This window comes from Tripterygium wilfordii, chromosome 7 (assembly GCF_013401445.1).
Source record: "Tripterygium wilfordii isolate XIE 37 chromosome 7, ASM1340144v1, whole genome shotgun sequence".
Taxonomy (NCBI): Eukaryota; Viridiplantae; Streptophyta; class Magnoliopsida; order Celastrales; family Celastraceae; genus Tripterygium; species Tripterygium wilfordii.
In genome coordinates this window covers 7,712,128-7,784,216 of record NC_052238.1, presented here as the reverse complement: position 1 = coordinate 7,784,216, position 72,089 = coordinate 7,712,128, and the positions used below count along the sequence as shown (strand labels likewise).

At 38.2% G+C, this 72,089-nt stretch overlaps 3 protein-coding genes across 3 annotated transcripts; all 3 read right to left on the bottom strand.

The window, feature by feature from the left end:
* Positions 1 to 9,429: 9,429 nt before the first annotated feature.
* On the bottom strand, positions 9,430 to 10,426 carry LOC120002568. The gene is made up of 3 exons (XM_038851333.1): positions 10,023 to 10,426; positions 9,809 to 9,932; positions 9,430 to 9,720 (listed from the first exon to the last, which is right to left on the bottom strand). The coding sequence occupies exons 1-3, from the start codon at positions 10,400 to 10,402 to the stop codon at positions 9,430 to 9,432; spliced, it is 795 nt and encodes a 264-aa protein (XP_038707261.1). The 5' UTR covers positions 10,403 to 10,426.
* A 32,239-nt stretch (positions 10,427 to 42,665) lies between these two features.
* On the bottom strand, positions 42,666 to 43,328 carry LOC120002567. Its single transcript, XM_038851332.1, has one exon. The coding sequence runs from the start codon at positions 43,326 to 43,328 to the stop codon at positions 42,666 to 42,668; it is 663 nt and encodes a 220-aa protein (XP_038707260.1).
* Positions 43,329 to 53,948: 10,620 nt separating this feature from the next.
* On the bottom strand, positions 53,949 to 56,821 carry LOC120001542 (NADH-ubiquinone oxidoreductase chain 2). Its single transcript, XM_038849924.1, has one exon. It carries the CDS (start codon positions 55,217 to 55,219, stop codon positions 54,278 to 54,280), a length of 942 nt encoding a protein of 313 aa, XP_038705852.1. The 5' UTR covers positions 55,220 to 56,821; the 3' UTR covers positions 53,949 to 54,277.
* Positions 56,822 to 72,089: the final 15,268 nt, after the last annotated feature.

Here is a 72,089-nt window from a genome sequence, read left to right as displayed (position 1 = left end):
TGTAGAATCATTTACCATATCATCCGGAATGGATGATAACTCTTCTTCCTTTGCCACCAAGCAAAGGTTGGCCTTGATTTCATCCTCTTTATCACTAGAGGTCTCCTCCACTTTGGTCACTAGACACACATCGCCATTTGACCTTTCATACTTTCTTTCCATCATTTCCCAAATTTGCTTTGCATTTGTACATCCGGAAATGAGGTCAAGTCCACACCTACTAAGAGAGATATGAAAGAGATTAATAGCATAAACATTTAAGCACATTAATTCAATGTCCTTATTTGTCCATTCATCTCCTCTACTCCTACTAGGACAATGATGATGGATCGTACTTAACACAAGAGGGGGGGGTGAATTGTGTCCCCAAATTCCGATAGGAATCTCTTTTTAAAATTTAAAAGAAAATCAATGTCAATTAACAATTAGCACACAAATTTGGACTCTAGTGATTATCTTAATCAATATTCATTTCAATGCAAGATGTGATACAATATGGTGAATGATCAATTATCAAATAATCAAGGAATTGCAAAAACAGATTTTTTTTAAACAACACACTGCGCACAGATTTTACAACTCAAATTTCACCTAGCAAATCAAGTCAGAATTCAATGAAATTTGGCATGCAGTATCACAACACCCTAATGAATACTATATCAAAAATTCAGATTAAAATTCAAAGTTTAGCTATGTGAACAGTGCACGGACAGACTAGTGGTTCAGAAAATTCTGCAATCAAAACACTTAATCAATCAACAAGCAAGCAATGCAATCAAGAAAGTCCACACAGCAATTTATAGTAGTTCGGAGACTCTTCTCCTACATCTACTACCTAGGTTCACCAACCTAGGATTTTTCAACCTCCACTAAGTATGTGGTTTTCTCAAGAGCTCCACAAAACTCACAAGGGTTTTTAGGTCACCCTTAAAACTGAAGATTTCAAGACAATCTTCAAACTTTACAACCAAGGGTTTCAAGCACTCCCTTAAACTCAACCTCAACAAGGTTTTTGCCCAATGAAGGGACTTTTACAAGTGTTCGGTATAAATGGTTCACTCAAGGTTTGCACTAAGCAAATAGGGTTGAGGAACGCTCAAGAATCACAATATCACCTCACGGGTTGGATAGAAAATGAAGAATAATGAGGATTTTCGAATATGAAAATAAGAAGCCAAATGAGAAGCACTCCCTCTTTGCAAAAGCAAAATAGTGAGGAAGCCTTTAGAGTGGCTTGGGTAGAAGCTTGGATTCAATGGCACAAACTAGCTTGAAAGTTTTGAGAGCAAGAATTTCTTCAATGTAATTTTGGCTTCTCCAAGTTGGAATGAGGAAGAACCCCTCTTTATAATTTACCAAGCTCTTGTGATTTCCACCATTGGATCTTTTTCCATCTTCAAATCTCGACCTTCAATTACATGTGCAAATCTTGGCCATTTAATGAATAGATCATTAAATCTTGACCTTACAATATGTAGCCGTTGCACTTGCATTATTTTCCAAGTCTAGCTTTCCAAGATTTGAGTTGTCATGTGCACTTGCAGCCATTTTTGACAATTTGATCAAACTTGCACCAAATCTTGACCTTGGTATCTCCAACAATTTTGTCATCTTTGACCAATTGATCAAACTTCCACCAAATCTTGGCCTTGGTATCTCCAATGATTTCCTACAAAATGTGTAGCAACTTGCAACCATCTTTGACTCCAAAAATCAAATAAGATCTTCTTCTAAGTCAAAAATTGCAAGCAAGAATATGGTCTTATGCACAACCATTGGATTCACCTTTTAAATGGTCATCTTAACCCTTCAAGTCTTGTTGTAATCTGATCCATTCATAATTCAAAACAATTCAATCTCGGCCATAGATTAGTGTACCGTTGGAGCTTGTAGTCTTCAAGAATATCTTCATAATCTAAGTCTTGTCTAGTTGCAAAATATACTTTTTCATCTCTTACAAATTTCAACCATTGCATTTGTCCTTTAGCTTCATCAATTTTCTTCTCACAAAAATCTTATCATTGACCTCAATAAAGGAAGCATGTGCAAGATCTTGTTTGATGAAGATAAGAGATCCTTCACATGACCAAACATGTCCCTCCAATCTTGACTTCAAACTCTGAATTTGGCAGCACCAATATATCCATATTATACAGCCCTAAGGCTAATTCCAAACATCAATCAAAATGCCTTAGTGGAACGTTGATGAACATAGGTTTTTCTTGGTTTTCTAGAGATCCAAGCTCATACTTGAAAAACGGACTTCAATTCACTTGAGCAAACTGAATTCTGAGTGATATAACATCCTCATGATGATTAACCTACAAAGAAATAGGAGGTAGAACTCCCCAATTGCATGTAAGCTCAAAGAGCTTCATATAGAGCGCATAGGTTAATTACATTAGAAAAACAACCCAGAAAATTCGTATTACTTCATGATAAATCATTTTATATATATTAGAATGTCCACATAAAATTTCATAACAATCGGAAATCGTTTGGTCACTCAACCAAGCAAATAAGTCACTAATAGTGAAACCGATAAATTCTAAGTGTAAATTCAATGTTATTTTGCAAACTCAGTGTAAATGACATTTTCTCTTGAACTTTACTAAGTCAAATATGTTCATAGTGATGAAACTAAGATGCACACGAAATTTCATTTAAATCGGAGTTCATTTGGTTCACTACGTTCACAAAGAACACATATGCACAAAATTAGGTAAAACCTAGTTTTGGCGGAATTTAAGCATATGACCAAATATATATGTGATGCACTTAATTTCTCATGATTATAGTCCTAGAACATATATTAAACCTTCATGTGCATGTGGTTCAAGTTTCAAGTAATTTGACCTAAGTTGGTTAAGATAAATTATGATCATTAGAAAATTAATGCCCTAACTTAGTCCATGTATGTTTGTTTTCAAAACTGAATTTCCAGCACTATCTCAAAAATATATAGATATCAAATTCACATAGAGATATGCATAAGCCTTCATTTAAGTGTATATGCACAATTAAGATATTAAACAATTAACCAAATAACCATTTAAGCATGTTTTCTAGCATTTTAGGATATGTTCAAGTCAAGCATGCTCACACACATTTTAGTATACAATCATACACAATCATCAAAAACACAATGTTGACTAGACACTAAGTCTTGGTCCAACAAATGAGTACCATCCTTTACTACCCTCCATACGTCTATGCCTCTAGATTTAATAAATATTCTCATTCTATTCTTCCAAAATGGATAGTCACCATCAAAGATAGGTGGAATATCCATAGAAAGGCTTTCGGCCTCAACATGCAAATTTGTGTAAGTCATAAAAATGCTAATAAGGGTGTTAATCCTATGTTTTAGCAAACCTGCTCCGATACCAATTGATGGATCGTACTTAACACAAGAGGGGGGGTGAATTGTGTTCCCAAATTCCGATAGGAATCTCTTTTTATAATTTAAAAGGAAATCAATGTCAATTAACAATTAGCACACAAATTTGAACTCTAATGATTATCCTAATCAACATTCATTTCAATGCAAGATGTGATACAATATGGTGAATGATCAATTATCAAATAATCAAGGAATTGCAAAAACAGATTTTTTCAAACAACACATTGCACACAGATTTTACAACTCAAATTTCACCTAGCAAATCGAGTCAGAATTCAATGAAATTTGGTATGCAGTATCACAACACCCTAATGAATACTATATCAAAAATTCAGATTAAAATTCAAAGTTTAGCTATGTGAACAGTGCACGGACAGACTAGTGGTTCAGAAAATTCTGCAATCAAAACACTTAATCAATCAACAAGCAAGCAATGCAATCAAGAAAATCCACACAGCAATTTATAGTAGTTCGGAGACTCTTCTCCTACATCTACTACCTAGGTTCACCAACCTAGGATTTTCCAACCTCCACTAAGGATGTGGTTTTCTCAAGAGCTCCACAAAACTCACAAGGGTTTTTAGGTCACCCTTAAAACTGAAGATTTCAAGACAATCTTCAAACTTTACAACCAAGGGTTTCAAGCACTCCCTTAAACTCAACCTCAACAAGGTTTTTGCCCAATGAAGGGACTTTTACAAGTGTTCGGTATAAATGGTTCACTCAAGGTTTGCACTAAGCAAATAGGGTTGAGGAACACTCAAGAATCACAATATCACCTCACGGGTTGGATAGAAAATGAAGAATAATGAGGATTTTCGAATCTGAAAATAAGAAGCCAAATGAGAAGCACTCCCTCTTTGCAAAAGCAAAATAGTGAGGAAGCCTTTAGAGTGGCTTGGGTAGAAGCTTGGATTCAATGGCACAAACTAGCTTGGAAGCTTTGAGAACAAGAATTTCTTCAATGTAATTTTGGCTTCTCCAAGTTGGAATGAGGAAGAACCCCTCTTTATAATTTACCAAGCTCTTGTGATTTCCACCATTGGATCTTTTTCTATCTTCAAATCTCGACCTTCAATGACATGTGCAAATCTTGGCCATTGAATGAATAGATCATTAAATCTTGACCTTACAATATGTAGCCGTTGCACTTGCATTATTTTCCAAGTCTAGCTTTCCAAGATTTGTGTTGTCATGTGCACTTGCAGCCATCTTTGACAATTTGATCAAACTTGCACCAAATCTTGACCTTGGTATCTCCAACAATTTTGTCATCTTTGACCATTTGATCAAACTTACACCAAATCTTAGCCTTGGTATCTCCAATGATTTCCTACAAAATGTGTAGCAACTTGCAACAATCTTTGACTCCAAAAATCAAGTAAGATCTTCTTTTAAGTCAAAAATTGCAAGCAAGAATATGGTCTTATGCACAACCATTGGATTCACCTTTTAAATGGTCATCTTAATCCTTCAAGTCTTGTTGTAATCTGATCCATTCATAATTCAAAACAATTCAATCTTAGCCATAGATTAGTGTACCGTTGGAGCTTGTAGTCTTCAAGAATATCTTCATAATCTAAGTCTTGTCTAGTTGCAAAATATACTTTCTCATCTCTTACAAATTTCAACCATTGCATTTGTCCTTTAGCTTCATCAATTGTCTTCTCACAAAAATATGATCATTGACCTCAATAAAGGAAGCATGTGCAAGATCTTGTTTGATGAAGACAAGAGATCCTTCAAGTGACCAAACATGTCCCTCCAATCTTGACTTCAAACTCTGAATTTGGCAGCACCAATATATCCATATTATACAGCCCTAAGGCTAGTTCCAATCATCAATCAAAATGCCTTAGTGGAAGGTTGATGAACATAGGTTTTTCTTGGTTTTCTAGAGATCCAAGCTCATACTTGAAAACCGGACTTCAATTCACTTGAGCAAACTGAATTCTGAGTGATATAACATCCTCATGATGATTAACCTACAAAGAAATAGGAGGTAGAACTCCCCAATTGCATGTAAGCTCAAAGAGCTTCATATAGAGCGCATAGGTTAATTACATTAGAAAAACAACCCAGAAAATTCATATTACTGCATGATAAATCATTTTATATGTATTAGAATGTTCATGTAAAATTTCATAACAATCGGAAATCGTTTGGTCACTCAACCAAGCAATTTGATCACTAATAGTGAAACCGATAAATTCTAAGTGTAAATTCAAAGTCATTTTGCAAACTCAGTGTAAATGACCTTTTCTCTTGAACTTTACTAAATCAAATATGTTCATAGTGATGAAACTAAGATGCACACGAAATTTCATTTAAATCGGAGTTCATTTGGTTCACCACGTTCACAAAGAACACATATGCACAAAATTAGGTAAAACCTAGTTTTGGCGGAATTTAAGCATATGACCAAATATATATGTGATGCACTTAATTTCTCATGATTATAGTCCTAGAACATATATTAAACCTTCATGTGCATGTGATTCAAGTTTCAAGTCATTTGGACCTAAGTAAGATAAATTATGATCATTAGAAGATTAATGCCCTAACTTAGTCCATGTATGTTTGTTTCCAAAACTTAATTTCCAGCACTATCTCAAAAATATATAGATACCAAATTCACATATAGATATACATAAGCCCTCATTTGTATATGCACAATTAAGATATTAAACAATTAACCAAATAACCATTTAAGCATGTTTTCTAGCATTTTAGGATATGTTCAAGTCAAGCATGCTCACACACATTTTAGTATACAATCATACACAATCATCAAAAACACAATGTTGACCTAGACAGTAAGTCTTGCTCCAACACTTCCTTCATATTCCATTTGTATAAATATTCAAAAGTAAGAATCAGTAGAAACCAATATCTTTCTCAAGAAATCTTCAAGGATGGATACACCTAACTCTCCACCTGCAAAAAGGTCTAGAACTGATGAAGGTTCTACTTCTAAAGAAGATGAAGGTGGAAATGATCCCAGATTCAACCTCTCCCCTATAAGGGAAGACGTATACGAGGACGATCCCCAGAAAACCATCGAATCTCTACAAGAAGCTTTGAGGGAAACCAAAAGGAGACTTAAAGAAGCAACCGACAAAGTTCAAGACTACAAAAGGTAACTTATGGTTTCAAAGTATGCCATACAAGGTGTTCGATATATGTCATGGGGCAGACAAGCAAGTAGTCATGACCCAGATAAATTGCATGAAGCAATCACTGAGATCACAGTACAACTTGGATCTGTTGTAAATGGAATAGATAGTGTTCTTTATACCCTAGAATAAAATTCCTGTCCAACACTAGGGTATCCCAAGAATATGCACTTTCTAGCTTTGTTATAAACTTGGACTCTTGTTGTTTCAAGACTTTGGCAAATCATAGGCATCCAAAAACCTTCATAACACTATAATCAGGATCCTAGCTATGCAGAATATTGTAAGGGCTTTTATTATCTATACTTCTAGAAGGTAATCAATAATTCTAGAAGGTAATCTATTGATTAAGTAAACTACTGTCATGACACAATAAGTCCAGTAATGTTCTGGTATTCCAATGTGTATTTTTATGGCTCTACTAACATTCAAGATGTGTTGGTGTTTCATTTCCACCACTCCATTTTGTTGTGGAGTATAAGGACAAGTCTTTTGATGTATGATTCCCTCTTTATTGCAATAATCACATATGTTAAACTCCAATCCATTATCGGTTATAATTATCTTTATCTTTTTATTGAATTGTTTTTTAACATAGTTATGAAAATTCCCAATGTGAGTTCTAACTTCAGATTTTGCTTTCATTAACATGATCCATGTAGCTCTTAAGAAATCATCCACAATTGTCATAAAATACTTAAAGCCATCAACTGAAATGGTACAATTTAGACCCAATATGTCCACATGTATAAGATCAAAAACACTTAGACTTCTAGTTTGGTTGAGTGAAAATGACATTCTTTTCATCTTTGCCATAATACAAATTGATGTAGGACAAGTTTAATAGATTTCTTTGGTATTGACGTAGAACGGTCCACGGAAGAGTTCCTTGAGAAGTTGGAACGTGTTCGAAGGAATCCAAATCGAAGTCGGAATTGAAGTTGCTGTTTTTGGAAATTAAAGTTTCAGTTTCCAACTTTGACTGTTCATAACTTTTGATTCCCTTGTGTGTTTCCTTATTATAGTATGTTTCCGATGACTGATTTTGAATACATAACGTTGAGATTTGAAAGGAGATCAAAAAGGTGTATTTTTATAGTCCAACGGGGTTAATTAAGTTTTCTGCACGTTTTATGTTTCCAATTTTCCAATTCTAGTTTAATTAGGAGTTCAATTAGGGTTTAATTGTTTTATCAGCCTATAAATAGTCTTATAAACGTTTGTAATTGATACATTCAGTTTTATTAATAATTCCTTGAGGTTTTCTCAATTCACTACAAGAAAACAGTTTTTTTGCGACGGAAGTTTCCGTTGCAAAATATCAAAATTCCGTCGCTAATACCTTTTGCAACGGAATTTGCAACGGAATTTTTTCCGTTGCAAAAACAATCGTCGCAAAAATTAGCAACGGAAACGTGCGACGGATTATTTAAGACGGAAATTAGAGACGGACTTTTAGCGACGGAATTATTTTACAACGAAATTAGCGACAAAAGCTCCATCGCTAACTGATGGAGAAAAAACAAAATTTTAAGTATTTGCGACGGAATATTCCGTCGCTAATTTGCTACGCATTTTGCGACTACAGATTCCGTCGCAAATATATTAGTTTTTTAAATTTAAATTTTTGTGGAGCAAATTTGTCACGACTTTTGCAACAGGATTTCCGTCGCAAAATTTTTGTTTTCTAAATTTTTATTTATTTAAATAAATATATTTTATTTATACAAAAATATTTTATTTATATTATTTTTCATTTTTCATTTTATGTTTTATAATAATTATTTTTTAAATTTTGATATTATTATAATTCAACTATAATTATCAATTTAATAATTTCATTAAAAATATTTTATCAAAATGTGCAAGAAATAGCATATAATAAAAATCAATATTATACATAAGTGGTTCAATATTTTTATGAAATACACTTTAATCTTCATCAGAAAGGTGTCCATGTGAAGCACCATCATCATCAGGGTTGTTTCTCGGGGATCGCATCTGCATCTGAGAAAATAATTGCTGCACCATCCGCTCCTGATCTTGCATCCGCTGTCGTAAGTCACCGACCTCATCCAATAACTCAGAGTTTATCCGAGCCATGCGCTCCTTTAACTCTTGCTCCAACTCTGTCTGAGTATAAAATCTGGAATGTCCACTGGAGCAAGATGAAGAACTAGGCAAAAAGCTTGCCACAGATCCAAGCCCGTAGAAGCGATTTTTCTTATTCTTCCCACCAGTCGCCGTAAGGAATAAAGGATCCTCGTCCAACGGCTCAAGAGGTGACTCACTAGTAGAGGAGGCTGATCGCTGTGTCAGAATATCCTCCTTCATCTTGTTAAATTTTTCCTGCAAAAGAAGATACTAATGCTCATGAATACTGGTAAGAATAAAACAAGCAACAACACAATATATTGAAGGAAAAAAAGAGAGAATATATATCAACAAACTTTTCAACTAAGCTAAAATAAATATATCAACAAACTCTCTCTTGAATTCTTATCAACTTTTACCTACCACAACCAATATATTTCATAGTATATCTAACAGAGTAATCATATAAGAATATAGTTTCTTATATTTAACAGAGTAATAACTATTATGTCTTATATGAGTTATACGGTTTTTGATTGTTATCAACTTTTACCTTAATTCAAATACAAATTTAAATACTTACAATTGTAGTTGTTGCTCGTCCATCGACTAACTGCTGCGTACTCTTTTTTCGATGAGTGCGAACAAATACCTCTGCCTTGGTGGGATCCCGGCCAAGTTCCACCTTCTACAATTAAATTTGCAAAAGACATGATATTTAAAGTTTAAACAAGATAAAAATTGAAATTGTTAAATTTACTCAAAATTTATCATTCTCTTACGATACTCCGTGTGAGGGATAGAGCCATCAGTGTGAGAACAACTATCCTCAGATGCTCGATTTTTCTTCCCCTGTTCTCTTTTCTTCTTGTACTCTGGTCCATCCCAAATACGTTGAAGTTCAGAAAGGACTGCACTGCGGATCCAGACAGCTTTGGTGGGGTTTTCTCGTGCCCTATGCATCATGCCCCGAAATAATTCTCCACTCTTCTTATTCCACAATTTCTTTATTGCAACATCATGAGCAGGGTCCCATGTAAATTTACTCTGCAAGATAAGAAAAAGTTAACATTGTGAAGCATTGGTAAACAAATTCATTAAATGTGAACACTTTCAATTTATATTTTATATTTACCTTGAACTCCTTAAAGTAACCTTCTTTTTCCTCGGGAGTAAAATCACTCCATTGTGTCACGGCTCGTTCATACTTGGTCTTTGTGATCTCGTTTATCTTCCGAGTAACATCAAAAGGATCAAAACTATGAATTAACATATGAGAACATATTAGTGACATAAATGCTTTTGTAAAAAATGTATATTGAAATAAGATTAATGAAAAATGTACTTACAGAGCAGCCGAAGCAGGCCGTATCAGTATAAGGCTATTTTGAGGAGGCACTACCCCAATATTCTGGGAAGAAGAGCCACTGGCACCCTCTGTGTCCAATGGTGGGCCCTGCGTGCTGGGTGCATGTGGGATATCATGTGGGATATGAGGGATAGGTGGAGGTGAAACCCCTGTCAACATATCAGCCGTGAAGTGACTAGGAGATGATAAAGTAGGATGATATTGACTGGTTGGTTCAATAGAATTCACAGAGGAGGGCGAGGAGGCTATGGCACTAGGGTGCGAATATGCCATATTCCCTATGATGGGTCTGTCACGGCGAGAGACACGACCTCGACCGGATGTAGTACGACCACGGTCGGTCGACTGATCACTAGCCATCTCCTAGTAATGAAATCTAAACAATAGTTTAGTTATGCAAATTACACTATATCTTAAAGGCAGGTAGTATTCACAACAATATGTTCATGAAAAAGTAGCATAGTCATATATTCACAAAAGGTGTTTTCAGGAACATATATATATAGTTCTTTCATATATAATCAGTACATATAGTTCAGATGAAGAACACAATACTTTTGATAAGTATAAAATCAATTTTGCAAATACTCACAACAATATGTTCATGAAAAAGTAGCATAGTCATATATTCACAAAAGGTGTTTTCAGGAACATATATATATAGTTCTTTCATATATAATCAGTACATATAGTTCAGATGAAGAACACAATACTTTTGATAAGTATAAAATCAATTTTGCAAATACTGTACCAACACGCAGACCTTTTTTCTAACTAAGAATGATAAGCAAAACTGCCTCCATATATCAGACCTGCTTGATAATCATCAGTTGGTTTTAATTTTAGAAGAACAAGCATAAGAGTACATTATAATACAAACTTAAGGATGGACAACAAGTTGCCTTGGAAGTTTTTTATGAATACATTATGATAATTTTTCAAGCCAAAAGATTCTGAGAAGTAGAAGAATGCTAAGAAAACAAGTCCCAGTAATGTCTCAGCGCTTTCCCAAGAAAAATTCACATGAGAAGAAAAAGAAAAACAAATACCTTTGTTTTCCTTTGATGAATTTCAAATAAAAAAAAATGAACCAGTAATCCTGAAATCAATGCAAAAAAACAACAGCTGAAACACATTATCAGTCATAATGAAGGAGAGTTTAACAATAACATAATTAAGAAGCTCAGCCAAGTGTATTTTTGGTAGAGAATTAAAGTAAAACGTTCATTCTTTTGACTTAGGGAATTATTCGTATCTATTACAGCAAACAAATCTATATCTGAATTTCTTGACCTTGAACAAGCTACCTCAGCATGCTGTAACACAAAAACTAATGACCACCTTTTCAGATTGCGGATTTGAAGTCACTAAACAATTATTTTCATCATATGGGAAGACAGATCGGTTTATATACTAGCATCATCCCAAGGTCACTCTCTCACCTCGAACTTGAGGTTAAGGTCCATCACCTAAAATTTTCTAGTCATAAAATATCAGAAAATACATGTCAAGAAGAATGCCACAGTAACATAAACAAATTTGTATACCCTTTTTAAACTGAAAGGGAAATTATTTGATCAAAGCCTTGGCAGGTCTTCTCAACCAAATTCGGGAAGAAAGGGCACTCTAAAGCATTGCCAAACAATCAAAAGACCCAACTCAAAATATCATTTCCAAGCAGTCCCCACAAGCCTACCTCTATTAGGGAACAGCAAACAAAAGGTATAAGTCTAACATGAAGAGCAAAAAGGTTGTAGATAAATATCGATTTTGCTCTTCGGATTTTGAGGACCCGGAATGATTATTGTCAAGAACATAAACTCCCTTTTCATGCACATCCCAGGAGGTAAATTATAAGGAGTCAAAATGACAGGCCAACATGAATAGTTCTTACCAGATTGTCCAAAAGGAGTGAATCCATCCTCACACAAACCTAATCTTATATTTCGCGGGTCTGAAGCAAAATCTTGATATATTCTGTCAAAGTGTTTCCATGCTTCTCCATCTGATGGATGACACATGTTGTTGGATTCGCTTCGATGCTCATAATGCCATCTCATCTCCTTTGCTGTAACTGTTGAACTATAAAGCCTCGGAAGTCTGGGAATCAGAGGCAGGTACCACATACGTTTAGCTGGAATATCCTTGTAATTTCGTCACCCAATTCTCCGAGGTTTAGAACGGTCTGCCTCGTAAAATTTGCACTGCCTCTCATTCGCGTCATCCTTATAGTATATCATACAACCATTCGTACAGCAATCGATTCGTTGATACCCAAGTCCGAGTTTAGACACCGACTTCTTGGTTTGATAGAAGTCTGCATGCATTCTATTATCTTCTGGCATAGTCTCTTTCATTAGATGAACAACGCCATCGAAACAACCTTGGGGCATATTGTAGTCAGCTTTAATGCTTAATAACCTCATCGCAGCTGACAACTCTGAGTGTGACTCGCATCCGTCCTATAGTGGAGCTTGTGCAGCAGACAACATGTCAAAGAAAGCTTGTGCATCGGGATTAGGAGGTTCCGGCAAAACATATTGGTTGTTATCTTCTCCTTGTAAGAACTCATTCCCAACCGAAGGTCCAGCAGCGTCCATCACCATCTGCTCGTATGGATTGAAATTATCCCGATTATTGTCTTGCCAATAATAATTTACAACATCTGCTTCCACATCGACAGTCTCCATAGTGGGAATTTCAGGCATTTCTTCACCATGAGCTGTCCAATAATGATATCCAAGCTGAAAACCTTTTCTGTATAAGTGCACCCTTATATCATCCAACCCCTCAAATCTTGTGCATTTACACCTCACGCATGGACACCTTATAGTTCCTGTGTCCACAAATCGTGGATTATTTCCACACGCATAAGAAATGAACTCTTCAACACCACTAAAAAACTCATCACTAGGTCCCATTCGATTGGGACCAACCCTGTTGTACATCCACTTACGAGACTCAGGAACCTCCATTATCAAAGGAAAAAGATGAAGCAAGGAGGATGAAGGGGAAGAACAGAATGAACAAAGAGATAAATGGGCAAAAAAGAGGCAGCAACGATATACTAAAATAATTTTATGACATATTAGCGACGAATTTGCAACGGAATCATTTCTGTCACTAACTTGTGCTAGAAAAAGTAGATTCTTATGTCAGAAGATAAAATTTAGCGATGGAATTTGCAACGGAATCATTCCCGTCGCTAATTTGTGCCAGAAAAAGTAGATTCTTGTGTCAGAAGATAAAGATTAGCGACGGAATTTGCAACGGAATTATTGCCGTCTCAAATGTGAACCAGAAAAAGCTAGATTTTTTGGGAATGGTGTCAGAGGATAGGATTTATTCCGTTGCTAAATTCGTTGCTAAAGTCCGTTGTTGAATCTGTTGCAAATGTTGACGGGAATTCACCCCTTAAACTGCAACGGCATTTGCGACGCATTTTTTTGACACGGAAATTTCCGTCGCAAAATTTTCTTGAATTTCACCAAACTTTAGCGACGGATATTTCTAAATATTCCGTCGCAAAATAGATAATTTGCAACGGAAAAAATTCTGTCGCAAATGTCCGTTGCTAAAAAGCTGTTTTCTTGTTGTGATTGTTCTTGGTGAATTCCAAGTTATGTTGGCTTAGTCGTGAACTAGCCAATCGATCTGTATTTTCGTCCCGAGTCAAGTAGTATCGGAGTCAGGTTTCGCCTCTCAAGATGACTAACAACGAAGGAGGAAGAAATCCTATAATTGTTGGACAAGGGGTGAATGATTTTCGAGAGGTGATGGAGGAGATTAAAGGTATGCTTAATCAACTCAAAGTCTACCAGAATCAAGCAATCAACGGGTATGGCGTTCGTGATTTTGCACGAAACCAATCTGTTGATCCATATGTTTTGAAGCAAAAAAGGTACAACGATATTCCCTACTTGAAAAGGCTCAAAATCGGAGATTATTTGAATTTTTTATTTGATTTGGAAAAATATTTTTATTATATGGAAATCTTGGAAGAGAAGAAGGTCAAACTTGCATCACATAAACTTAGTGGATATGCAGCAAGTTGGTGGGATGAAATACAATTTAAGAGAAAGCGACAACGCAAGGATAAAACAAAGTTTCAGTTTTCAACTTTGACCGTCCATAACTTTTGATTCCCTTGTGTGTTTCCTTGTTATAGTATGTTTCCGAGGACTGATTTTGAATACCTAGAGTTGAGATTTGCAAGGAGATCAAAAAGGTGTATTTTTGTAGTCCAACGAGGTTAATTAAGTTTCCTGCATGTTTTATGTTTCCAATTTTCCAATTCTAGTTTAATTAGGAGTTCAATTAGGGTTTGATTGTTTTATCAGTCTATAAATAGTCTCATAAACATTTGTAATTGATACATTCAGTTTAATTAATAAAATTCCTTGAGGTTTTCTCAATTGTTCTTGGTGGATTCTGATAGCAATTTTCGATCACTTACAATAAGCAAACAAAAATCCCAAATTAAAATACTCGCAAACGCAGAAGACCGTAGTAGAATAGGTTATGCAAGAACGAGGTCGACCCACAAGGATTGGATAAACAATACGATTAACTACTATACTAAACTTAGCAAAAGAAACAATTATTGAGAGATGATTGATTTTGGATAGCAAGTAACGAAATTAAAGCAACGAAGTAAAGGAAACACAAACTTGTCGATTTTGGTTGTGAAAGCAAATCAATGAAAGCACTAGGACAATGAATCAATCTTAATAATCCTCTATAGTTGTTGATTACCTCACCTTTAATCTACTCAATCGATGTTGTTGGCGAATCCACTAAGACGTGAATTACCTATGGTATCTAAGCTAATTCGTTTATCTTAACATGCAATTTGGTTATGGTATCTAACTCAAACATGAACATGCAAGATGTCCTTAAGTGCAAGAATTCATCAACATGCTAGGTAAACCCTAGGAGTATGGTATCTACCCTAGGCGTTCCCAATTCCTAATCACAAGAAGCTGGTCCCAAACCCCGTATGGTATCTACGTGAGCTTGCATCAAATTACTTAGTTGAAAACTTAGTTGGTGGCAAATAATCCAAGCAATCAAACAAGTATATATAGCACACTGATTAGAAATCCAACATCAAAAGAGCAATCAAAGATAAGAACAATGTAGTATCCGGTTTTCGTCCGGCCCAAAAAAAAAAAGAATAAATAAATAAAATTAAATTAAATTAAAAAATAAATAATAGAAAAAATTTAAAAATTAAAAAAATACAACAATAATAATAATAACTCAAAAGCCCGTTCTGGAGCCCGTAATCTCACAAAAAATTCAAAGCCTGTTTCTTGGACCCATAAGTATGCAAAAAATCCTAAAGCCTATTTCTTGGACCATGAGCCCATAAAAATTCCAACCCAAGCCCAATATAACTAAACCCTAGAAAATATCTAAAAAATAGGACATTTAAATAAATAATAAACAAAAGAAAATCCTTAAGAGAGAAAGGTGGTTCCTTTATTAGGGTTTCACAAAAATAAGGAAAAGACAAAAATGTAAGTCTTGAGGGTTTTAGAGAAGGAGAGGAAAATAGGGTTTTTGGGGGCATTTTGGGATTTTTTGAAATAAGGATAAGTTAAAAGGGGGAGTGGGAGCCGCACAATAGGGGGAGAAAAAAAGAAAACAAAAAAAAATTGTGAGAGAGCAAAGAAGAGAGGAGCCGCACGGCACAACGGAGAAAGAAAAGAAAAGAAAAGGAAGGAGAGAAAGGAGCAGCCGTAGAACAAGAGAAGGAGAGGAGAAAAAGAAAAAAAGAAAAAGAAAGGTGGAGAAAATCCAAGAGAGACAGCAGAGTTGGTAGAGGAAAAGGAGGATTACGCTCAACTTGGTTCTAGTCTCCAAGGGTAATGATTCCAACCAACACATCTTGAATCTGGTTTTACATCATTTGCTTTTGTTTCTCTAGTTCTACTCTGGCGTTTCTGTGGTTCTATGTCTTGGAAAATCTGGTTCATGTTGCTAGGTTGAGTTCACGTTGTTTGTTTAGAATTGATTCATACTGCTGGTTGATGTTCTGAGATTTTGACTGTGTTCGTTTTGATTTCTTTATCGGAATCTATGTGGAATTTGCTCATGTGGTTTGATTGATTTGAGATGGTTGCTACTGCACTCGGTTTGCTTATATTCGGTTTTGTTTGATCTGGGATGTTTATATTGTGTTATGCGTTGGCTATTTTTTAGTTGTGTTAGGAGGAGATTGAGATGGTTGTCTAGGTTTGATTGATCGGTATGGGAGTGAATTGTATTCGGTTTGATTGATTAGAGATGGTTGCTTTTTGTTTTTTCCCTTTCCTTACCTGCGTATGGGCCACACTTGAATAGAAATTGGTATTTATAGATAGTATGGAAGTTGTGTATATCTGTTAAAGTGTAGGTGTTATTTGGATTTAAATCTTGATTATATATGAGTATTCAATTTACTCCCCATCTTTGTGTTTGGTTTGTGACATGGACCGGGCTTGACTCTACTTGGGCTGGATTTGACTTCGTTTGGGGCCGGAGAGTTCATTCGGAGATTGGACTGGGTTTGAGCAATTAATGGGCTCCATGGGCCATATTTATATTTATATCTTTATCTTTATATTTCATTATTTGTATATTTTTATCCTATTTTTATTTGGCATGTATATCTTTGTAAATGTAAGCCATGTAATAGGGTAGTGGAAATAATGAAAAGTAGTATAGAGTAGTGTAGTTTAGTTTCATTTATTTTTTAACATGATTAGTATGCATGTTTAGAGGTTTAGTTTTGCCAATCTATCAATTCAATAATCACGTCTTTACCAACTTTTCGCATAAACAAATTAATGGATACTACATTAAAGTCAATTAGGAGGAGGACTTGATGACATTCAGCTCCTGCCTAGACTTTAATTGTGTTATCTTTATTTAAACAAAATGTAAATGGTAATTTAATTTACTAGATACCTAAATTAAAGTTCATTAGGAGGAGGACTTGATGACATTCAGCTTCTGCCTAGGATTTAATTATGTTATCTTTTCAAATTAAATTTCATTTGTATTTCTAAACACAATGATAAATTAATTTACAGATACCTAAATTAAAGTTCATTAAGAGGAGGACTTGATGACATTCAGCTCCTGCCTAGGCTTTAGTTATGTTATCTCTTCAAATTAAGGTATCATTTGTACTCGAAAACATAATGGTAACTAAATTGAAGTTAATTAGGAGGAGGACTTGATGACATTCAGCTCCTGCCTAGGCTTTAATTATGTTATCTTTTCAAATCAAAATATCATTTATATTGGACAAACAACTTTTCAAGAAAAAGCACATAGATCAATCTAGGTAACCTTTTAGGGAGTTGTGGGGTGCCTAACACCTTCCCCACACTCAATAGACCCCCTTACCCATTTTTTAGTGTCCAATTACACTTAAATCAATTGGTGGCGACTCTAAATCATTTTTTTATCCTTTCATCGCCGGTCCGCGTCGTGACCCCGGTTGCGACAACTGGCGACTCTACTGGGGACATTGGTTTTCATACCAAAGGGGTTGAGCCTATATGATTGATTTTTGTGCTTTTCTTGTATAGTTTTTATGTTACTTCCTATTTGTATTTGTATATTAAATTTGAAGAATTTGATGGATTTGTTCAATGTTGTAGATTTCTTCCTCAGATATGGGCCTTGTGAGATTTAAATGTTAGGGATATTGGTTTGTATGCCCTTGCACACACATTCACTTATCACTGCACACACATAACCCTATACCCGGGTTACTTAGTGATTAGTGAAGGTTGACCTACCACTTTCATGGGATTCACTTCCCTGTATGGGTGGGGGAAGACACCTTCCTGGATTGACGTCCTCTTATGACATTAAGGGATGGGCTTTTGTGATCCAATGGAGCAAAAGCCACCTGATCCAGAGACCTCGTGATTAGTTAGTTAAACCACCCATATGCACCATAGATAAACCGTAGCCATGGTTCTAAACCTCCAGACATTTTTAGGCGGTATTACCCATTTTAGGAACAAAAGGGGGCATTCCTATCCCTAACTATTTATTTCACATGCTTATATTATGTTATATTCTTGTACATTTATATACCATGTAATCCCTTATTTACATATTCATATGTACTTGACACATCAATTAGATTACACTTGTATACACATTTCTTAAGCCACACGTGTTCATACATTTGCCATGTATATGTTAGCCTAGGTTGTACCCATGTGCATGCTTGTTAATTATCCATACATGTCCATATATGCTTGCACACTCGTTAATCATCCATACATGTACATATATACTTTTCATATACATAACTATTGCACATATAATAGATCAATTTTTTTAAATCATCTTGTTAATTGTAAGGAGTACTTAGGATTTGCACAAATAATAACCACATGCATGCATGTTCTTAAAATAAAATAAATGAGGACTAATGTCATTGTTTTCAAAATGTACAGAAAATCATAAATAATCATAGCGTCCAAGAAGCACCATCGACACCCCTATCAGACTCGCCTACAATCAAGAATTATTCAGAATATGGAGCAGGAAATGGGTGAGCATAGTCAGAATCAGGACATAGCTGAACTGAAAGAGCAAATGGCCCTACTAATGAAGAATATGACGTTGCTGATGAAAGGAAAGGGAGTAGTTGAAAATTCTAAAACACCAGAGGTTCCTGAGAATCATTTGCACCAAGAAATACCAGTTTACCCACCCGGGTTCACTCCTGGCCGTAACCAATCTTTACCTGGTTTGCACCAGCATCAATATGTTTCTCAACAGGCAACGACTCAGAACCCAGCTTACATTCATCAAGTTGATCCTCATGGGCATGAGAATCCCTTCCCAGTTGGTGCTGATACCGCGGGAACTTTTATTGGTGGGGTAGTAACTGAGGGAGTTCAGAATGAAGATAGTAGCTCAATGGATGCTATTAAGAAGTTAGAGAAGAGATTAAGAGCCATGGAGGGTTTCAATGCTGTAGGGATGTTGAACCCAGCCAATTTGTGCTTGGTGAAGAATTTGAATGTTCCGCACGACTTTGTATTACCAAAATTCAGTTTGTTTGATGGCACTGGAGTCCCTTTGGATCATTTAACGATGTATTGTCGACGCATGCAGCCATATGCAAGCGATGAGAAAGTTTTGATGCATTATTTCCAAGATAGTCTGACTGGGGCAGCTCAAAGGTGGTTCAATACCCTTAACCCTTCATCAGTAGCTTCGTGGGAGGATTTGGCTGAAATGTTTATGAAGCAGTATAAGCATAATGAAGAAAAGATCCCTACCATTTACGATCTGCAGAACACAACAATGAAGAGTGGGGAAAGCTTTAGGGAATTTGCCCATCGATGGAGGGATTTGGCAGCCCAGATAATCCCACCCCTTTCAGAAAAGGATTTGTTGAACGCTTTCATTGATGCTCTCCAGGAGCCTTATACTTCCAATCTGGCGGGAGGCGGTCATAGTAACTTAGCTGATATGATACAAGCAGGCAAACGAGTTGAGCGGTGTATGAAGAGAGGTACTCTGTATTATCCCACCCTTGATAAATCAAACCCGGCTAAAGCAAGTAAAGGCAAGAAGGCGGAAGTGCATTCTGTGAATTTTGATTCAAATCCAGTTGTTTATGGTGTGCCTACTTCAGATTATCGCCCTAGAAGTAATGCCCCAAGAATGTCAAGCCTAGGAGCCTACTATAATCATACCCACACCCAAAATCCTTATCCACCCCGATTCAATACACCATCACCCAATCAATACTCGCAGAACCCAAACACTTACCAAAATTTTCAAAACACAAATACTTACCAAAATTTTCAAAATCCAAACACTTACCAAAACCCTCGTCCAAATTTCCAAAACCAAAGACCCAGAAGGCCTGTTGAGCATTTCGATCCTTTACCCATAACTTATGCTGAATGCTTCACGAAACTTCAAGCGCAAGGAGCAGTGGCTCCTGTTCCGGGACGGGTCCACCAACCTCCATATCCCCATTGGTATGATCCTAATGCTACATGCTTATATCATGGAGGTACACCCGGGCACTCAACTGAAGGGTGTTTACAATTCAAAAGGATAGTCCAGGGGATGATTGAAGTGAAATGGTTGGATCTTAGTGCAATCAATAAACCAAATGTCAACAACAATCCATTGCCTAATCATAAGAAAGAGGGGGTGAATGCCGTTGAAGAATTTTGTGCTACAAAAAGATGGGTATCAGAGATTGCAATGCCGTTGGGTCAGTTGTTTATGGTGTTGAGGAAAGAAGGATTAGTTGAGGAAATTGCAGTGGATATGCCCGTTCAACGTGGACTTTTTGATGACATGAAGACTTGTGAGTTCCATAGAGGACAAAGGGGACATGCTATTGAGAATTGTTGTGGCTTTCAGGAGAAGATATAAGAATCGATGGATTTGAAGATAATAAAGTTTGAGGTGAAAGGCCAATCAAATGAAGTCGTGTTATAGGAGGATATTATCAAGGGCCTAGGCCGAACCGTGCTCCGCAATTTGTCTTGTAGTATTATGTGGAAGATGCGCCACCAGTTGGGCCACTCAAACCAAAGATAGATCCTTTGTACAAGAATGACAAGGCTGTGCCATGGAATTATGAGGCTGAAGTTAGAGGAAAGCAAGGAGAAATGGTAGATAATATTTCTGGTGTTAGTGGAGTTACCCGGAGTGGGAGATGTTACACGAGAAATGAGCCAGAAGGGAATTCGGTAGTGGATCTTGAAGCTGAACGCAAAAGAAAAGGGAAAGCAATACCTGAAGTTGAAAGATCTGGTTCTATTCCGGAAGAAGGTCTTTTTGTACGCCCAGAGGAGAAAAAGAAAGTTGTAACTGATGTGGAAGTCCAGGAGTTCCTGAAAATTATTCGGCAGAGTGAGTACATGATAGTGGATCAATTGAAGAAAACCCCTGCAAAAATTTTGATCTTGGAGTTGATAATGAGTTCTGAACCGCATCGACAAGTTTTGATGAGAATGTTAAATCAGGCATACGTATCAGACAAGATTCCTACAGATTCTTTTAATGGCATTGTGGGAAATGTGTTGGCGTCTCATGTGTTGTCCTTTACTGAGGATGATATTCCGCCTGAAGGGATGGGGCATAACAAAGCTTTGCATATTTCAGCCATGTGTCGTGGAAAGGAATTAGCAAGTATTTTGGTGGATAATGGGTCATCGCTCAATATTTTACCAAAGGAGACTTTTGAAAAGTTGCCGATTGACAGATCTTATTTAAGACCAGTGCCGATGGTAGTAAGGGCATTCGACGGAACACGTAGAGAGATTATGGGAGAAATTGAAATACCTTTACAGGTTGCAAGCGTAACTTTCAATGTACCATTTGTGGTAATGGATACCTCACCAACCTACAGTTGCCTGTTGGGACGACCTTGGATTCACACTGCAGGAGCCGTTCCCTCATCATTGCATCAGATGCTCAAGTTTGTTCATGATGGAAGGGTTTATATAGTAAAGGGCCAGTCAGAATGGATGGTTGCTAGTTTGTCTAATAATTCTCCTATTGATGCTCCGACAGAAGGGATTGAGAGTTCATTCCAATCTTTTGAAATTGCTAGTGCTAGCTATGTGAAGGAAGGACTTTCTCCCTTAAAGCCACAAGTATCCAAGGTTACGAAGAATGTAGCAAAATTTATGTTGAAAAAGGGGTTTTGCCCGGGAGAAGGACTCGGTAAGAATCGACAAGGAATTAAGAAGCCAGTAGAAATGGTGAAAAATCCAGAACGTTGGGGTTTGGGTTATAAGCCAACTAGAGCTGACAGGAACCGTGCACAAGCAGAAAAGCAGGCGAAGAGGTTTGCTCGTCTGGAAGGAAAGGAGCTGGAAGTTGAAAAGAAATCGATTCCTTGGCTTTATGACAGTTTTGTGTATGGAGGGATGCAGAACAAGATAAGTTTGGCTGATACTGGGGCAGTTTTTGGAAAACTGCCAGTTGAAAAATTGGCTGATAAAACTGGGGCAATTTTGGGAAATATATGTGATCGGTTTGAGGAGTTCCAAGTTGCTGTGGTGGAAGAGGAACAGAGTTCGGCTGCTAGACCTTGCTTTGTCATCTCGCGTCCTTCAAATTTCAAATTAGGCAACTGGACCAGTCTGGAGCTCCCAGTATCTCTCAAGAACCTGCAAGAGTAATCCCGAGTGCACTACCATCGTGGGCCCAGCTCACGGCCTTCGTTTGGGTCTTTTGTAATGAGCATGCTTTACTTTGCTTTCAATAAATCTTATAGTATGGCGATTGCATGTTCAAATCTTTGTACATATTCCCTTTTCTATGAAATGAAAGTCTTTTGACAGTCATCCATATTCATGTTTCTCCATTTCCATTTAAGTTTTGTTCTCCATTCTCAAAACCATTTTTATTCATTTCTTTCACAGGATTGAAAATGATGATAACGAAGATGACGAACTTAATGAACCAGATTTTGATGCACCCATTAGCAATGTTGAATCTGACTATGAAATAGAGGAAGAAATTGAGATTTTACCTGAAATGTTAAGACAAGTCAATCAGGAAGAGAAACTAATAAAGCCGCACCAAGAGATAACTGAAGTTGTTAATTTGGGAACTGAAACCGAGAAAAATGAGGTTAAGATAGGAGCTGCCTTAGAAGGAGAGAATAAGAAGAAATTGATAGATTTGTTGCATAGTTACCAGGATGTCTTTGCATGGTCTTATCAGGACATGCCCGGTCTTGATACGAATATTGTTGTTCACAAGTTACCATTGATTCCAGAATGTACCCCAGTGAAACAAATGCTAAGGAAAACAGATATGCTTTTGAAGATAAGAGATGAAGTGAAGAAGCAGTTCGATGCTGGTTTTTTAGCAGTGGCTAGATACCCTGAATGGGTGGCAAATATTGTACCTGTTCCCAAGAAGGATGGAAAAGTGCGGATGTGTGTCGATTATAGAGATCTCAATCGTGCAAGCCCAAAGGATAATTTTTCGCTTCCCCATATCGATGTTTTAGTGGATAATACAGCTAGACATTCAACTTTCTCTTTCATGGATGGATTTTCGGGTTACAATCAGATCAAGATGGCACCAGAGGATCGTGAGAAAACGACTTTTATTACCCTCTAGGGAACCTTTTGCTATAAAGTCATGCCGTTTGGTCTGAAGAATGCCGGTGCCACTTATCAACGAGCCATGGTCACTTTGTTTCATGACATGATGCATAGAGAAGTTGAAGTATATGTCGATGATATGATAGCAAAATCCAAAGAAGATGAAGATCATATTGTGAATCTTCAGAAGTTGTTTGATCGATTAAGGAAGCATCAATTGAAGTTGAATCCAGCTAAGTGCACATTTGGGGCGACCTCGGGGAAGTTGTTAGGTTTTATTGTAAGCAGGAAAGGAATTGAGGTAGATCCTGATAAAGTGAAGGCGATCTTGGAGATGCCACCCCCTCGGACAGAAGAGGAAGTTAGGGGTTTCTTGGGAAGGTTAAATTACATTGCCAGATTCATTTCAAGTTGACAGCTACTTGTGAACCTATCTTTAAATTGTTGCGTAAGAGTAATTCTACTGAGTGGAACGAAGATTGTCAGATTGCATTCGAAAAGATCAAGCAATACTTGAAAAGTCCTCTAGTGTTGATGCCTCCTGTAGCTGGCAGGCCGCTTATTCTCTATTTGACTGTCTCGGATAGTTCGATGGGATGTGTGCTTGGACAGCATGATTCATCGGGAAGGATAGAGCATGCCATTTATTACTTAAGCAAAAAGTTTACTAGTTGTGAAGCAAATTATTCGATGTTGGAGAAAACTTGTTGTTCTTTGGTTTGGGCTGCACATCGGCTTAGACAATATATGCTTTATCATACTACATGGTTGATTTCTAGGATGGATCCTATCAAATACATTTTTGAGAAACCTTCTCTTTCAGGGAGGATAGCTAAATGGCAGATGTTGTTATCAGAATATGATATTTTGTATGTTACACAGAAGGCAATCAAAGGGAGTGCAATAGCAGATTATTTGGCAGATGGAGCAATTGATGATACTCAGTCTATGGATTTGAAGTTTCCAGATATTGATGTCACGACTGTGTCGATAGAAGAGGGGAATCAGAAGGATTTGGCAAAATGGACTATGTTGTTCGATGGGGCTTCTAATATCATGGGATGTGGAATTGGTGCAGTGTTAATATCACCTAATGAGAATATTATCCCGTTTACAGCTAAGTTGTATTTCGAATGTACTAACAATGTGGTTGAGTATGAAGCATGTACGATGGGAATTCAAGCTGCTATCGATATGGGGATCAGGAGGCTACAGGTCTATGGTGACTCACAGTTGGTGATTAGGCAATTGAATGATGAGTGGGAAACTAAAGATGACAAGCTCATTCCATATTACTAACATATCAAAAAGTTAGTCAAGTTTTTTGATTGGATTGAGTTTGATCATATCCCCAGGGAAGAAAATCAAATAGCAGATGCTTTGGCGAATTTGGCGGCAATGTTTGATGTAGACCCAAAAGGGGAAGTGCAGCTAATTAAAATTGAGAAACGAGAAGCTCGAGGTTACTGTTCAAATTTAGAGGAAGAGCCTGATGGTAAACCGTGGTATCATGATATCCAACAGTACATTGAAAAGAAAGAATATCCATCAGGGGCATCAGAGAATGATAAGCGCACCATCAGGAGATTGGCAGGATCTTTTTTCTTGAATGGAAATGTGCTTAATAAAAGGAATGATGGGGTAATTTTCTTGCGTTGTGTCGATATGGCGGAGGCTAAACTAATTATGGAGGAAATTCATGAAGGAATATGTGGGACTCATTCCAGCGGATATGCAATGGCACGGAAGATTATACGTGCAGGGTATTATTGGTTAACCATGGAGAGGGATTGCATAAGTTATGCAAACCGATGCCACAAGTGCCAGATTTATGCAGACAGGACACATGTTTCCGTCAATCCATTACATGTGTTGACGTCACCATGGCCTTTCTCGATGTGGGGATTAGATGTCATCGGTCCAATTGAGCCGAAGGCTTCTAATGGGCATCGGTTTATTCTGGTTGCTATCGATTATTTTACCAAATGGGTGGAGGCTGCTTCGTATTCTAATGTGACAAGTAGCGTGGTTGTTCGGTTTTTGAGGAAAGAGATTGTTTGTCGATACGGAGTCCCAGAAAGAATTATCACTGATAATGGCACGAATTTCAACAGTAAAATGGTGAAGGATTTTTGTGACCAATTCAAAATTTATCACCATAATTCGACTCCTTACCGTCCGAAGATGAATGGGGCTGTCGAAGCGGCGAATAAGAATATCAAGAAGATCATTGGGAAGCTGACAGAGAATTACAAAGATTGGCATGAAAAGCTCCCTTTTGCTCTATATGGTTATCGGACATCAATACGCACATCTACCGGGGAAACTCCTTTCTCCTTGGTGTATGGCATGGAAGCGGTTTTGCCTATCGAAGTGGAGATTCCATCCCTTCGAGTAGTTATGGAGGCAGGATTGGAAGAAGCAGAATGGACTCGAATGCGTTATGAGCAGTTGAATTTGATTGAAGAACGAAGATTACGAGCAATTTGTAAAGGGCAATTGTATCAAAGAAGATTGATAAAGGCACATAATAAGAAAGTTCGACCTCGCAGTTTCAGGGAAGGAGATTTAGTGTTGAAGATGATCTTGCCGCCTCAAAAGGATCACCGAGGGAAGTGGACACCGAATTATGAGGGACCATATGTGGTGAAGAAAGCCTTTGAAGGAGGGGCATTAATTTTGACAAGAATGGATGGAGAAGAATTGCCTAATCCGGTGAATGCAGACGCCATCAAAAAGTATTACCCATAGCAAAAAAAAAAAAAAAAAAAACTCGCTAGATTGAAAACCCGAAAGGACGGTCTAGGCAAAAATTAGAGTTAAAAAAAAAAAAAAACTCGCTAGATTGAAAACCCGAAAGGGCGGTCTAGGCAAAAATTAGAGCCATAAAAATCCCGCTGGAGTGAAAACCCCTCGTGGGCGCTTCAGGCAAAAATTAGGGGAAAAAGAAAAGTCTCTACTAAAATGAAAACCCTTCCTGGGAGCTTCAAATAATATTGAGATCAGAAAGGTGTGATGAAAACAACTAAGGAGAAGGAGGCAGAGGCCTTTCGGTGATTTGAGATGAATACAATGAATGACAGATAGCGAGGATGTACAAAGGTGAATTGGTTATGTTCAGGGGTATGCATGATGAGTCCATGAAGGAGAAGATTGATATGAAAGTAGTCAGATTCAATAATTGCAAAATGGGGGCACACAAAACTGGGGCAGTTTTGTACGGAATCAAAGTTATCTCATTTTATATCCTGTAAAGATTTCAGCTATTTCCTTTATTTCTAACCCTCTTGAATCATATATATACTTGATCAGTTTCTCCAGTTATCTATCTATTCTAAATAAAATTCTCTGAGGTTATTCAGTTCATTCCCAAATTCCTTATTCATTGCTTGTGTTCTTCACGATTTTATTGCTTATATATCTTGCCTGCAGAAATCTCGTGTAGTACGAGCATTGTCATACTATTGAATTTATTTGGAAGTTAAGTGAAGTAATAAAAGAATCATGACAAGTGTATTAGGACATTGTTCTTAGCCGGAACTTGAGAGATTTGGTGTTCTTGACTGTAAAGGAGCTAAAAGAAATCAAATGACGCTAAAAGGCATGGTGGAGCCGAAGAGATTTTGGTGTTATTGACTGTAAAGGAGCTAAAAGAAATTAAATGACGCTAAAAGACATGGTGGAGCCGAAGAGATTTTGGTGTTCTTGACTGTAAAGGAGCTAAAAGAAATTAAATGGTGCTAAAAGGCATGGTGGAGCCTGAGAGATTATGGTGTTCTTAATTCTAAGAGAGCTAAAAGAAATTAAATGACGTTAAAAAACATAGTGGGGCCCAAGAGATTCTGGAGCCGAAAAGCTTTGGTTTGGCGTTAAAGGTATGTCGGATTTGATGGAAATAAGATGGAAGCAGCAAATCGACGGAAAGACTAGACAAAAAGAGAATGAAAGAAACAAGAATAAGCGTAACATGGCAGATTGAAGAATAGGGTGGAATCAAAAGATGCAGTCTTCTCATGATGGATGATTGTAGGATGATAGGGGTGATGGTGCTTACGACAATTAACCAAAATCAAATTTTCAAAATGAGAAAAATAAAAGAAAATACAATTTTCTTCATGCATTCATACACTCATGGATATTTTCTTGCATAAATTCAAACCAACATTTGGCCAAGCCGGGAATGGCCTTGTGATCCTGTGCCCTTTATTTTTCTGCACAAACATTTGGCCAAGCCGGGAATGGCCTTGTGATCCCGTGCCCTTTTATTTTCTGCACAAACATTTGGCCAAGCCGGGAATGGCCTTGTGATCCCATGCCTTTTATTTTTCTGCACCAATATTTGGCCAAGCCGGGAATGGCCTTGTGATCCCGTGTCCTTTATTTTTCTGCACAAACATTTGGCCAAGCCGGGAATGGCCTGGTGATCCCGTGCCCTTTATTTTCTTGCACAAACAGTTGGCCAAGCCGGGAATGGCCACAGTGATCCCGCGCATTTCAGTTCCCGTATGAAACTCGGTTGACTACACCTTTGTTTGTCTTTTATTTCATAAAAGACATACAAAGGGGGGCAGCTGTGGTACCCGGTTTTCGTCCGGCCCAAAAAAAAAGAATAAATAAATAAAATTAAATTAAATTAAAAAATAAATAATAGAAAAAATTAAAAAATTAAAAAAATACAATAATAATAATAATAACTCAAAAGCCCGTTCTAGAGCCCGTAATCTCAAAAAAAATTCAAAGCCTGTTTCTTGGACCCATAAATATGCAAAAAATCCTAAAACCTATTTCTTGGACCATGAGCCCATAAAAATTCCAACCCAAGCCCAATATAACTAAACCCTAGAAAATATCTAAAAAATAGGACATTTAAATAAATAATAAACAAAAGAAAATCCTTAAGAGAGAAAGGTGGTTCCTTTATTAGGGTTTCACAAAAATAAGGAAAAGAAAAAAATGTAAGTCTTGAGGGTTTTAGAGAAGGAGAGGAAAATAGGGTTTTTGGGGGCATTTTAGGATTTTTTGAAATAAGGATAAGTTAAAAGGGGGAGTGGGAGCCGCACAATAGGGGGAGAAAAAAAGAAAACAAAAAAAAATTGTGAGAGAGCAAAGAAGAGAGGAGCCGCACGGCACAACGGAGAAAGAAAAGAAAAGAAAAGGAAGGAGAGAAAGGAGCAGCCGTAGAACAAGAGAAGGAGAGGAGAAAAAGAAAAAAAGAAAAAGAAAGGTGGAGAAAATCCAAGAGAGACAGCAGAGTTGCTATGTCTTGGAAAATCTGGTTCATGTTGCTAGGTTGAGTTCACGTTGTTTGTTTAGAATTGATTCATACTGCTGGTTGATGTTCTGAGATTTTGACTGTGTTCGTTTTGATTTCTTTATCGGAATCTATGTGGAATTTGCTCATGTGGTTTGATTGATTTGAGATGGTTGCTACTGCACTCGGTTTGCTTATATTCGGTTTTGTTTGATCTGGGATGTTTATATTGTGTTATGCGTTGGCTATTTTTTAGTTGTGTTAGGAGGAGATTGAGATGGTTGTCTTGGTTTGATTGATCGGTATGGGAGTGAATTGTATTCGGTTTGATTGATTAGAGATGGTTGCTTTTTGTTTTTTCCCTTTCCTTACCTGCGTATGGGCCACACTTGAATAGAAATTGGTATTTATAGATAGTATGGAAGTTGTGTATATTTGTTAAAGTGTAGGTGTTATTTGGATTTAAATCTTGATTATATATGAGTATTCAATTTACTCCCCATCTTTGTGTTTGGTTTGTGACATGGACTGGGCTTGACTCTACTTGGGCTGGATTTGACTTCGTTTGGGGCCGGAGAGTTCATTCGGAGATTGGACTGGGTTTGAGCAATTAATGGGCTCCATGGGCCATATTTATATTTATATCTTTATCTTTATATTTCATTATTTGTATATTTTTATCCTATTTTTATTTGGCATGTATATCTTTGTAAATGTAAGCCATGTAATAGGGTAGTGGAAATAATGAAAAGTAGTATAGAGTAGTATAGTTTAGTTTCATTTATTTTTTAACATGATTAGTATGCATGTTTAGAGGTTTAGTTTTGCCAATCTATCAATTCAATAATCACGTCTTTACCAACTTTTCGCATAAACAAATTAATGGATACTACATTAAAGTCAATTAGGAGGAGGACTTGATGACATTCAGCTCCTGCCTAGACTTTAATTGTGTTATCTTTATTTAAACAAAATATAAATGGTAATTTAATTTACTAGATACCTAAACTAAAGTTCATTAGGAGGAGGACTTATGACATTCAGCTCCTGCCTAGGATTTAATTATGTTATCTTTTCAAATTAAAGTGTCATTTGTATTTCTAAACACAATGATAAATTAATTTACTAGATACCTAAATTAAAGTTCATTAGGAGGATGACTTGATGACATTCAGCTCCTGCCTAGGCTTTAATTATGTTATCTCTTCAAATTAAGGTATCATTTGTACTCGAAAACATAATGGTAACTAAATTGAAGTTAATTAGGAGGAGGACTTGATGACATTCAGCTCCTGCCTAGGCTTTAATTATGTTATCTTTTCAAATCAAAATATCATTTATATTGGACAAACAACTTTTCAAGAAAAAGCACATAGATCAATCTAGGTAACCTTTTAGAGAGTTGTGGGGTGCCTAACACCTTCCCCACACTCAATAGACCCCCTTACCCATTGTTTTGTTCGTAGACCATTTTTTAGTGTCCAATTGCACTTAAATCAATTGGTGGCGACTCTAAATCATTTTTTTATCCTTTCATCGCCGGTTGGCGTCGTGACCCCGGTTGCGACAAACAATAAACAAACTAGAGAATCATATTAAGATTTCATCACACCCTAGCAAAAATGTTTAGTTACGCATAGTTATGAATGAAAACCACAAGAAAGGTTGGAGAACACCCATGAAAAGTCGACTGAATATCTCAGTGTCTGAACCTCCGAACGTCCTATGAAGTCCTCCTTTTATAACCTCTTTCAAACCCTAAACTTCCTCTAAAACAAATACTAAAACTCCAAGGAAACCTCACGGCAACCCCTGGTTTCCAAAACAATAAACCCAACGAAAAGGAAAGAGATTGACTTCTTCCTTGATTAGGAAACTGGATTGCTGGATGTCTCAGATGTTTTTACCATGTTCCAACCTTCATAAAAATCTCCAAAAATATGAAAATTGAAGCTTGATGTCTTAGCTTTTCAGTGCTATCTCACACGTCTCTAGAAACATTATGTGGAATCTTCTAGACCCACTTCTTCACAGATAGCGCAGTTCTGCCGAGATCATATTTTAGGTCAACTTGTCTTCAAATTCTGGATCAATTGACTTCACCGAAAATTCCCAAAATATTCTCCAACATTCTTCAAGATCTTAGCTTTCTTCTCCAAATGACGGTTATTCAAAATACTCAAAATAGACATTTTTCCATCAAAAACCATTCAAGTGCTCGAGAAAACTGAAAATGAGAAAAACAAAGTAATAAGTCCTTTTTAAAGCCAATCCTCTAACAAAAACCAAGTTTAGAGAGTTCTAAATTGAAAGAATATATGAGCTTATCAGATTCCAAGCTTCCTTGGTGGATTCCAAGTTATGTTGGCTTAGTCGTGAACTAGCCAATCGATATGTACTTCCGTCCCGCGTCACACAAATAAAACAATTTTCACAATTTTCAACCTAATCATCTCCAATCATCCTTAGAATTCTAGTGGATGGGTGGCCTAATCTCGTGTGTAAAGTTGTTTCTTCTGAACTGCATTAATGACTCTCAAAAACTCCTTTTCTTACTTTAAATCTTCAAGTAGGTGTACAACTTATTAAGGCATTATTCCAATCTCATCCTTCGTCAATGTGATGGTGTCCCTACAATTGAGAAAAAAGATGCTAGCAAGTTACAAATTATGTCTAGGTAACATACATATATTTTAATTCTATAGCTATTATAAACAATAAAATATATAATTCAGAAGTTTGCACATCTGATTATCTTGGGCGAGGATTTTTATTCTTTAACTTGTTTGAAATGTTCGATTTATTCAGGTCTAATGACGTTCAAAACTTGCTTTGGTCTTGATGACGTATCAAGTAGTAGAACTCATGTCAAAAGTTGTCATTAGTCTGTTGAGGATGACCTGCATAGTAGAACACGTAAGCTAAGGAGGGCCTCGAAGGTGTGTTCAAGGGGTCCCGAGGGAGTGCTCGAGAGAACCTTTCTGACGATCAAGTAAGTAAGCTATCAAATGCGAGTGCTCATAGCTCTCTCTCTAACATTTAATAAAGTGCAGGAGTGAAAAAGTTATGATCGTTCAACTGTAGAAGGGGATCCCCTTTTATATGAATAAGATAGGTTTCCGCTCCTAATGAAAGACCCAGGGATGCTCATCTAAAAAATGATTGAGAGCCTATTGGTCTGCTGTCATAAAGTGCGGGAGTGAAAAAGTTTTATTGTTTGCTCCCTTCTTTAATTAGAACAACACTTACTGCTTGCTCAGAAGTGGCAAGGTAAAGGTACAAATCTGCCCCCTCTTCGAGACATGTGCGCATAGGTGGTTGCCTGAGGTATATCTTTAAATCTTTATTGGCTTTTCAACACTTCTTGGTACATTCAAACTCCTTTGATTTTTAAGTGATTTGAAGAAGAGTCTGCATTGGTCAATCTTTGTTCTTTCCTGATGTTTTTCAGAGATGCCATCTAGAGGGTGGCATCGACTTTATTGGGATCAATTTCAATCCCTCTTCTTGTCACAAAGAATCCAAGAAATTTCATGTCATCCATATAGGCCTCCACTGTCTTACTGAGCTGGTCGGACTAACTAGTTGCTTATATGTTGCTGCTTTTTTTAGTCAAAGGCATTACTTTGTAGTAGCATATCCCCTCTTGAGAGATGAAGCTCTCCTCATCTTCTTGTTCCATCTTATTTGATATTATCTTGAGTAAGCATCCAAAAAATTGAGGAGTGCATGTGCTTAGGTTGCATCTACAAACTAAACAATATTGGGGATTGGATAATTATCTTTTAAGGCAGGTTTTGTTGAGATATGTAAAATCCACGTGTATTCGTCACTTTTCATTTGACTTTCTTACCATGACCATATTGACAAGACACTCTGGATACTGAACATATTAGAAAAATTACGCGTCAAGAAGTTTTTCAACCTCATCCTTAATTGCCCTCTATCGATCTAGAGCAAAGTGTTTTCTTTATTTGATCGACTTGCTGCCTTGTTTTATGCGGAGATGATGCGTGATGATCTCTGCATTTATGCCCAACATTTCATGCGAAGCCATTGACATTGTTGAACATTAGGATGGTAATCTCCTCTGCTAGCTTCGGTGAGAATTGAGATTCGAGGTTGAGCTTCCTCGACATCCCTTATTTGGTCGTGATCGGTACCAACTCCTCGGGTGGTGCCACCTTGGGTTTCTTATCTTCTTCCTCTCTTTCTCGAATGTCCAAGCTCTCGATCGAAACTGACGCTCCTTTTTTTTAGATCATCAATGTATACCTGGCGAGCTATCTGTTTGAGAAAGAAGAACATATCTATTGATCAAGAAGCAGATATATATGAGATGGAGGCGGAGCTTTTCTTTTATTATAGACTTAAAACCCTAATACACCAAGTTCATCAATAAAAGACCAGAAGACAACATATATAGGCCTAAAAGTAAAACGACACAAGACTTAGAGTTTTACGAAAACACAAAAGGGCAACAATAAAAGAAAGGAAAAAATAGCATTAACTCTAACATCCCCCCTTGATGCTATTTCTCCTTTACACCAAGACGACTTCGTAGATCAGCAAACTTGAGTTTCTGCAGTCCTTTTGTGAAACAATCAGCTAACTGGTCTCCACTGTCACAGTGCTCCAACTTGATAATCTTATTTTCCACAGCATCACGCAGAACATGATATTTGATGGCTATGTGCTTACTACGACTATGAAAGACAGGATTTTTTGACATATAGATGGCAGATTTACTATCACACAAAATGGAAGTGGGCCCTTCTTGAAGTTCTCCCAGATCAGCCAGAATATATCTCAACCAGGCTGTGTGATTAACAGCCATAGCACCAGCCACATATTCAGCTTCTGCTGGACTGAGACAAAGTTTTTTGTTTTCTTGACAGCCAAGTAAAGGCACCCGAACCAATGGTGAACACATATCCTGAAGTGCTTCTCAAATCCTCAAGACCGGAGCCTGCCCAATCACTGTCTGTGAACCCCTACAGTTTTCCTCCAGGCTTATGATAATAATGAATATCATAGCTTTTGGTTCCTTGAAGGTACCTGAAGATCCTCTTCACACCTCTGAAGTGTTCCTCACTTGGAGCCTGGAAGAATTGAGACAATAAATTTGTTGCAAACTGGATGTCAAGCCTAGTGGAGGACAAGTATAACAAACATCCTATCATGCTTCTATAAATTCCTGGATCAGTTTTTGGAAAACCATCTTCTTTGTAAAAATTTTCATGTGCAACAACTGGAGTGGCAACTGGTCTACAACCTTCCATTTCAAATTTAGTTAGCAAGTCTTGAGTGTATCTGTGTTGAGAAACAAAGATATGCCCTTCTTGTTGTTCAACTTCAAGACCTAAGAAATAGCTCATCAATCCCAAATCATTCATCTCAAACTTTTCCTCCATATTTTTCTTAAACTCTGCAATCATACTAGCATCATTGCCAGTAAGCACCAGATCATCAACATACAAGGAAATGATAATTTTCTTTCCATTTTCTCCCTTCTTCACATACAGAGTAGTCTCACTAGCACTTTTCTTGAAGCATTGTTCAGGAAAATAGTGATCAATTCTACTGTACCAAGCTCTAGGAGCTTGTTTAAGGCCATACAAAGCCTTTTTCAATTTGAAAACCTTTGATTCTTCACCTTCCTTCATGAAGCCTGGTGGTTGTTGGACAAACACATCTTCTTCTAGATAACCATTTAGGAAAGCAGATTTCACATCCAAGTGATATAGCTTCCATTTGTTTTGCGCTGCCAATGCAAACAGCAGTCTCACAGTCTCTATACGAGCTATAGGAGCAAAGGTTTCTGTATAATCTTTCCCAAACTGTTGAGAGTATCCTTTGGCTACGAGTCTTGCTTTATACTTCAGTACTGTGTTGTCAGGATTCAGCTTTGTTTTGTACACCCATTTAACTCCTATAACTTCTTTGTCAGCTGGCAAATCCACCAGCTCCCATGTGTTGTTTTTTTTAATTTAGAGCAACTCTTCTTTCATTGCTTCAAGCCAGACTTAATTTGAGAAAGCTTCTCCTAAATTACGAGGTTCCAAGGACGTGAGTCTACAAGATTCATATACATCAGAGAGACTTCTATACTTCTTCACTGGTGACTCAGCTTCATAAATCTCAGAGACACTTCTATACTTCTTCACTGGAGACTCAGACTCATCATCATCATCATTGTAGTCCCTTTGAGAATCAAGAGCTTCTTCATCACACTCATTTGCTTCAGATACTTCAGAGGATGCTTCACCTGCCTCAACTTGTGACTCCACATCTGTAGTTTTTGAATCTGCAGAACTAACAGGAGTGGGAACCTTCTTATCCCAGTCCCACGTAGAACATTCATCAAACTCCACATCTCTAGCCACTGTCAGTCTCTTTGTCTCCAAATTGTAAACTCTGTAACCCTTGGACTGAGCGCTGTATCCTAGAAAGATACATGTCTCACATTTTTTGTCAAGTTTCTTTCGTTTAGCATCAGGAACATGAACATAACAGACACTACCAAAGACTTTAAGATGCTTTGCAGATGATTTTATACCTGACCATGCTTCCCAAGGTGTTTTTCCCTTTACTGCATTTGTTGGACATCTGTTTATAAGGTAGACAGCAGTGTTGACTGCCTCTGCCCACAACCATTTGGGCAGTTTCTTTACAACTAGCAAGGTTCTTGCCATCTCCATCACAGTTCTGTTCTTTCTCTCCGAGACACCATTTTGTTTTGGAGCATATCCAACAGTGAGCAGGTGGTGAATACCACAATCTACACAATATCTTTCAAACTCCTGAGAAGTAAACTCACCACCCCTATCACTCCTAAGCATTTTAATCTTCTTCCAGATTGAGTCTCAACAAAAGCTTTAAATTTTTTGAACACACCAAAAACTTCTGATTTTTCTTTTAAGAAAAATACCCAGGTCATTCTACTAAAATCATCAACAAAAAGGAGAAAGAATCTATTACCTCCAGTGGTGGTTGTGTGCATAGGCCCACACACATCAGTGTGAATAAGCTCCAGACACTTCTTTGCCCTCCAAACACCAGAAGCATGAAAAGGTCGTCTCTTTTGTTTCCCTTCCAGACAACTGGAACATACAAGAGGCTTAATGTTCAGTTGAGGAAGATCTACAACCAGCTTAGAGTCTTGTATTATTTTTAAATTTCGAGAGCTGAGATATCCCAACCGTTGATGCCATAGGTGAGACTCCTCCACCGAGACTTTTAAAGCCAACTCAGATTTGTTCTGAGGAAAATCAGAATGTTCAAAATCAAGTTTAAAACTCCTCCTTCCTTTCATCTTTACTATGCCAACTAAACTGTTGTTTTTATTTCCATCAAATATCTTGCATGAATCTCCTTTGAACTCAAGGATGAACCCTTTTTCCATCAATTGACCCACACTAAGTAGGTTTGAATCAAGTTGGGGCACATACATCACATCCCTTATTAGCTGCCTCCCTTTCTTAGTATTGACACAAACAGTACCCTTACCTTCAACTCTGACTTTCTCTCTAATGATGTCTAAAACAGGTCTACCCTATCAGACAAATCAGCCAAGTCAAACTGAGCTGGAATAACTAATTTCTCCTTTGCTGGTACGTGATCTCTTCCTTCCTTCCTGCACAAGAAGCGAACGTAAGCTTCGGTAGGGCCCCGAGGGTGTGCTCGGGGGGACCTCTCCGACGCTCAAGTCAGTAAGGTACTAAACTTGGGAGGATGGCTCGTTGCTTCGAGCGTTGCCTCTTGCTCAGTAAGTATTTTAGAGTGCAGGAGTTAGATTGCTTACCTGAGGGCAGAGGTTCCCCTTTTATATGAGTTTGAAGTGTTTGAGTTGTAGTAGGAGTCGGACTCTCTCTCATTGGTTTTCCAGAGGGTTTCTTGGATGGTAAATCCTATCTGTATCCCTCTCCAAAGGGGAGTAGGACTCTATCTAGAATTGGCGTCCTATGAGGACTCTTCATCAGTTGAACTTCGTGCGTACATGCTTCTGTAGTACGGTTATCGAAGTGCGGTCTTCGGTCTGATAGTGCAGAGGTATACACTTCGGTCAAGAACCGAAGTGTACCCTTTGGTACGTCACCCATATTGTCCTCAATGGAACTTATTCTGCCACGTGGCTTTCTCCCATTAGTGGAGGTATTTTGGGAATATCAGTTGCCCCCCACACTCCTACCGAGGTATCTTAACGATGAACTGGGTATGAGTGTAATAATGTTTGTTCGACGGTTCATTTTTGCGGACAAGATCGAAGGATGTAGAGCGTCACAACCTACGCACCGTTAGATCAGATCTTTCTTCCTATAAATAGGTGGCCTGCAGTTCTCTTCAATTTTTACTCGCCCCATTTTTACTATTTAGAGCGTTTAATCTGACTGACCGACCGAAGCCTTCCTTTGCAAAACCGAACATACTTCAGTCTCTAGTTCTCTCAGTTTCCATACCATAAGGTCAGTCTTTACTTCCTTCTATTGTTTTTGTTTTTATTATGTCTCTAAGTTCCTCCACTTTATCTTCCTCTTTGGGGGACGCGTCTTCTTCCTCTACTTCGAGTGAACGGACTACGTCTGACTCTGAAGTTAACATCATCGATTCTCCTACCCCTGGCCTTACTGAGGCTTCGGTACTTCGGTCAGATTATCCCGAAGTTGCTGATCGAAGTGAACTTCCTCTAAATCAACAAGTGGGGGGAGACGAGGTTGATTCCGAACCGACATGTTTATCCGGTTCAGGATTGGATGATCATGGGGTGTCAAATATCAAGAGGGACTTCGGTATCCCCTGGGCCTGCCGTCGTATACCTTCAGACGAACACCCCCTTCATCCAAAGGAAGGGGAATTCACCGTCTCGCTCCATTCCATAAAATACGGTGCAAGGATTCCATATCCTCCTGCATTGACCAGTTTTTTCCGTATCTTCAATATTTGTCCCGCTCTTCTAGCCCCGAACTCCTGGCTCTTCCTTAATACCGTTCTTAACCTTTGTGTCAAATATACTATACCCTTCAATTCTTTTATCATTCAACACATTCTTAGATTAAGTCGTCATGGTAGGGAGGCCGGTCTATACTATTTCCAGTTTCGGCCACCCATTGAATCTCCTCGTTATCAGGCTTCAATAAGGGATTGGAAGAAGGGTTACTTCTTTGTGAAGGCGCCCCTTCAACCTGGAGAACACCTCCCTTTTCGAACTGAGTTCGGTATTCCCCATGTCTTTCATTTCAATAATCCTCGCGAACTAAGGCATGAGACAAATAGGGATTTATTGGACCGACTAAAGTCATACCTTCCTCCCAACCCTTCGGTCAACCTATCTTTTAGTAAGATTGACTCTGCGTACACCTATTCTTCGGTCCTTCTTCAGAGAGGTGTGCTTCGGTTTGGTCCTTTTAGACTTCGAGAAATTCATTTGTCTATATTACCTATTTATTAACATGTTCGGTCATCTGTTGTGTAGATATGGCGAGCATGGAGGACTACGTCAACATGTTCAGCGCTGGGGCTTCGAAGGGCAAGAAGCACGGTATTGGTAAGGGAAACAGGAGGAAGCCGAACCCGAAGCGTTCAAGGAAGAATACAACGGGAGAGACTTCTGCTGCAGCCAACGTGCTCAACGCTCCCACAACTGTTCACAGTTCGGTCAGGGTGACTCAACCGAGCTCGAACCCCTCTCGGACTTCAGATTATGTCAACATCCCTCTTCCAGTGACCCCACCTCCCCGAAGGATAGATATTGAAGACCTCACTGTTCATACCCCGAACTGGGATGTTCTGGTGAGTGATTCTGCCAATAACCCAACCATTGCGGGTAGGATGGTTGCGAAGGCTCCAACTCCGGCTGACTTCAGTCGATACGAAGCGCTTGCTTTGTCGGACAAGGTGTCAGAGCTAAACGTTGCAGCTATGAAGGTATAATAATTTTATTTAACTTCGGTTCTCCTTTTTTGACTTGGTATTTTTACAGATGAAAGTGGTCCCAAAGTACCGAAGTTCATTATGCCTATGTAGGTTGTCTCTGTTCTTGCTACACTTCCTGGAGGCATAGCGAACATGGCTCACAATGAAACGGTAGCAATTGAAAGGGCCGAAGCAGCTGCCATGGCGAAGGCGAAAGCTGAAGCTGAGCTAGAGACATTTCGGGCCGAAGTGACGGAGAGGACCGAAGCTCTAAATGCTGCTAACGCCAAGGAGCTCAAATACCGTAAGGAAAAATCCCGGCTGGAGGCTAAGGTCACTAGGCTTTCCCAAGCTGCTGAAGCTGAACGAGTGAAGGCTATTGCCGAAGGCAAGGCCCTGGGGGTTCAAGAGTTCAAAGCCTCTGAGGAGTTCAAGTTAACTCTTCGTCAAGAAGGCTACTTCGGTGGTCGTGGTGCCTTCAAAATGGCCAGGAAGGCTCTAATTGAGGCTGGGCAAGATCCAAGTGTTCTTGATAAGCTTTGCCTAGTTTTGGTTGGAAAGGACGGACTGGAGGAGTCCAAGGAGGAGATATATGCTGAACTTGCTAGGGCTGAGGAAGAAATTCGTCGACAGGCTGAAGATGACGAGAATTCTGAAGAAGATTTCGAGGATGGGGATGAACATCCTTCCACTGTTGATCTTACCGTAGTTACTTCGGATGAAGATCCCCCTCATGTCATCCCTACCGAAGGTGATTCTCCCATTCACTCGGCCGAGCTTGGCGAAGTTCGTCCCTTTACGCCAGAGGGTATTCCTCCACCAAATCCTCCTGAACCGATCTTGCCAGAAGCTACCCTGCATGAACCTTCAAAGACGGAGCTGCCCCCTTCAACCGAAGACATTTGACTTCAATATTTTTTTTTATTTATTATTATTTTTTTTTTATGAACAGTTAAGTATCATTTGGTAATGATATCTCTCTCTTTTCATGTTCAGTTCGCTCTACTTTGATTCGCAAAATTTGTTGTGAATGCTTGAAGTGTGCTTTATTGTCTGACCTTACTTCGGTTGCGGATGCTTGAAGTGTACTTCGAGCGTGAAGTACTTGTCGTGGCCGAAGGGTTGGCTTCGGATGAAGTATACACTTCAAGATGAAGTACCTGATTCGACCGATGGGTCTAAGGGCCGAAGTGGCCTAATTTTGAGACTTATAAAAAAAAATTTTAAGCTTTGGGCCGAAGGGCCTGTTTGGACCGAAGGGTCTTATGTGGACCGAAGGTTTTGTTTGGACCGAAGGGTCTAAGGGCCGAAGTGGCCTAATTTTGAGACTTAGAAAATTTTTCTAAGCTTTGGGCCGAAGGGCCTGTTTGGACCGAAGGGTCTTGTGTGGGCCGAAGGGTCTTGTGTGGACCGAAGGGTCTTATGTGGACCGAAGGTCTTGTTTGGACCGAAGGGTCTTGTGTGGACCGAAGGGTCTTATGTGGACCGAAGGGTCTTATGTGGACCGAAGGTCTTGTTTGGACCAAAGGGTCTAAGGGCTGAAGTGGCCTAATTTTGAGACTTAGAAAATTTTTCTAAGCTTTGGGCCGAAGGGCCTGTTTGGACCGAAGGGTCTAATGGAAGAAATGATTGGGACAACTTCTGATCTGTTGTTTATTAAACTAATGAAATAATAAAAACTCTTTTTATTGTTCAACTAAATAAAATATCTACGTAGATTGTCAGCATTCCATGGACGCATCTTCTTCCTAGGGTTTTCTGGGTCTTCAATTCGGTATGTTCCTTCCTTGAATGCTTCAATTATTTTGAAAGGTCCATCCCACGTCTCCCCTAGCTTTCCAGGGTGTTTTCCTGCGGCCTCTTTCTTTCTTAAGACAAGGTCCCCTGGGTTGAACTTTCTTTCTTTGACCCTTCGGTTGTAATACCGGGCTGTCCTCTGCTTGTACGCAGCAGTTCTGATTCGAGCCTCTTCTCTAACTTCCTCCACCAAGTCTAAATTATTCAGAAGTGCTTCATTATTCTCTTGGATATTGAAGTTAATGATCCTTGTAGACGGAATTCCAATTTCTACAGGTATCATGGCTTCGGAGCCAAATGCCAGGGAGAAGGGTGTTTCTCCAGTAGAAGTCCGTGCTGTGGTTCGGTAGGACCATAGCACACTCGGTAGTTCTTCCACCCATCTTCCTTTGGCACTATCTAGTCTTGTCTTCAAACCTTGGAGGATCACTCGGTTTGTTACTTCGGCTTGCCCATTAGCTTGTGGGACTGACCGAAGTGACTCTGAGATCAACCCCCAACTCTTCATATAGCTTCTTCATCTTTCCTCCGAAAAATTGTCTGCCGTTATCAACAATAAGGGCCCTTGGTGTCCAATATCTACAGACAATGGTTCTCCAGATGAAGTCTATTACCTTATTCTCAGAAATAGTTGCAAGTGGCTCAACTTCTACCCACTTAGTGAAGTAGTCCACGGCTACTATCAGATATGTCCTTTGACCCGATACTGGTGGGAATGGTCCAAGAATGTCCATACCCCACTGAGCAAATGGACAAGGACTCTGAATAGGCACCATCTGGCTAGGAGGAAGGTGGGGTACATTGGAATGCCTTTGGCACTTATCACATTTTTGAACAAGCTTTTTGGCGTCTAGCACCATTGTAGGCCAGTAGTATCCACAACGTAACACCTGATAACTTAATGTTCTTCCCCCTATGTGACTTCCACAAATTCCTTCATGCACTTCCCTTAGGGCGTAATCGGCCTCTCTGGGCGCCAAACATCGCAGGTATGGAAGTGTGAAGGATCTTCGGTATAATTCTCCATCAATCAGAGTATATCTTGCTGCCCTTTTCCGGAGACTCCTTGCTTCATTCCTATCTTCAGGAAATTTCCCTTCAAGCAGGAATTCTCTGATTGGGTCCTTCCAGCTTGGTTCAGCTTCAACCGGGGCCACTTCTAGTTCAGCCGAAATACTTGGTTGAGGAAGTACCTCAATTCTGACCGAAGTAGGTCCTTTGGCTGAACAGGCTGAAGCTAATCGAGCAAGGACATCGAGCAAGTACCTCAATTTGAGTCTCGCGCCTCATAGTCTCCCTTCATTTGTTCAGTTACTAGCTAAGAGTCACTGTTGATCAACAAATACTTAACTTCAAGTTCGACAGCAAGTCTCAATCCAGCTACTACCGCTTCGTATTCTGCTTCATGATTGGACGCTTTGAAATGAAAATGAAGTGCATGTTCAATACATATGCCCCCCGGACCGAAGAGAAGTACTCCGGCTCCGCTACCCTCTTGGTTAGAAGAACCATCAACGTAAAGGTTCCATTTTGGGTAGTCCTCTTCGGTCAGTGTCACTAAGGTTGGGCGACGACATTCAACAACAAAATCTGCTAAGGCTTGAGCCTTAATCGCATGTCTTGGTTTGTATTGAATGTCGAACTCACTCAACTCAATGGACCACTTTATCAATCTTCCTGATGTGTCCGGCTTTTGAAGTATTTTCTTCAATGCTGGTTGGTTCGGTCAGCAACATCCTCCTGGTGTTCTACCTCCTCATGATGGGGGTGTTCACCCTGCCCCCGGTCAGGAACATTAGGGTCATCAACTCGACGGCTTGTTTCTGAAGTAGAAGCGACATTCTTTCTCAATCTGACCATTGTGAGTTTCTTTAGGGAAGTGTACTTCCTTCCCACAGACGGCGCCAAACTGATGATGTCTAAAACAGGTCTACCCTATCAGACAAATCAGCCAAGTCAGACTGAGCTGGAATAACTAATTTCTCCTTTGCTGGTACGTGATCTCTTCCTTCCTTCCTGCACAAGAAGCGAACGTAAGCTTCGGTAGGGCCCCGAGGGTGTGCTCGGGGGGACCTCTCCGACTCTCAAGTCAGTAAGGTACTAAACTTGGGAGGATGGCTCGTTGCTTCCAGCGTTGCCTCTTGCTCAGTAAGTATTTTAGAGTGCAGGAGTTAGATTGCTTACCTGAGGGCAGAGGTTCCCCTTTTATATGAGTTTGAAGTGTTTGAGTTGTAGTAGGAGTCGGACTCTCTCTCATTGGTTTTCCAGAGGGTTTCTCGGATGGTAAATCCTATCTGTATCCCTCTCCAAAGGGGAGTAGGACTCTATCTAGAATTGGCGTCCTATGAGGACTCTTCATCAGTTGAACTTCGTGCGTACATGCTTCTGTAGTACGGTTATCGAAGTGCGGTCTTCGGTCTGATAGTGCATAGGTATTCACTTCGGTCAAGAACCGGAGTGTACCCTTCGGTACGTCACCCATATTGTCCTCACTGGAACTTATTCTGCCACGTGGCTTTCTCCCATCAGTGGAGGTATTTTGGGAATATCACTCTCCATTTCCCAATATAACATTTGTTGTGATAGACCTATCAAGAGTCTTAAACAGCTGCACATGAGCTGTCATATGATTACTGGCACCTGAGTCAAGAAACCAAGCAGAATTCTTGACCTCATTCTGATAACAGACTATGAATAGAAATTCATCATCCTCATCCTCACTTTCCTGAGCCAATTTTGCATGTTGCTTTTCTTTCATCTTGCATTCCTTCTGGATATGACCATACTTTCCACAATTCCTGCAAAGTGGTTTTCCTTTATTCAAGCAGTGTTCTTCAACATTGCCTTCTTTTTTACAAAAACTGCATTGAGGCTTGGTTTTATTCCAACAAGACTCCTCCAAATGTCCTTCTCGCTTGCAAAAATTGCACTGGGGTCTACCACTACCCTTCTTTTGTAAATCTTGATTCAACTTCATCTGATAGGCACTTTCAGCTATCTCAAGATTCAACCCTTCAATTTTAACATGAGTTTCATGAGCCTCCAGTGATCCAATCAGATCACTAACAGTGATTGCATCTAGATCCTTTGTTTCCTCAACAGTTGTAACGATATTATAATATTTAGGAGTCAAACTAATCAATATCTTCTCAATTATCCTCCTGTCTGGCATGGTTTCACCACATTTTCTCAGTCTATTGACTACATCCATTACTCAAGTATAATAGTCTTTAATGAGTTCCCCATCCCTCATCAACAAGTTCATCAGTTCTCTGCGTAAACTATGAAGTTTAACTACACGTACCTTAGAGTGACGTTGGTATTCAGTACACAAGATCTCCCATGCTTGCTTCGCACACATGGCTCCAGAGATTCGGGGAAATATAACTTCCGCAACAGTCATTTGAATAACCAGCAGAGCCATATTGTCCTTCTCGATCTCCGTCTTCACCGTAGAATCATCAACAACAGTTTTAGAAGTCCCCTCTTTCTCTAACACAGCCTTCTCTAAAGCAGCTTCACTGGTTTCAGCCCCAATGAGACAAATAGGACACCCAACTTCGATGAACTCCCAAAGCCCTTTAGACTTAAAATAGGTGCGTAATATAGTCGACCAGTAATCGTACTTCTCACCATTGAAGGTGGGTAAACTACTGGTGACGGATTTGCAGGATTTGACATGACAAGAGACAAAACAGAAAAAGAAATCAACTTTGAAGAAATTGAGCACAAGATCCAGACGATCTATGCTTCGATACCTTGTTCGAGAAAGAAGAACATATCTATTGATCAAGAAGCAGATATATATGAGATGGAGGCGGAGCTTTTCTTTTATTATAGACTTAAAACCCTAATACACCAAGTTCATCAATAAAATACCATAAGACAACATATATAGGCCTAAAAGTAAAACGACACAAGACTTAGAGTTTTACGAAAACACAAAAGGGCAACAATAAAAGAAAGGAGAAAATAGCATTAACTCTAACACTATCTCTTCTCATTTTACTTCTCCCACTTCCTTATCGGTAGTGAACTTCATCCTCAAATGGTGGGTCAAGACCACTACTTGGGCCATGTAGAGGAGTGGGTTGTAGATGATGGCATTATAGGAGACCTTGACATCGACCATCAAAAGATCTTTTATGAACAAATTAGTCATTGGGTAGTTTCCCAAGGTGATAGAGAAAGAGAGAATGCCAACAAAAGAATGAGGGCCCATGTTAAGCCATGTAAGGAAGTTTTTGATGGTGTTACACAAAATCCGCAAGTGTATGGATTGCACAAGTAATATAATGATGAATAAAGTATCGATCCCACGAGAATTGTCTGAAATTGCTAAGTGCCAATTATGACTAATTCTAATGCTATTTGAACAATCAAATTTTGATTTTCAATTAATTAAACTAAAACTATTGAACTAATAACTATAAAAGAGCATATAGATTGTGGTTGATTAATCCCAAGTAAGAAAGCACTAGGACGTCTAATTTCACCATAACCAATCCTATTCAAATGCTTTTGCTTGTTAATCACAATTATTATCCATGTTGACAGTTAATTTTTTGGAAAATGACATATTAATACCACTTTCAAAACTGTTGGACATCTAGGTCAACTCGAAAAAACTTTATCCTTCATAAGTCCATTTTTATTTTTTATAATATTTAAATAATTTAAATTTTATCTCATTCTTTTTTGTCCTTTTTCAAAGAGGATGAGATCTAATATGAATTTCTCTCTTGTTATATGTTACATCTCTCTTATCTCACTACATATTCTCTCTCTACTGCATCTCTCTCTTATCACAATAACTTTCTCTCTCCTACTGCATCTCTCTCATCACAATAACTTTCTCTCTCCGACTGCATCTCTCTCTCATCACAACAACTTTCTCTCTCCTATTGAATCTCTCTCTCTCTACTACATCTCTCTTTACTATGTCTTTCTCTCTCTCTCATGTCTCTCTATGGATGTCGTTTTGGTCCAAATATGACTAGGCATTATGCGTCTCTATGAGGGGAGTCTAATGGTGATGGTGGTATTGCAAATTGTTGTCAAAATCGGTCGAATATGAATTTTTTTCTAAATTATAACACTGGTCGACCAATGTTACTGTTTTGAAATAGTAACCGACCAATGTTACTATTTTAAAATGGCCATATCCGGTGACGGTTTTGGGCCGTACCTGATTGGGCATTGTGCGCCTCAGTGAGGGGTTTCTAATGGTAGTGGTGGTATGGCGAACAGCCGCTAAAATCGATCGGATCTGAAGTTTTTTTCCAAATAGTAACACTGGCCGACCAATGTTATTGTTTTGAAATAGTAACATTGGTAACACTGCCCGATCAATGTTACTGTTTTAAAACGGCCATATCCGGTGGCCGTTTTGGGCTGTACCTGGCTGGGCATTGTGTGCTTCAATGAGGGGAGTCCAACTGTGATGGTGGTATGGCGAACCGCCGCCGAAATCGATCGGATCTGAAGTTTTTTCCACATAATAACATTGGCCAAGATGGATTTTATTACCAAAAGTTGTCTTCCTGATTCCCAAATCGTAGCAATAAAGCATATCCCAATTTCAACTCTCAACTGTCAAGTAGCCAAGTCACGGGACACGTGGGTAGGACCTACTTGAGACATGGGTTAAACGTCCAACATGATTTGGTGTGCCACTGCAGCACCATATCACGGCTCCTCTCTCTAACAGAATGAGACAGAGAGAGACAGAGGGTCCTCTCTGACTCTCTTCTGGACAAAAAGTGCTGCATTGAGAACCGACAACAGATTGAGATCTCTCGTGATTGGCCTTCTGAGTTTGAGAGGCAGCAGAGAGCAATACTTGCACTCTGGCAAACCCCATTCATACTTTAAGAAGAGAGGAGAGAAAGAGAAAGAGAGAGAATAGAAGAGAAGTGTAGGTGTTGTGGGAGGAAGAAGACAAGGGTAAGAAAGTAATTAGCATATTAGTGGTACCTTAGAGGGATAAAGTTTTTTGGATTTGACCTAAGTGTCCAAAAGTTTTACAAGTGGTACCGGCCTGGAATTTTCCCTTAATTTTTCCTAAGCTATTCAATACTCTATGTTTGGCAGATATGAAAAGTATTCAAGCTATCAATATTTGTTATGTCTAACATTCGAATCAAAACAGCAAGAACTCATTAAGAACTATGAAAAATTATGTAGCAACCACACAAGTCATACTCCTACATGTCTGTGAAGTATGCAACCTATGGTATCTATTGCTAGATGTAAGTCCTTAAACATCATCTTTCAGTCTCAGTTTAGCATCACAACATTCAAATATTGGCCACATATTCAAAAGTATTAAGAACACCAATAGACACTCAATCATGGAATAATAAACACTAAGAAGAGAAAACAATCGCGATGGCTTGCGCCTCCAACTTTTCTTTGCTTTGGTGTATGTCTCTCTTTGTCTTTGTCTAACCCTAAAACAATCGAGAGTTTCTATTTAAATAGTCTAGCCCTCTTTCCTAATCTAAAATTACTTCTTTGACTTGTTGCAAACCGTTCTTTTTAATCAAACGTGAACTTCAATTTTCACCAAAAGTCATGCCCTTCCTCAAGGAAAGGCCTCCAGGAAGGGCAAGTTGGTCCAAAAATCTCTTTTGCATAAATCAATAGCTTTTCACTCCAAAACCTGAATTCATATAAAATACAAGCTTTAGGCAATATGGTAGTTCAATTCAAAACAAACGAGACAAAAACAAGTACGATTATAAGTACAAAACAATGTAGATAATTAGTATATCAAATGGCTTGAGGCAAGTCTCGAAAATATTCATCTCTTTGAAGCCTTGAAAAAGATGATGTTTGCCGCAATATCATTATCTACTAATGTCCTCTTTATAGTAAAGTTGGTAATGTTAACTGATGTGCGTATATTTTATCTCACATTTGTGCATATTTTTATATCGGTCTCGATAGTAATTGATAGAATTGGGTTTGAAAAAAAGAACAAGAAAAAGAAAGAGTATGCATTCGAAAAAAATCAAAAGATATTTAGGGTTGTGCTCTTTTGTTGTTGTTAATGTAGGGTGATGAGTTTGAAAAAGTTGAAAAGTGTGGGTATTGTGAATTAGTTGGGAACTAAAAATTGAAGAAGTGTTGAATTGCTTTATTGAAACTTTGATGGTTCTCTTAAATTTTATGTTCTCGTTTACCCTTTTGCTTTTTCTACACTACACCCTTAGTCTTACGTTACAAGCCTAAAAAGTCCCACTTGATCTTGATAACGACTTGGTTTGATTTTGAAAAGTGTTTGAGATATGGTTCGCGCGTCTTGGTAAGTGGTATCCGTTGACGAGATATAATTTGTTTCTTTCCTAGCGTTCTTTATAATTTGTATGTGGGATTTTACTATCTTGTTTAAATTATTCCGCCCACATATGCTTGAGAGAATATTTTTAGCCAACTTCAGTATGAAATTTATTTTGAGGGAATTATCTGTGAGGATTGAAGTTGAAGCTAAACGTTATGTGATGAATGAGTACTTATGTGAATTTTGAGGTGGATATGAAGGTTTTCGATTTTGATTATATTGAAGTCTCTAAGTTGAAGTTTGGGTAGGTTATCTTTGTTGTGACTTTGGTGGTTTGAAATTTTGAGATTAATGAAGGAGTAAGAGCCTATGTTGTATTTTCTTTTCTTTTGTTTTACTCGAGGATGAGCAAAAGATAAGTGTGGGGTATTTGATGTGCATATATTTTATCCCTCTTTTGTGCATATTTCTATATAATTCTCGGTAACAATTGATGAAATTGGGTTGATATTGCTTGAGTTCTTGTGTTTTTATTGTAGGAAAGATGGAGAGCAAGTATGGAATGAAAATGAGGTATTTTGGCATGAATTTGTGTCAAAGAGAAATATGAAGAAGGCTTGAACCATCTAGAGGGCTCAAGTTTGAAAGAACTGGCCTGCTGGAACATAATGCAGCATTTGGGATCAAGGGATTTTTCTTCATCTCTCCAAGCTTTGCAAGGGTTCTAAGGATTCAAGGCTTCTCCCAACCTCAATTCCATCAATATCAAGGAATTTATCTTAATCTCTCTTCCATGCTTTCTCTCTCTAGATTTGTTTTAGATTCTTGGATGATGGGTTGTAACTAAACTCAATTACTAGGGCTTGATGTAGCTCAGCATGATTATTGCAAGTATTTAAATTTAATGAGTGCATGATTTTGGTTCAATGATTATTGTCTTTAATTTCTATGCTTATCGTCTATTGTTTAGTTGATTGCTTGGTCAGCAATTAATTGTTCAATTAGACTCATCTAGTTAGGACTAAGGAACGAACATAATTCACGTGTCCTGATAGAACTGAAATTAGAAAATCAATTGTCAATTGTCATGAACAAGGTTTAGGGGATTAGTTGGTTTCTATAGTTCTTTAGATCTTAATGAGTTACTAGCCTTGGATTAACGACTGCAAACGAACATGATTAATCCATTGTTTATAATATTTATTGGCATTGCGAACGAACGAACCAGCATATTTAAGAAAAAATCAACCCTTGAATCAGAACCATAATTATGTGTTTGTTAATTGAATGCTTGTGATAGAATTGCTAGGTGATATCATTGCTCTAGTATTCTTCTCATATTGATAACGAACATCTTCACAAAAATCTAAATTTTATTCTTGCTTGGTTATTTTCTTTACATAGATCAACCATTCATCAAGTTAGGTATATTAATTAGATTAACTAGTCTCTGTGGGATCGACTTCGTACTTGCATACACTATGTTATTAGTACTCTGGTAAACTTGCGAGAAATATTACATCATTAACTTCTACTACAATGCATCATCATGTGGGACTTGTACACCCTCTATATCTTTTTTCAAGAAGCTGATGTTCTCCTTTTCCCTTCTCAAGTGCTTGCCCTAGAGGACCTCTTGTTGGCTAGTCTGAGCATAGGCTCTTTGATCTTATATGCTATCCCCTTCAAATGCAAGTCCTCCTATAATGACTTTGATAATACCTACAGCTTCCCTTTCTTGGTCTTGAGTAGATTCTTCTCTTCTCTTCCTTTCTTCCATATCATCATCTCAGTCATTTCTTATACTTTTTCTTATATTTTTTTATTAGAATTGTTTGAGCAAACCACTTTTGATTAAGCTCTCAATCTCATCCTTGAGATGTCAGTAATAATTAGTATCATGTACAAGATCCCGATGAGACCTACATATCTTAGCTGTTGGGCCACTTCAGGTAGTATGTATCTCGAGCTTTTATTAACAAATTTTAAGGAAGTGTTGAGGGGTGTAGTTATTGTACCAAGGACTGGAAGTCTTTTTAGTCTTTTTCTTTGATGTTCATCTCGCCTTCATCGATGGTCTGTTCCTTGCACTTTTTTGGGACCGAGTCAGTCTTTTATGGATAGATCTTTCTCCCCGAGCTTCTCTTCTTGTCTGGAGGGGGATACGCTATGCTTCGCCCATAGTTCTGACTGACTTGCATGTACTTTTCGACACAAGAGAAAAGGTAACTGATAATATGAGGGGTCTTTTAAAGAGAGAACTTCTGAACCATTTGTGGTGGACTGTTCTTCTCAAGGCTATCATGGCCACTGGAACCTGCAGGTCGGACACGTCTAGACATTCTTGGTTGATCTTTTTCATGAATGCTTGGAGAGTCTCATTCTTCTCATGTATGGTGCTCATCAGGCTAATCATGTTGGTCTTGATTGGCATCTTGACACTAGTGAAATGGAGCATAAACTTGTTGGACATATCTCTGTAATTGATGATATTGTGTTGAGGTAGGCATAAGAACTATATATGTTCTAGCTATTCTAGTTAGTGAGGTTGGGAAGGCCTTAAATAGTGCCACCTCAATTTTCCTCAAAACTCCATCATGTATTTGATACATATGCTGTGAGCATAGGGTTCGCCCTTTCTTTCTTATTTCTCCAACGTTGGAACCATAAAGTTAGCCAACATCTTGGCATTCCAAAGCTCGAGTGAGAGAGGTGTCAGGGAGCTATCGTAAACTAAGCTACTGAATGGCTGGCCTTGCAAGGCAATGAGCTTCATGTCCATCATCTCCTTCATATACTTCCCTACGTCCTCCTTGTAGGTTTTCCAAGATCGTACTTCTTGGGTTCTCCAAGTGTCGAGAAACACTTGCCCTCGAATTGTTTCTAGTTTGCTAACTTCTAGTCCTAACAATTTTTAGACTGAGAAATTGTCGTTTCCAACATACGACACCAACCATATGATGTTCAAAATTGACTTTGGTCTTGAAGATGTATCAGGTAATTTGACCAATATTAGAAGTTATCCTTGGTACTATTGAGGATGGATTGCACAGAAGGACTCCTGAGCTAATGTGGCCCTCGTGGGTATGCTTGAGGGACCTCTCTGACACTCAAGTCATAAAGTTATCAAACAAAAGTGTTTGGTCCTGAAAGCTCTCTGTACCAACTAATAAAGTGTAGGAGTGTAAAAATTGGGATTCAATAAGCCAACAACTTCTTTCGGAACCTAAAAGTCATTGACACTATCTATAAGGGAGGATTGCAAGCCATCAATGCGAATTCGCTCCGATTTCGTCTCATAATATGTTATTTTGTTTTGAGCTTGAAATTGACACCTTTTTCCAAAATTGAATTTTGACTTTTCAATTTAGCCTCTTAATTTATTTCCTACTTAGCTTAGAAATTATCTCAAAGAAAATTTATAGTCCCTAAATGATGTAATTTTGGCCTAAACTTGAATAAGAAAGGTTAGCCTAAATCCGAAACTAAAAATTTGATCTAAACCCGAATAGAAAAATAATTCACCTTGACGTGAGAAAAATGCATCGACAATCTGTAAAATAAGAGGATTATATGTATATGATTTAACTTGAATTGAAATATAGATACATCTCATCAATATACAACACCAAACTAGTTTTCTCCAACAACATGCATTATTTCCTGAGAACTTGTATCATATATAATATATAATACTTCTGATATAGATATTATGGGCAGGAAGAACTATGGCCTTGCCCGCCATAAAAGAAGCTACAACCCAATACCCGTTTGGAATAGGCGTGAGCAGTTATGTTATAGCAATGGCTATTGGTTGTCTCTGCTGAAATGTGGTCCAGTGAAACTGGAATGAGTGCACCATCTTCGTGGTTCATGATCTGTAAGTTTACAAAAGAACTTGCTTTTTTATTTCCCTCATCAGGAGAGTGGCCAGAGCCCATTTTTGTTGAGGTGTGTCGATTATGACTCCTCAAATTTAACACCGCACCACCCCAACTTACATGGGTAGCTGGATTTTTCATGGAAGTAAAGATGCTGTTTGGCCAATATCCTAATGTTGCTCCATTAACAGTCAACCACCAAGCTCCTTCTTCTCGATCCTAATTCAAAATTTATTTTTTTCAGTCTTTTTGCTACTATAAATAATGAAGTCATATCAAATTTCAAGTACGAATTACCCGACTTATATCGACATTGATATAATATTGATCACCATTGTAAGATGATATGCTATCAATCGTTCCTCCAATGACCACTACTTCGTTGAATTGAACAAATCCACAGTCAAGATTGTAGCATCCAGTTGTATGAATTGCGTCCCTCTATATATAAGATTAAACAAACTACATTTTATATATAATTTGTGGACTTCACACACACATATAGTAGCATCAAATATAATTATAGAAATGAAGAAATTGAATGGAAACTAATTGTGATCTTACAGTGAAAATGAAGAATCTTGTTGTTGGACTATTTCCATAGAGTGAAGGGTACACCTAACACAAACAAAAAAAATAAAAAAAATCTTTAAAACTTTCACTTTCAAATTATACTAATAAAATAATTAACTTGACGATCAAGAGCGGATCTAGAAAATGGTTTGGGAGGCTTTGTCAATGGTGGAACTAAGAATTTATAGGACTGTGAGGCGAGGGGCAGAAGGTGACATGTGAGATTAGATTAGTAAATTTGGATCTTTTATAGTATACTACTATGTAATTTTCAGCCCAAATTTGAGGGTGGGCTGGGCCTATACTGTATCCGTTTCCTGTTGACAATAGAATAAAATACTAACATGCCATCCAACTTCAATGACATTAAGATCTTCATCTTGTCCTGCTGTTAGCCGAATCCTTGCAACGCTATACTCATCGAGTCCTTCAACAGATGGATTCCACACATTTATTTTTGCTTTTGCTCGATAAACTTGTCCTGGTATGTTATAGACTAGCATTGCATGCTATCACCATATAAGAAAATTTTAGTGTGAAAATATTATAAAATCAATAGATATTTAATTTTTTAACGTAAAAATTGAATAACTTAAAGTACCTCAATATTGGTTTGAGGGAGCTGATGATAAAAAGAGGGTTGTTTCTTTCCATGTTCGAGCATGACATTGTTAGTTGTAGTTCGTCTTATAGGAATGGTACCTTTAGGACATCTGGTCCCATTTTTCAACCATAATTGGGCTACTTCGTTTGAATTAGTCTCTAAAAATTTTTTTCGCCATTGTCTAGGTATTCTCTATTAAGTACACAGGTATGAAGTTATATATATTAAATTTGTTATAGAAAGATCACAAGTAGACAGACATTCACTTATTGGCACTTTTTTAAGTATATTTTCTTTCAATACGTGTATTTTATGGTCTCTCAGAAGAGGATTGTTGAAGGCTGGTTGCTTTCTTTTATCAACACAATCAATTAGATCTCCATCTGAGCTCTATTCAGGAGGAACAATCATTCAAATAATACCATCAAATTACAAATAACAAAATACAAAAAAAATATGTTAACGTAAACAATAACCATGAGATCGTGCATGATTTTGATTACCTCTATAGTTAGCAGAGCTACTTTGCTGAACCCTTTTACTGTCATGGTTGTTTCTTCCAGCTTTTTGTATTTTAGAGCTGAAACACAAAAAGTACTAAGGAGGAAGAACGCCAACAAACAACAAATCGTGAACTTCATAGCTTGAAAATTAATTAAACGGGTGATTGAGGTGAGAAAATTAATATTCTTGGTATGGTATATATAGTATTAAACAGCAATTAGTGTAAGTCATGACTTCCTTGAGAATTCAGTCTACAATTTTGTCTCCTCCCATTGCATAAAACACTTTCGATAGAAACAAACATGAGAACTGGAAAGCAAAACAACAAATATAGGACACATCGAACTATATATGTTTTGGACAGCTCATAATCGCCTATGTGGTTCTGTCTATCTACCTCTTAACTTTTTAAATTGACGGAATGACACATTTTCAATATTGCATAAAACACATTGAATGTATGTATATATCTATGTGTACTTATATATCAAGAGATTTTGCAATTACACATACAGTAATTGATTCTACAAAACATGTGATTGCAAGGGAATTAGGAATGAGAATAAAAAAAAAATAAAAAAAAAAGAGCATCCGTTTGCTATTGTATTAGCATTTTGTATTCTATTAGCCTATTAGGTGCTATAATATTCACATTTCTTAATTCTAGGTTATTTGTGTGTTTAGTGGGGCACTGGGGCGGAACCCCAAACGGTTCTGCTCTACCAAACAATGTTGATCCGTCGATGGATCCGTTGGCCAAAATAAACTCCAGATCGGAGCTTATTTTGCAGCGGATGAACTTTGGTTTTTTTAAAAAAAAATTTAAAACTGGACCCCTTAATCATGTCAGAATTTGACAATTTGTTACTTTTTGAAAAGCAAAAGACGAGACGAGGGGCCATCAACATATATATATATATATATATATATATTTTTGAGTACAAATACAAACATAATATACTACACACCACCAGATCAAGCCTATTACATCGAGATGCCGATTCGTTTTCCGCCCCCAATGAGATGGGGAATTGGTAACCCCCTCTTTCTACTTTTTGGCCCTTCATCTTTCTGAATCGAGGCCCGGCTCGCGTCGTTCCAACAACCGGCGGGGAGCACCTCAGTATACGATCGCGCGCAGTAACTGGGAGTCCTATTACACCTAAGGCCAACTTCAATTCACCAAACCAAGGTTCATCTCGTGTAGTGATTGTGGACTCGTACAAGGATATTGAGTAGACGGTTGATGTATCAGACTCGACCCTCTCTTTCGTAGCATGCATTCCTATCCGTGTCGCAACTGATTAGGTAAGCTACGTGTCCGGTACACGGATAACTGCCTTCGGTCCCCCAAACTGACTTACTCGTGGTAACCTTCCGGCCGCCCAACAACCTATAAGGCTAGAAACTAGTCCCACTAGGGCTAGGAAGTAAGCCCCAAAAGCCACAGCGGCGAAGAACAAATAGAATTTGCTAAAAAAGCCGGCTAACGGGGGTACTCCTACGTATGAGAACATAGTAATGGAGAAGGTAATAGCCGAAATAGGATTCGTTTTGGCTAGAGCGCCCAAATCCGCTATATATTTGACACGGGTTTGCCGTAATGCTGAAACTATGGCGAATGCAGCTATCGTCATTAATGCATAAATAAAGAGACCTATTAGTAGTGATTGAATTCCTTCTATAGTTCCACATGAGAAACCAGTACGAATATAACCTACATGTCCAATTGAACTATGAGCTAGAGGTCTTTTGACTTTCGTTTGGGCCATGGCGGCCAGTGCTCCTAAGATCATAGAAGCAATGCTACAGAAAAAGAAGATTTGTTGCAATGTAGCTCCATAGGAACCATAAATAGAAACACGTGAAATATTAGCAAAAATAGAGATTTTAGGCGCAATAGAAAGTAATGCTGTAACCGGGGTGGGTGAACCCTCATAGATATCAGGTGCCCACATATATAGAGTCAAAAGATATATGGAGTCAAAAGGAGAGGGGGGGTTTCTTCGGGGCTCGAGAGATGGAATAGATAGGGCCCCACAAGTTTTGAATTCGCCGCTGGGGAATTCACACGAAAGGGAACGAGGAATTCTCAACGAAAAAAGTGCTCTCTGAACCGAACGTGAAAGTCGTTTTCTATCAGACGGCTGTTCCCGTAACTCCACTCTCGACTTGGATGATATATCCAAAAAGGTCCGCTCTCGGCCATTCCACACGCTGCCTAGCAGAGGCGTGGTTATCTGAAGTGGATTCATTCTCTCTTTTCTAGTAGATGCCGAACTTGCTGCCCCATTGACTAAGAAGGGGGCGGGCGCAGCAGCTACATGGACCCCTTCCTTTCTGTTGTTGCCAGCGCTTTCCCGGGCCGAGCCGGAATTCTGTCTTATCTTAAAAAGGGCAGGCAAAGCCCGAAGGCTGCTATCCCAAGAGGCCAGCGGGCGGAACGAGGAGAGGGGAAGATTAGCAAAGCGAGAAAAGACAGAGGGAGGGGGAGCAGCATCTTATTCTCTTTGCGAGAACTTCCGGATCAGAGAAGCATTCGGAACGGGCTCCGCGTTCATTTCGTTGGCAGAAACGATCGATCCAATCCATTCGGGGCTTCGGGGAACCCCCAAAAAAAACGAAGTCTTTCGACTTGATTCATAGATCAATGATAGATAGACAAAAGATAGATGAACGAGATATCTTTTTTTTTTTTTTCTAAAAATAGAATAGAATAGACATCTAAAGGGATGTCTATGTATCCTTTACTTCCAAGAATTTTTTTTATATCGTTTATGTTATATCTGCTCTCTCTAAAAAAAATTGAGAGAGAAAGAGCAGATGGATCCTATCCCCTATATCGAACACTAATTCCTATCAATAGATAGGAAGATCTTCGTAAAATACCGGACTTTGCCTTTTTTTTAGGAATTCCTCATATCCAAAGCAGCTTACCACAAGCACCCCACCCCATACGACTAGTTGGGGGGGCTGTTCGCCTTTTGAATCAAACAAAGTAAGTAGTAGGGGCTTCATAGTCATAGCTACTTTCATTCTAAAGAAAAGCGAAGAACCAACCTTTAGTCAATAGGAGCCCTACTTCCCTCTTTGCGACTTCATCACTTCAATTCAAGCGCAAACCCATTTCTTTCTTAGTCACCGGGCGGAGCGAACCTTTGGTACTTCAGTAGGGCGAGCTGTTTGATAGTGACTACTTCTTTCGTTTGGTAGGGCGACGAAAGGCTACTTCCATCTAGGAAACAGCCGGAAACTCGAGAGGGTCGCCTTTGGAAGCGTTCGCCGGTAACCAAAGCGTCACGACATAATCAAAAGGAAGTAGTGACGCTGACTGAATCCAATCTCTAAACCCAAAAACGAAACAAAGTTCGTTCCCTTTCGTCAAGTAGGTAAAGTAGGCATACGAACCACTTTTGCTTTGCCTTAGACTCTATTGGAACAAAGCAAAGAAAGAGGCGGAATAGAGAAAGGAAAGGGACAAGGGCGGTCTTGCTTGGCGCGAAGGCTGCTGGTTCGAGGGTAGGGTACGGTACTAAAGGTCCTCGGACTTCCAGGCGGTTTTTCTTTTGGGCAGCTGTTCACCGTTGGATCTCGCCAATACAGCCCCCTATAGTTTTCGTTACCGAGATCTCTTTTTTTTCCAGGGATTTTTTGGGTAATCCGCTCCCATGCTGCAAACAGTCAAATCTGAACTAAACCTTGTAGCTTTTCTTTCTTTCCTCGCGGGCAGGAAGCACACCAGCAGCGTGCCTTGCGTGATTCTACTGTGTTTTTTGCACTTGACTGGGTGGACAGTTGACCGGAAGAGAACTTCGATTCGCCCGGCCAGCAGGCGGGCGGCGTGCTTATCTTGTGTAAGTACATGTGTCAACAGGCCTCATGCAGGGGCCGACTATCAAGTCCACGTAGGGGCAGACGAACACAATATACGACACACCACCAGATCAAGCCTATGAAAGTACATGTGTTAACAGGCCTCACGCAGGGGCCGACTATCAAGCACACGTAGGGGCAGACGAAGCCCACACACCTCCTTGTAAATATTCGGAGGAGGTGAGACTAGAACCCATGACCTCAGTCAGGGACATGCAAAGTCATTGCCACTCAACCAATGACTCATTTGCAAAATAATTATTTTATGAAACAATATTTTTCCAATGATTTTAATAAAATATTTATAATAAGATAAATAAACATAAAATAATAGTATTATTAACTTTTAAATTTATTAGATTTCATTTACGAATTAAATTTAATTCAATAATTTCTTCGCTAGCATCAACTTTATTAGTTTGTCAAGCACCTCACAACATATCACATAGCTGTAAACTCAGCATTTTTTTCACAACTTTTCCATTAGTATTGAAAATTAATCTTTTCGTTCCACCAAACGGACCCTATATTTGGTTGCCGTAGGTAATGATAATAGGAATGAGAATGATAATGAGAATGAGAATGAAAATTACCATTATAACGATATGTTTGGTTGCATGAGTAATGAAGATATAATGATGGATTATAACGTTTGATATGGATGATATTTTTGAGAATAGAATGGGAATGAAGTATTTATTGACTTTAATACCCTTATGTTTTAATCTCTTTATTTTTTGTTATTTGAGAGTAAAAGAGAAATTTTGCTAGATGTTGACCATTTACTCATGCAAGGGAATGGAAATTCATGGGGTTATCATGAAAAATGGTCATTGTAATGACTATTACGGTTATAATGACCAACTATCTTACCAAATATCATTCCTATTCTTTAGTCACATTGAGCCCATTATAGACAATCCAAGCCCAAATACCAACTTCTTTCACACGTATGTGATGGGTTGCTAACGTAGAACGAAAACTGATATAGGTATGATCTCCGTCAATACCTTGAGAAACAAGTAAATTAACCCAGATAATACGCTGAAAAGGGTGTGTTTATTTATTTTCAAGATGTCTCTCAAGAAAGGTTACAATACCTTTTATAATAATTCGTAAACCCTAATTACGACATAATTAAAAAAGAAAGTAATATAATTAAGCAACAAACTAAAAGAAATCCTAAAACATACCGAAATTATTAAACTACGTAAAAAGTGGTCGAAACCCATCGAAACGTCCAATTTTAAGGCCGCAAATGACGCCCATCAACTTGACGGATCGAGTTTTAACACAAGAGGGGGGGTGAATTGTGTCCCCAAATTCCAATTGGAATCCCTTTTTCAATTTAAACAAATTGATGGCAATTAACAAGTAGCACACAAATTTGGACTCTAATGATTTTCCTAATCAATATTCAATCCAATGCAAGATGTGATACAATATAGTGAATGACCAAATATCAAATAATCAAGAATTGCACAAAACAGATTTTCAAGCAACACACTGCACACAGATTTTTCAACTCAGATTTTACCTATCAAATGATGTCAAAATAAAACGAAATTTTTTATGCAATGTCACAACACCTTAATAAACACTATATCAAAATTTCAGATCAAAATTCAAAGTTTAAGGCAGTCTGGTAATCTCGGACAGATTAGGGTTTTGAAAATCCTGCAGTTTGAAACAAGTAGTAAATATAAACAAGTAAACAAAGAAATCAACACAGCGATTTATAGTAGTTCGGAGACCCTTCTCCTACGTCTACTACCTAGATTCACCAACCTAGGATTTTCCCAACTCCACTAAGGTGTGGTTTTAAGAGACCCACAAAACTCCTTACACCAAGGGTTTCTAAGAACTCCCTCAAACTTCAATGTTTACAATTTCCCCTAACAAAGGGAATTTCTCAATGGGATTTTCAGCCAAGGTTCTCACAGGTTACCTCAAAGGTATTTGGTATGGAACTCTCAAGATTACAGCAACACTCTCAAAGATAGGATTTTAAGAACAAGAGAGGTTTAGATTGTAAGTAAACAAAGCCTAAATGATATAGGAACTTCCCTTTTACAAAAGCAAGAGTAGTGAGAAGTCCTTGATTGTAGAGGCTTGTATTGGAGAAGATTGTTGTAGCAAATAGCAAGAAAGCTTGATGATTGATGAACTTGATAGCAAGAGGTTTATCTCAAGGATAATTTTTCAATTTGCTTCTCCAAGTTGTATGAAAGGGAAGATCCTCTTTTAAAGGCAATTCTCTCCTATGCTTGTAGCCATTGGATCAAACTTCAAGAGTTGATCTCTACCATCCATTGCAGCTCCTAATCTTGGTCATTGATGATTTGAGCAAACAAATCTCCACCACAGAGCATATAGACGTTGCACATGCTCCTTTTTCTAAGTCAAAAATTGCAAGCAAGAAAGTTGTCTTATGCACAACAATTTGATCAATGTATGTCTTCAAATCTTGACCATTCAAACTCTCTTTAATTCTCAGCCATGGATGTAGATTGTACTATGCCATCTTGTCCCTTCATTTTGAATCAAAGACTTCAAAAGTGATCCCTTAGTCAAGGATCTTGTTTGATTGCACCAACATAACTTTCTTGGTAGCACATGTCTTGAGTGAAAATGTCAAGGATCTTGTTTGATTGCACCAACCTAACTTTCTTGGTAGCACATGTCTTGAGTGAAAATGTCAAACAAGAATATATCACTAATGATAGAGAGGACAAGGTTTGTCTCATATGATTGAAAAGAGTTGTATCTCCATGAAGACCACAACCAATAGCCTCAATGTTTGATTCATTCAACTTGATAAAGTGCCTTAGTGGAAAGTTGGCAAATATAGGATTTTTCATAGTTTCCTAGAGCTCCAAGCTCATTCTTAGAAACTGGACTTCGACCACTCTTGAACATACTGAATTCTGAGCCATATGAGACCACAATGATGATTAACCTACAAGGAAATAGGAGGTAGAACTCCCCAATTGCATGTAAGCTCAAAGAGCTTCATATAGAGCGCATAGGTTAATTATATTAGAAAAAAAACCCAGAAAATTCATATTACTGCATGATAAATCATTTTATATGTATTAGAATGTCCATATAAAATTTCATAACAATCGGAAATCGTTTGGTCACTCAACCAAGCAATTTGATCACTAATAGTGAAACCGATAAATTCTAAGTGTAAATTCAAAGTCATTTTGCTAACTCAGTGTAAATGACCTTTTCTCTTGAACTTTACTAAATCAAATATGTTCATAGTGATGAAACTAAGACGCACACGAAATTTCATTTAAATCGGAGTTCATTTGGTTCACCACGTTTACAAAGAACACATATGCACAAAATTAGGTAAAACCTAGTTTTGGCGGAATTTAAGCATATGACCAAATATATATGTGATGCACTTAATTTCTCATGATTATAGTCCTAGAACATATATTAAACCTTCATGTATATGTGATTCAAGTTTCAAGTCATTTGGACCTAAGTTGGTTAAGATATGATAATTGGAAAATTGATGCTCTAACTTAGTCCACGTATGTTTGTTTTCAAAACTTAATTTCCAGCACTATCTAAAAAATATATAGTCATTTAAATTCAATTCATATAAATCAAATATTGCTTTAATGTTTCATTATGATTTATAAATGATTTAATATCATCAAAATTAGACATATAGGACCATAGGTCCAACACAACTTCGCTATTAGCTCCTACACTGTCGGGCTCAAAACATGAGAATCGAAAGGCAAAACAACAGTATAATTATCTTGTTTTTAACCTCACTTTTTTAATTGACCGAATGACATATCTTCACTGCATAAAACACATTGACATATTTCCATTGCATAAAACAACGATATAGTGGCCGGGACTCTCATGTTGATATCAATCAATCATTATTATTTCGTCCAGATAAATCTTTTGTCTGTTAGGCAACAAGATGATAGCAAATTACAAATTATGTCTCAGTAACATACGTGTATTTTATTTCTATTGCTATTGCAAATAAATATATAACTAAGAAGTTTGCCCGTGTGATTATCTAGGGCGAGGATTTTTATTCTTTTAACTTGTTTGATTGATTGATATATGTGAATGCTACAAAAAATTACTATCCACAACCTAAAACCCTATAATTACTAAGAATATAATTGTTAGAGATCGAGACATCTCTCTGTTGTGACTGATTGTATTCTTCTATATATAAATTGTACGCATTGTCTTGTTGATAGAAAGCCAACTAAGTAGTTTTCCAACTAAGTAATTTGCCAACTGTCTAAGTAGTTTGCCAACTGTCTTCATTCAGGACAAGCTAATTACTTTAGGAATCACCACTAGCTCCCTACAATCCAAATGAAGAAGGTTACATGGATTAAGTCAGATTAAGCCCATCATAGACAACTATAGTCTATAGTACCCCATTTTTGTCCGATATAGATGGTGATCTCACGAGCATTAGCCTAACCCGAACCTCAAATCAGCCTACAATGTGTATCCCGCCGCCTTGAGGAAAGGACCAAGCCCATCGGGCAGCCAAGCAAATTTAAGACTCAGACGCCCTCCTTTCCTTATCCACAAAATGAGAGTTTCTTGCCAACTCGTCCAGACAAGGTCACGTGATCAATCAGCCTGAAAGGATACATTGACGGGTGCCATATGGCATAAAAGTAACACTCTAACAAAATCTTTAAAAAGAGAGCGTGTTGGAGAGATGGGAAGAAGGCATCAGAATCCAGCTTGTCAAAGAAAAGGGGACGACACACTAAAAGGGGACAGAGGAGAGAGAGACCAGGATAGACAACAAAAGAGCGGAAGGAGATGCCCAAAACCAGGGAAGAGCGCAAGAAAGAAGACATAATAAGGCTCCGGCCAACAGGGGTGACAAGAAGTAAAGAAGTGGTAAAGCGAAATGCCATAATCAATGAAGGGATATCAAAAAGAACAAAAGCGAGATCAAGAACAGAGCGAAAGCGATCGCCAACAAGGGACAAGGAAGAGGCTCAAAGGGAGATAAAGAAAATATCCCCAAAAAGTCCAATGAGACGAACATGGGAAGATCAAAAGGTCGAACTCAAAAGATTTCCAACCCGGAGAAACAAGAATGCCAGGGGAAGGAGATTAAGAACTTCATACAAGGACAAGATAGGAGAATCGAAGCCTAACAGCGGTGATATCCAAATCTCTCTTCCACCTTCCCGGCGGTCAGGTATACTCCAAATTCACAAGATGTAACTTTCACATACATAAAAGGGAAAGGTTTCGTCGACCACTGGATGTCATCATTAAAGTGGGAGTCAAAAATGTCCTTAACGCTCTTCAGAACATCTCATTTCACCCCCATCATTCCTTGCATATCCTTATTTAATGGAACTCTCGTGACCCTATCACATTGCATGCATCTATCCATGCCCCCCATCCATCCTTCTAGAGATGGGCAGTTGACCGACACCAAAGTGTGTGTGTACTTACCCCAAGTGTAGGGTATCGTCAAGTAATAAACCGGTGAGTCCGGTATCGATCCACGAGGAAGCAATGCAAATTTGAAGTGAATGATATGCAAATGACTAGCTAACACTAATAAACACAATGAATATCAAATAAAAGCAAGTAAAAGAAATGGGCCGAATGACTCGGTAGCATGAGCGATTTTGTAATCAAAGTAAGCACAAATTGGATTTAAAACAATTAATTAAAAACCTAGTCTCTAGTCTGTCCCGGTGGCTACTCGGTTCTCATACTCAAGGTATCATTGCAAACACACACAACCATACACAATGCATTGTGTGATACTATCAATCATGCATATGCAAAGAGAATTGGGATATAAGACTTCAATTCATACATGTAGGCCATCGGGTCTCTTAATCTACGATGAACGCAAAGGGATAAGCACCTAATATTATGGATTAATGTTCCCCCTTAGGGCTCGACTTGGCTAACACCCTAGTTTCACACTCAAAGATCAATTAACCATAACTCTCCCATGCACATTCCTAAATTAACCCAAAACCCCATCATCAATACACATAATTAATAGCTATGCAATGAAAAACTCAATTAATTAAGGAAATCATGCAATGGGTTTAACAATTTCAATCGAACACATTAGATGCAATCCCTAGACTAGACAATCCAAGAATACAATCAAATATGTCATTCCCATAGATCCAATCACACAACTATCACGAAATTAAAAGAGAGAAATCGAAGCTACGATTCTTTGAGCATACCTTGAGTAATCGAAACCTTGCACCCACCGTTCGGGACTAGAAACTAGAAAGAGAACTTAGCCACTCATTATAATGAGAATAAACATCAATTTTATAGATGAAAACCAATGTTTACAATCAAGATCACAAGAACTAAGTAAAACCCTAGAGAGAGAAAGAGAGAAAAAAACTATGGAGGCTAGATGTTGTGTGAGATGAATTATGAGAAGGAAGAAGAAATCTTAGGGTTTTCTCCTCCTTTTACCATTGAAAATACCTAACTACCCTTATACAAACGTTCCCCATTGGTTATATACATGATTTACCCCAAATGCCCTTAAAATTCTAGTGCAGAAAAATTGCAGTTCCGCGGGGGTGTCCGGACAGGTGTCCAGACACTTCATGCATCCATCAACTTTGAAGCCTCTGCCTCAATTTGTGAAGAAAGCGTCCGGACGGCACTTGAGGTGTCCGGACAGGTGTCCGGACGGGTGTCCGGACACTTTCTGAATCCCAGCTTCTTCTTTCAGCTCCAAAGGTGATCAATTCAGTCATTTACGCCCGATTTCCTACAAAACCAACGGGAAACATGTATAAGAGTAAAATTACTTTATTTTAACACAAATGCATTACTATAAGCACTAGGACCTCCTAATTAGATGATATTAGGACCTCAAACTAGAGGTCCGATCAGCAGTGCTTCACATTGCTTGTGTTAACTCGAACTCCTTCTGTCCTGTTATGCATTAGCTCATCTATTCGTGTCCCTTATCAATCCATTCAGAGGTAGGCAACATCTCACACACAATACTATTCTTTAACTCACCAACATATCCAGTCTATATCTCATTTGTGTCCCCTACCTATGCACTCGAAGGTAGGTAGTATTTCACGGTATGCTCAACTATTCGTGTCTTTTATCCATCCACTCGATCGGAGATAGCCAACATCTCACACATAGCATCACACATCATGTATCCCACACTAGTAATGCATCTTTCGTGTTCCCCATCCATCCATTCAGAGATGAGCAGTGTATCATGTTTCATGCATCTACTCATGCGTCCTCCTTTCTCTCCTTACATATGGCATACATGCATCTTTTTGCTCCTTACTACACACCACACATTTCCCCGTTAACAAGGTATACACCATCACTTGGAAGCCACTTGCAATCACCTAGGCCTTTTTCCAAGCTTGGTGACTAGGACTTAACCCACTTGCTAAGCTTGAGAGAAACAAAGTCGGTTTCCATGGATACATTGGGTCTACCAAAAACGGACAATATAGTTGGTTATATAGGGGTGTGGATTTCTAATAGCAATAAAATATCACTGCTAAGAAGACATTAATAAAATTATAGACAATAACTCTGTTTGGTGGGGCAGTCAACGGTGCGCGTTAATAGCATTATTCTTTTACCAGTAAAATGAATTATAGCAGTGTACTCATGTGTCACGTGAGCTGAGCCACAAAACTCTGTTCAATTCGGATGATCGAATTTGTCTGAACCAAATCAAACCAAGTTTGCACATAAATTATATATGTCCAAAATCTAGTTCCAAACAAAAGAATTTATTCGATTTAAAATCGGATCCAGGTCCAAACACATCAATTTACTTGTTCAGACCCTAATTTGGATTAGTTTATTGTCTGATTTATTTGTCCATAATTAAACCAAACTGGGATTGATATTAAGTACATTCAAAATTCAATCCGGATTAGAGTACGGACATATAAATATTTTGTAAACATGTGTTGTTTTCCAACTTGAAACCTACTTAGAATCGATTTTTTTCCCCATCCCTATACTATTGTTTTGAGAGAATCATATATATCTCGGCATGCGAAACCGTTTCCACATAAATGTGAAAGTGGGAATATAATTTTAGTGCTTTTTATTTGTTGACAATGATCATACTAGAAAAGGTAAAAGAAATTGTTTCAAAAAAAAAAAAGAAATGACAATAAAATGTGGGTCCAATTTTCACAAAAAGAGTTATGTGATAATATATGGTTCAAAATTTTTTTTGATTCTTTGGAATGCATCTCTAGAGATGAAAATTTCATGGTCCTAAGGCAATCCCATGTATCTTTCTAGGTTACCCTATAGGTACTAAAGGATACAGACTTCTAAATATTGAAACTCAAGAAATTTTCATCTCTAGAGATGTGCACTTCAAAGAATCAAAATTTCCTTTCAAATCCAACATAGAAATTGTCACACCAGACACTTCTCCACTGCATATAAACAAGGATTTACCTTCTACATCAAGCAAGGATTTACCTACAACAAGGATTAGACAGAAGCCTACATACCTTGATGATTGTGATTGCAACTTAGCTTTTGCTGATGTTCCTCCCATAGCTAAACAATTACCCACTGCTTCTCATCAACATTACATCTCTTCCATAATGAAACAAACGGAACCCACTAAATACAAAGATGCCATACAGGAAAGGTTCAAGCTATATGGATGTAGAATTAAAAGCTCTAAAAGATAACAAGACATGGGAGTTAGTGACCTTACCCCCTAATAGAAAACCCATAGGATGTAAATGGATAGATAAAATCAAATATCAATCTAATGGTGCAATAAAAAGATACAAAGCAAGATTGATAGCTCAAGATTATAGTCAAAGTGAGGGCTTTGACTATAATTAAACATTTGCTCCAGAGGTGAAAATCACCACTGGTAGAATTTTTTTAACCTTAGCTACTGCCAACAAATGGCCTCTATATTACCTAGATGTGCACAATACTTTCTCGAATGGTAATTTGGAGGAAGACATATGTATGAGACTTCCTCCAGGATTTCCCACTCAAACAAGAAAACTGAGTAGTTTGCAAACTTAAAAGGTCCATATATGGACTAAAACAGGCTTCTCGACAATGGAATGTCAAATGTAAGAAAGCTCTATTAGACTTTGATTTTATCCAAAGTAAAGCAAACTATTCTTTATTCTTTTACAATCATAAAGGCAATAAGTGTTGGACCAAGACTTAGTGTCTAGTCAACATTGTGTTTTTGATGATTGTGTATGATTGTATACTAAAATGTGTGTGAGCATGCTTGACTTGAACATATCCTAAAATGCTAGAAAACATGCTTAAATGGTTATTTGGTTAATTGTTTAATATCTTAATTGTGCATATACAAATGAAGGCTTATGCATATCTCTATGTGAATTTGGTATCTATATATTTTTGAGATAGTGCTGGAAATTAAGTTTTGAAAATAAATATACATGGACTAAGTTAGGGTATTAATCTTCTAATGATCATAATTTATCTTATTTAGGTCCAAATTACTTGAAACTTGAACCACATGCACATGAAGGTTTAATATATGTTCTAGGACTATAATCATGAGAAATTAAGTGCATCACATATATATTTGGTCATATGCTTAAATTCCGCCAAAACTAGGTTTTACCTAATTTTGTGCATATGTGTTCTTTGTGAACGTAGTGAACCAAATGAACTCCGATTTAAATGAAATTTCGTGTGCATCTTAGTTTCATCACTATGAACATATTTGACTTAGTAAAGTTCAAGAGAAAATGTCATTTACACTGAGTTTGCAAAATAACATTGAATTTACACTTAGAATTTATCGGTTTCACTATTAGTGACTTATTTGCTTGGTTGAGTGACCAAACGATTTCCGATTGTTATGAAATTTTATGTGGACATTCTAATATATATAAAATGATTTATCATGCAGTAATACGAATTTTCTGGGTTGTTTTTTCTAATGTAATTAACCTATGCGCTCTATATGAAGCTCTTTGAGCTTACATGCAATTGGGGAGTTCTACCTCCTATTTCTTTGTAGGTTAATCATCATGAGGATGTTATATCACTCAGAATTCAGTTTGCTCAAGTGAATTGAAGTCCGGTTTTCAAGTATGAGCTTGGATCTCTAGAAAACCAAGAAAAACCTATGTTCATCAACCTTCCACTAAGGCATTTTGATTGATGATTGGAACTAGCCTTAGGGCTGTATAATATGGATATATTGGTGCTGCCAAATTCAGAGTTTGAAGTCAAGATTGGAGGGACATGTTTGGTCATGTGAAGGATCTCTTATCTTCATCAAACAAGATCTTGCACATGCTTCCTTTATTGAGGTCAATGATAAGATTTTTGTGAGAAGAAAATTGATGAAGCTAAAGGACAAATGCAATGGTTGAAATTTGTAAGAGATGAGAAACTATATTTTGCAACTAGACAAGACTTAGATTATGAAGATATTCTTGAAGACTACAAGCTCCAACGGTACACTAATCTATGGCCGAGATTGAATTGTTTTGAATTATGAATGGATCAGATTACAACAAGACTTGAAGGGTTAAGATGACCATTTAAAAGGTGAATCCAATGGTTGTGCATAAGACCATATTCTTGCTTGCAATTTTTGACTTAAAAGAAGATCTTACTTGATTTTTGGAGTCAAAGATGGTTGCAAGTTGCTACACATTTTGTAGGAAATCATTGGAGATACCAAGGCCAAGATTTAGTGTAAGTTTGATCAAATGGTCAAAGATGACAAAATTGTTGGAGATACCAAGGTCAAGATTTGGTGCAAGTTTGATCAAATTGTCAAAGATGGCTGCAAGTGCACATGACAACTCAAATCTTGGAAAGCTAGACTTGGAAAATAATGCAAGTGCAACGGCTACATATTGTAAGGTCAAGATTTAATGATCTATTCATTCAATGGCCAAGATTTGCACATGTAATTGAAGGTCGAGATTTGAAGATAGAAAAAGATCCAATGGTGGAAATCACAAGAGCTTGGTAAATTATAAAGAGGGGTTCTTCCTCATTCCAACTTGGAGAAGCCAAAATTATATTGAAGAAATTCTTGCTCTCAAAGCTTTCAAGCTAGTTTGTGCCATTGAATCCAAGCTTCTACCCAAAGCCACTCTAAAGGCTTCCTCACTATTTTGCTTTTGCAAAGAGGGAGTGCTTCTCATTTGGCTTCTTATTTTCAGATTCGAAAATCCTCATTATTCTTCATTTTCTATCCAACCCGTGAGGTTATATTGTGATTCTTGAGTGTTCCTCAACCCTATTTGCTTAGTGCAAACCTTGAGTGAACTATTTATACCGAACACTTGTAAAAGTCCCTTCATTGGGCAAAAACCTTGTTGAGGTTGAGTTTAAGGGAGTGCTTGAAACCCTTGGTTGTAAAGTTTGAAGATTATCTTGAAATCTTCAGTTTTAAGGGTGACCTAAAAACCCTTGTGAGTTTTGTGGAGCTCTTGAGAAAACCACATCCTTAGTGGAGGTTGAAAAATCCTAGGTTGGTGAACCTAGGTAGTAGATGTAGGAGAAGAGTCTCCGAACTACTATAAATTGCTGTGTGGACTTTCTTGATTGCATTGCTTGCTTGTTGATTGATTAAGTGTTTTGATTGCAGAATTTTCTGAACCACTAGTCTGTCCGTGCACTGTTCACATAGCTAAACTTTGAATTTTAATCTGAATTTTTGATATAGTATTCATTAGGGTGTTGTGATACTGCATACCAAATTTCATTGAATTCTGACTTGATTTGCTAGGTGAAATTTGAGTTGTTAAATCTGTGCGCAGTGTGTTGTTTAAAAAATCTGTTTTTGCAATTCCTTGATTATTTGATAATTGATCATTCACCATATTGTATCACATCTTGCATTGAAATGAATATTGATTAAGATAATCATTAGAGTCCAAATTTGTGTGCTAATTGTTAATTGACATTGATTTCCTTTTAAATTTTAAAAAGAGATTCCTATCGGAATTTGGGGACACAATTCACCCCCCCTCTTGTGTTAAGTACGATCCATCAATAAGATCATTTTACTTCTTTATGTAGATGACATGGCATTGGGAGGAAATAACATTCAGTTAATAGAACAAATTAAAACATATTTGGGACTTGTTTTAAAATTAAAGATCTAGGTTCACTAAAATATTTTTAAGGAATAGAATTGCATTGCCAGAACAATGGCCTCACAATTAGTCAGTAGAAATATGCTACTGATTTACTCCAGGACACTGGTTTCATTTATTCTAAACCTATTAATTCCCCTAATGATACTAATGCTAAATTATCTGCTAATCAAGGCATTATTCTTGAAGATCCTCTAAGATACAGAAGATTAGTAGGCCGTCTAATGTATTTGACCATAACAAGACCTGATATAACATTTGTTGTCAATACATTAAGTAAATTTATGCATCATCCCACTGAAACACATATGCATGCTGCTCATCGTATACTGAGATATATAAAAGGTACTCTAGGGCATAGCATGTTTTATTCTACCACTAACAAGCTGCAAGTCAAAGGTCACTGTGATTCAGAATGGGTTGCCTTCCTGGATAGTCGTAGGTTAGTCACAAGGTATTGCATCACCATAGGTGAAGCCTTGGACTCTTGGAAATCCAATAAACATAAAACTATTTCTCGGTCCTCAGCAGTAACGGAATATAGAACCTTGGCTTCTGCCATCTGTGAGATGACTTGGATTCATCACTTATTCAAAGAACTTTAAATGCAACACATACTTCCTATGTAGCTCTAATGTGATAATCAAGCAGCTATATATATAGCTACTAATCCAGTGTTTCATGAGCGCACAAAGCACATCGAACTGAACTTGCACTATACCAGGGAGAAGGTGGAGGAAGGCATTATCAAATTCAACCATCTTCATACCTCTGGGCAACCTGGTGATCCCCTTGCGAAGCCTCTATCAGTCAATCGCATTTATCATTTAATTCGCAAACTCAGCATGGTTTCTCAACCCTCCTTAGTTTGAGGCAGGGTGATGAAATATCCTCTTGCAATGGCTATCCCTTCCTTGTGGTGATTCATTCGTGCGGCTAGGTTTATAGTTTTTAGTGCGAAGGTGAAGGAGTTCTACCAGTGTTTGGTCTGTGGCTAGTTTAATTGAAACATTGCGTTTCATAGGAGTTCTATACACACCGTTTCACTTATTTTATTCCTTCTATAATAAGATTTTGTTTTTAATTTATTTAATTGGTCACATCAATTGTATTACGTTGTTTTTGAATTGCTATGTACAAAAGCAACCATTGTTGCTGTTTACACTTAAGTAAATTGAAATTGCTTTGCTTCACATCCTTCTTCTACCTCTACTTTTTCTTCTTCTTCCTCCTTCTCCATCTTTTGTGTGTGAGTACTGCATCTTCAATCAGTCTTCTACTGCAACAAAACAACAATCTCAAGATTATTTTAATGCTAACAAACTCATTTATCTCGATGGGCTGGTCACCAGCCTCAGCCTCAGTAATTTTGTTTTTTCTTGGTGTCCCCACACAACTCCTCCGCCCCTCGCTTTCCTCTTTCTCTGATCTCAAATGATTCAATGTCTGCAGCCTCCATACTAGAATCTACGTCCGCCATTGACCTTATCCTTCTTTTCCAACTAAATGTCAATTTCTTTTGTACATGATAAACCTTAGCACTTCTATCTCTCATGTGGTCTTGAGCAACATGATTGACATGTGAGTTAGCAATAAAGTATGATATTGTAGTATCATTGGGGTCCACATCCTTTTCAGCATTGGGTCCACACCACGTTTAGCATTAACTAGGAGAGTTTGAAATTGATACGCAGTAACTGACGTATCCTTAAAGGCTATTACTACCGGATCCGTTGCAACCTCCTGAAAATCAGGGATATTAACTGAGATCCCCCATTTGCATGAGATGATACCTTTTCACCCGTTACCTTGACAACCGGATTACATGATTGATTTTCCGCGAAGCCATTACTGCACGTATCCTCCCTCAGTGGACTCTAACTGCCACCGGATCTCCCATTGCTTGGGGGTGCACTTATACGGCGAGACTGATCATAATTGAAACTACTGCATGCCTTGGATTTATGATGAGAATCCCACATTGGAAGATGGTGGAATTGGAGTCTAGCTTATAAGGGAGAACAAACATAATATTGTCAACCTGGGTTTTCAATAGAGAGTTAGGTCCAAACTTGTGATGCTAGAATTGGGCCCCCATCCCTTGTGGCGGATATTCATCATTGGTGCTTTCATTGAGAGTGCACTTGCCTACGTTCAGGCCCTTGGGCTAATACTATTGTAGGCGGGCCTATCCCAGAGCCCATCCCTTATTAAGTTAGGTTAGCAGATAGTGGGCCAAATCCATTGTGGGCTGGTTGGAAAAGAGAAAAAGACAAAAAAAAAAAAGCCCTGATCCACTAGATTGGCAAGGCTATGTGATCCTGACTCACAGGTCTGGGGCGGTAAGTAGGCCGACAATTGAAATGGTGCAGTCCTAGCCATGCACAAGGACGTGCATACTCCTAGGGGGAGGACTGATGAGAATCCCACATTGGATTAGATTGGCAAGGCTATGTGATCCTGACTCACAGGTCTGGGGCGATAAGTGGGTCGACGATCGAAATGTGCCAGCCCTAGCCATGCACGAGGACCTGCATACTCCCAGGGGGAGGACTGATGAGAATCCCACATTGGATTAGATTGGCAAGGCTATGTGATCCTGACTCACAGGTCTGGGGGGATAAGTGGGTCGACGATCGAAATGTGCCAGCCCTAGCCATGCACGAGGACGTGCATACTCCCAGAGGGGAGGACCGATGAGAATGTGATCCTGACTCATAGGTCTGGGGCGGTAAGTGGGCCGACGATCGAAATGGTCCAGCCCTATCCATGCACGGGGACTTGCATACTCCCAGGGGGAGGACTGATGAGAATCCCACATCTTCCGAACATGGTGGATTTGGAGTCTATCTTATAAGGGAGGACAAACCTCCTATTGTCAACCTGGGTTTTCAATAGAGAGTTAAGCTCAAACTTGTGATGGTAGACTTGGGCCCCTATCCCGTGTGATGGATATTCATCAATTTACCTGCACTCTCATCCAACTCCTATATTCCATCTCGACATCCTTTGCATGAAGACGTGAAGAAGAAATATCTGGACAACCCCTTTACGATGAACAATACACCCATACTTGAAACAAAATTTT

Excerpts from the sequence above, each read along its gene's own strand:
- LOC120002567 (XM_038851332.1), bottom strand. The coding sequence starts at position 43,328 with ATGGATGTAGTCAATAGACTGAGAAAATGTGGTGAAACCATGCCAGAC.
- LOC120002568 (XM_038851333.1), bottom strand. The coding sequence starts at position 10,402 with ATGGCTAGTGATCAGTCGACCGACCGTGGTCGTACTACATCCGGTCGA. Across the intron at positions 9,933-10,022 it reads CGGCCTGCTTCGGCTGCTCT|TTTTGATCCTTTTGATGTTA; the intron begins GTAAGTACATTT and ends GTTAATTCATAG. Across the intron at positions 9,721-9,808 it reads GTTACTTTAAGGAGTTCAAG|AGTAAATTTACATGGGACCC; the intron begins GTAAATATAAAA and ends CTTATCTTGCAG.
- LOC120001542 (XM_038849924.1), bottom strand. The coding sequence starts at position 55,219 with ATGAATCCACTTCAGATAACCACGCCTCTGCTAGGCAGCGTGTGGAAT.